This window comes from Hirundo rustica, chromosome 4, assembly GCF_015227805.2.
Source record: "Hirundo rustica isolate bHirRus1 chromosome 4, bHirRus1.pri.v3, whole genome shotgun sequence".
NCBI lineage: Eukaryota > Metazoa > Chordata > Aves > Passeriformes > Hirundinidae > Hirundo > Hirundo rustica.
Genome location: NC_053453.1, coordinates 28,428,074 through 28,499,776, shown reverse-complemented (window position 1 = coordinate 28,499,776; position 71,703 = coordinate 28,428,074). Strand labels below are relative to the sequence as shown.

General features: G+C 39.6%; 2 protein-coding genes across 8 annotated transcripts; one reads left to right on the top strand and one right to left on the bottom strand.

Moving 5' to 3' along the window:
* Positions 1 to 27,480: 27,480 nt before the first annotated feature.
* THAP5 (THAP domain containing 5) lies at positions 27,481 to 35,192 on the bottom strand. Of its 5 annotated transcripts, none has more exons than XM_040061794.1 (4): positions 35,076 to 35,192; positions 31,490 to 31,679; positions 28,688 to 28,904; positions 27,481 to 28,606 (listed from the first exon to the last, which is right to left on the bottom strand). In XM_040061794.1, the coding sequence occupies exons 1-4, from the start codon at positions 35,156 to 35,158 to the stop codon at positions 27,966 to 27,968; spliced, it is 1,131 nt and encodes a 376-aa protein (XP_039917728.1). In that variant the 5' UTR covers positions 35,159 to 35,192; the 3' UTR covers positions 27,481 to 27,965. The 5 variants fall into 5 exon arrangements, with proteins under 5 accessions (XP_039917728.1, XP_039917727.1, XP_039917726.1 ...); XM_040061793.2 differs by adding an exon at positions 34,275 to 34,532 and having other exon boundaries at positions 27,481 to 28,904; positions 35,076 to 35,160; XM_040061792.1 differs by having other exon boundaries at positions 27,481 to 28,904.
* Positions 35,193 to 35,340: 148 nt separating this feature from the next.
* DNAJB9 (DnaJ heat shock protein family (Hsp40) member B9) lies at positions 35,341 to 44,624 on the top strand. 3 transcript variants are annotated; one of them, XM_040061797.1, is made up of 3 exons: positions 35,341 to 35,400; positions 39,074 to 39,301; positions 41,064 to 44,624. In XM_040061797.1, the coding sequence occupies exons 2-3, from the start codon at positions 39,085 to 39,087 to the stop codon at positions 41,492 to 41,494; spliced, it is 648 nt and encodes a 215-aa protein (XP_039917731.1). In that variant the 5' UTR covers positions 35,341 to 35,400; positions 39,074 to 39,084; the 3' UTR covers positions 41,495 to 44,624. The 3 variants fall into 3 exon arrangements, with proteins under 3 accessions (XP_039917731.1, XP_039917732.1, XP_039917733.1); XM_040061798.2 differs by having other exon boundaries at positions 35,354 to 35,433; XM_040061799.2 differs by lacking the exon at positions 35,341 to 35,400 and adding an exon at positions 35,428 to 35,466.
* Positions 44,625 to 71,703: the final 27,079 nt, after the last annotated feature.

The window sequence follows — 71,703 nt, the reverse complement described above, 5'->3', positions numbered from 1 at the left end:
ATAATTAGGTCTTTTAGGCTCCATTAGATGGCAAATGTTATTATCTGAAAAGGTTTTTGTCATCTAAACCAGATGGTATGATTAATTCTGCTATGAATGTTTTTAAATGTGGAAAGTATAAAGACATGACAAATATTCAGAAAGATGGCTGGAAGAAATCATAAATGATTAAGAGGTTGAATGGAGATTTCATGTGCAATTTTTATGCTTGATTTCAGGAGGGATGACTGCAATTTTATTGTCTAGCTAGTTCTTTTGTGGCTGTATAAATACACTAGAATTATTCAGCTGAGTAAACAAAACAAGAACTCGTTTTAACATGGGGAGTTACAGGTAAGAGCCAGCCCCACTGAAGGGCTTTGCAGACCTTGCTGTGAGTTAGGTGGTTGAAGGAACCTGGGCCACAGAGAATTGGTATGAGATACCTCCGCACCCAGTAGACTGCAAAGGACATGTGTCAAGGCCCAAAAAAGCCAACAAGCAAATCTTGAAGTCTTCTTTAACTGTGTTCTAGAATTGTTCAGTAATCCTCATTTATGCAGAAAGTTTGCTCATTCTAGCCTTCTACTTGGGGGGCTGTCTTGGTTTCATTTCAGTTGGATCATATGCCTGACACTCCTGATCATGGATTCAGTGATTGCTAACAGCCAAAGGTCGAACAGAAGTGTAGTTAATGTCCTTAACCCACCTGAATACCTTCTACAAGCCTTTTAAATGTACAGCTTTCCACTGAGGTTATACTTAACTCCTTTTCTGTATTTATTTGAGGCTGCAAACAGAAGATTAGGACTACTCAATCTAGAGGCATTTTCCCTGTCAACTCTAAAGAGATAGATGCTTCAGGGATCCTGGAAAAATCTGGCTAAGAAGATAAGTAAACAGGGCTCCTGCCCAACCAGCTGCCAGCATTCACTTCTTTCTTGGATCTTCCTGACTGAAACCTTCAAAGAGTCAGGCTCAGTGTGATTTCACGCTGCTTGCACACCCCATAACCACGTCCCAAAAATGGAAGACTGGAAGTCTTGCAGAATTTTCTTCATAAGCAATGACAAGCCAGACATCAGCTTCAATGTTTCCTTCTTCTACACTTTTCAAGCATGAGGAGGATGCCCGCTCGACTCAAGACCTGTGGCTGACTACAGACCCCTGTAACTGTGGTACACTGCTCTCCTGTAATATATTAAATACTGCACCCTGTGCTTTAGCATGTTATTTATTACTAGACTGTCATGGGTTAGTACAGTTTGGTTTTTTAGTTATAGAACAATGTAGAATCATTCTCCAGGTCAGGACCTGGGAATTGCTTTAGAAAAGACAGGGACCTATCAGAGGGTTAGTTGGAATATTGGCATCTGTTCTGACCACTGAAAATTGTTGGCTATGACTTTGGGAAGTACCATATAAAACCCCTTGGTTTCCTGTAGGTGTGTCCTTTTCCTTCTTTCCTTTAGCCAGAGGGAGACAGACAGGTAACATCGAGCTGGGTCTGCTGCTCCCCCTTTTGAGGAGGAGCTGCCCTGAGGCCTGGCTGGATTCCATCGGCTCCAGGGAGGGGGAAGGAGAGGTTGCTGCTTTACAACAGCTACTTTCTCCAAACTTCCCTGGAGCAGGGAGAGATCTCTGCCGGGCCCCTGATAAGAGCTATGGGCACCATTTAGGCTGAGGCTGCCCCGATTTACACTGAGGGCTGAGAAGGCATTTATGATCCTGCCTGTTTTTTTTGTAATTCTGGACTGCCTGAGTGCTCTGATCTCTGATGTTTCTGTGAGTTCTTCCTCCCTCACCAGCACAGCCCTGAACGTCTAACACCACGAGCTACCGTGGGAGAGATAAAGACTCTGAGCAGATTTACCCCTTTCCTGGCAACATGAAGCTTCCAGAGCTTGAGCCTTCTCTGAGAGAGTAAGAAAGGACAGAGTGAACATAAAGAACAACAGCATCAAGTCAGTAGAGCGAGAGTGAAAAGACTGTTGGGACAGAGGGTTGAAGAGTTGGTTGTTCCATTCTTACTTGAGCCATGGAAATTTACTCTATATTTAGATCATTCCTTTAAATCATGGGAAAGATATACATTTGGGGAGATGATTGTTTTGATTTGTGTGTGGATTTGGGCAAAGGTGTTTGTGATGGACTAAGTAATATTAATCCTATAAGATGCTTGAACAGAGATAGAGATGAGAAGCCCCCTGCGCCAGTGAAGAAGTGAGAAGATATCTCTGTACCTTGAGATGAAGAATCCTTTGCTTTAGAGTTATTCATCTTTAAACGGTGACACCCCAGTATGCAAAAGTCTAAGACCCATGACCCATAAGCAGCTTGGGAACCTGCTAATGGGAGGGTCACAAAGGCAGGTTTCTCCGGGCGGTTGTTTTTATGACAGTTTAAAACCCACAAGAGAACTGTTCTAGGTTGTCAGTGGGACCCATGACTCTCAGAGATACTCTTCCCCTAAAGAATTGATGAAAGATTATTGTCAGATAGTGAAACTCACTGATAATTACCAGTTTTGTCTCTTTATGTTGTTTTGTAGGAAAGTTAACAGTTTGTAAGGGGAGGGAAGAGTGTTTTTGAAGTTTCGTTCTGTTTTAGGTTTTTTTTCCCACTTTCTTTTTTCTATTCTTTTAGTGTGTGTTAATAAAACTATTTGTTAATTTTTAAAGTTGAGCCTGCTTTGTTATTCTCCTAGTCTCTCTCCCACAGAAAGAGTAAGTACTAAGACCAGAATTTAGTGAACGTGAAACCACTACATTAATTGGTGTTTCTGCCCGGTTTCAAAATTAAAACTATTACATAGACCTAGAAGAACGTTGCAAAGGCTGAAAACAGCATTTTTGTAGCGGTGTTTCTCTACGTGCATGTTGACATTAAAAAAAAAAAAAAAAAAAAGAAGAATGCCAAAGGGATGTTAGAATGTCACACTTAATATGTTGAAGTATAGACAGGGCCCCTGAAAATCCTGAAATGTGAATTTCCAGGTCAACTGACCTAACACTCCTCCTCAGCTTCCTCACATCCTCCTCAAAGCATCTCATCTTTTATCTGTTTTAAAAGCAAATATTATGCTCCTTAAATGTATACTTGCAGATTTAGGAATAAAATCTTTCTAGTAAAAATACTTCTTTTGTGCAAGTGAAATCAACAGCGTGAATATTCCCTGGAAAGTGGTTTGATGGTTAAAGCTCACACCGATAGGTGCCCTTCTTTTGTTTTCTTGCTACCAGAATAAAGATAAAAATGGGGGGGGGTTTGGGAGGGGGGGGGGTGGTACCTTCCAAGGAAAATTTGAGGGGAAAATCCTAGCATCCATATATATATGTCACTTGTCTAATTTTTGTGAAGAAGCTTAAGGGAAAGGATTTTCTAAAGCAGCTTAATAGCTGTCATAGAAGCCTTGCAGATACATTGCCAGACAAGAATAGTAAACTAAAGATATCAACAAAAATAGTCCATAACAAAGGAAAAAAACACAGCTGGTGTCTAAGCAGAGTGGAAAGAACTGAAACAAAAGAATGTGAGAGCAGGGAAAATATTTCTTCCAAAGCACAATGCATCTTATTTAGTTAAACAACTATTATGGCTTATTTAACAAAGCAGTTATTTTTACGTTCTCCCCCTTTGGCAAATCTAGCTCTTAGGATAGGAATCGTGGGGGAAGTTGATCATCCATGGCAAGCAGTAACAGCTGGCAAGCTAATGAACTGAGTCAAAGTTTCTGATAAAGCTGTCCCTACATATGCATTAGCTAAAATATACATAGAACAGAAAAAACAGTTTCAATGGCTGAAGAGGTAGTAAGTAAAAGTTAGGAGTGGTATTTCCAATCTGTCAGTTCCAGCTAAGAAAAATACCCAAACTAGCTTTAGGAGTAGTCTGCATCTGGGAGGGGATTCTTGTCTTTAAAACGGATGGAAGAAATAAGGAAGAGGATTTTGCTTTTGCTCTTGGGACCTTTAAGAAACATGACACTGCTGTGTCAGTGATTAAGAAGGTGAATTATGCATGTTGCTTTTTAAAATCTAGGTCTCTCTTCCAGTTTGTGTGGTCAGTCCCCCTTTCTAGAATACAGTTCTCCATGAGCACAGGCTCAGTGACATTCTTGGGCATATCAACCATACATGGTATTAAGGAAGGAGACAGGTGAATGGGTTCTGTCATACCTATGCTCACTGGGCCATAGAAAAAAGGGTGAAGAAACAAAAATATACAGAGAATTTATTCTTGTTTTCTTACTTGATACTTGATTTAAATCCTACTAGAGCCACTGGAAATAGTTTTAACTTCAGGACTTAGATGTAAATATCTCTTTCATAACTGAGAATATTGGCTTGGAACATAGAAATCAATTCAGAGTCAGGAATGAGATCTGGTATATGTTTGAAAGTATCTTTGTAAAAATTAAGATATTTTTCTATTACAGTCTTGTACAAAACTAGTAAGAGACAATAAAAAAAGGTGTACCTTTAACACCTTGAAGGGTTAAAAGAAAATAAAGCTTTTAAAAATCAGATGTTAAAGGTCTTAGTTACACTCAGAGCTATTGTGAGATTTAGCATGTCTCTGTGAGTGAATCATTTTTTCTGTATTTTAAACAGCTTACTATAAACATTACAGTTCCCGTGTTACAATTTTTATTAGGGTTTATAAATAGAGATTAAATCGTAATGAATTATACCTGAATAATTGCAATGGGAAAATGTTTTTAAAAGTAGAGAAAGTATGCACTCTTAGATTACACTGTGAATATTACGGTATATTAATTCAAGAGGGAAGCAAAGACTTTAATATATTTCCTGTACTTTAAAAACCCTTCTTCTTGCCATCCTTCATAAGTTCATTTTCATGTGAATTGAAGTAGATTTGTTGTCATGAAAGTTTTGGGGTTTTATCAAAAGTGTCTACAAATCATTGTTTTTCAATATATAATAAAAATTAAATTCCTACAGCTTCCTATTCCTAAAGCTTATACATGAAAGTATCTAAGGACAGGAGACAAAAATAAGGAGACTGAACACATGCAGAAGCACTCAGTTGCTTCTTCTTAAGTATTTTGAAGTTCTATCAACCTCAAATGCATATTCACCAGGCTCAGACAAGAGGATTCTGATTTCAAGCTGTTGACTGCCTGCTACGCGGATCCCTGTGCCTTCCTTTAAAACACTAATCGTGCGGGTCTTCGAGACAAGCTGTTATCTGAGAGGGCTGATCTGCTCTCCACAAAGAGGCAGTGATTGTGTTTCAGGCTTAGGCGTGGAGTGAGCATCCTGAGCCTGGCTGCCCCTAGCCAGGAGGTGCAGGACATGAACTGTGCTTCACCGGTGGCACCATTCATGCCATTTCTGCCCCAAAGGTGCAGTAGGGGGTGACTTGGAAAAACGTCACATTTGCCTCCCTTTTCAGATCCACAAGTCCAAGCAATGCCTCCTCCTGCTCTCTTGGTGGCTGGTGTCCTGAAAGCCATACGGATCCAACAGGATTAAAGTGAAGACCCGTCTTTTATAAGGCATTTGTCTAAGGCTGAAGGTATTATAGGCTTTGCGTGCATTAGTACATTAACAGGGCCAGGGCTGAGCTCTGGTATGTGCTCACCATCTGCTAAAATGTTTGCACAGACTTTGGCCCAGTTCTGCCTTCACTCAGCTAAGTGCTTCCCAAGCGGTCTCTGGACTTGAGGTGGTTACCACAACCCAGAGATCATTCCCAAAAGGCCATGTCAATATATTATATTGTATGCATAATAGTAATATTAGTACATTATTTTTACCATATATATGTAATAAATAAAATATATTTATATAATGCATAAACATTTATATATTAGTTGAATAGAAATAATATTATTATAGAGTAATATTATTACTAACTTCTGTATAGATTAAAATTACCATAAAGCTATAAAAATCTATCAACGTGTTAATAATAATCATATCTAATAATATGATAGTACACTAATATTGGTCTCTATGTGATGCTAATATAACTGCTTTGTTTAGGGGTAATCAGAGGGTTTAGGCATATACCTGCACTGTAGCACAGCTCCCATTTCATTTTACTTCCCATTAGGGATGTGACCACAAAGGCCTGCAAGTGGTCTGCAAACAGAACAGTGGTTTCTAAATTGCTGTAGGTTATCTCTGTCTTCTGGAGACATCTGCCACAAACCATGTACTGAAGCTAGAGATAGCTGTGCTCAGTCTATGATAAAATCATCAATTCTGCTCTTATAATACCAGTAGCTAGCAGTGACTTTTGGAGTCATTGGGGCACTTTTCTGCAGCCATGGGGGGCTGTACTCGCCTTATTACTTCTTTTCTTTTGGGATGCTTTTTCATCTGGTTTACACTTTTTTTTAATATAATAATTATATTTTTTTAAGAGTGCAGTTAACAGGCAGCATTCCCATCTACAGTCAAGAAACATGTGGCCTCGTCAGCAGCTCTGCTATGGTCAGAATTTGCAGCACTACTAGGAATATCACAGGAGGTTCTTTCTCAGATTCATAATCCACAGGAAAACTACGGTCAGAGACTGGTAAAACAATCTGTTTTGTTGGCTTTCCTAAAATGGGCTCTAATCACTTCCCTTTATCAGGGCTATGCAGCCCTTGTTTGCTAGGAGAAATTAGCTGGAACTAATTTACAAGCAATGAGTAATAGGCAATTTATCTAGTAGCTTACAACTGTTGCCTGGATACAAATCTCTTCAAATGTTTTTACATATAAAATGCTTTGCATCAATTTGTTTTGTTGACAAATTGTCAAACAGAAAGCCAAGGCACATGACATTACTACCTTTACCTCCTTTTTGATGCAAAATACTGTCCCTGTCCCTCCACTGAATAGGTATAATAAGGAACATTATCTTGTCAAGCCCTGTTTGGTGACAGAACTCTGTATTTAGTTCTCATTTGCCTCTAGAGCATTAGAGACATGAGGGTGCGAAGATCAGAATTTCATCTAATCAGATGCCTAAATAACAGCTGCTGCTATTTTTGCAAGGTAAAACATTGGAGAAAACTATTATAAAATCCCACAACCACCCATCCAAATGCACTGAGTTAATAAAAGGCATTCTCTATCTGTCTTATAAGTGAAACTGTTGAAATTAATTACAAGGATATTAAAAATCTGTGAGTAGGAACCAAAAAAATTTCAAACCAGATTATCATACACTCTGAAGAGGTGTTTTGAACCAGCCTTTTTTCTTTGTTCTAATATGTGTGTCTTCCAAAATCAGTCTGTGTACAGATGTATGCAAATTAAATACTGGAATTCCCAAGGTGAATGCTAAGCTGCACCCACATGTCCAGCTGCTGAACTGTGTCCCAGAAACACAAGACTCTGGTGGGAAACAAGGAAATCTCCTTTGCAGAGATTTGCTGTTCACTCTGATTACACCCACACTCTCCTGGCAGAATGAGTCGTTTAATCAAACGGTAACATTTAAGGTCTTAAACGAGAAGATCTATTCTTCTTTTTTTTTTTTTTTTTTTTTTTTTTTTGGCTTAAATTTATTATTAAAAAATGGAAAACAAAAGAAGTAGGAAAGAAGCTCAGACATGAAGACAGCTGTAAATCACCCGCTGCATTTTCCCCTATTGATTTATCCCTTATATTTTTGAGCTTCATCCAAGAAAGGACATCAGCATGTACTTTAAGAGTCTGGAACCCCTGTGTGAGGAACTTACTTTTGGTAGTTTGTAATATTGCTCAGCTTCCCTTTCCCTGGCAGCTTCCCAAACAGAGCATAGGCAGTCTGGGCAGAACAAGCTGGTTCCCATGCTTCTTCACACTACTCTAGCTAAAGTTAATTTATGGCAGTTTATCAAGATTTTTTTTTTTTTTTTTTAGAAGTTTCTAATGAGTTTCCCTATTAAAACCACTACTTAACATTTTTAAAAACTGCAAGCAAGAAAGCAGGGAAGCAAACAACCTAATGCAGGAGATAAAGTAAATATTACCCACTGCTTTCTTCTGTTGCCTTCGGCTCTGGTCTGCTGCAATACATCTCCTCTGGGTCTAAAAGGTTCAGATAGTCATTATGTAATTACTTTTGCCATAACTATGCCCTCTCAGCTTCCCTCATCACCCCAGGTATGGGAATAGATATGAAGGTCTGGAACTTGAGGGTTGGGGAAATGGTAATGAAGGTCTGTCAAGGGTTTGCCCAGAGCAAACCAGTCACTTCCACACACTATAACTACGGCTGATCAGAAAGAAGAAGGGCAATTGTTTATGGGAAGGATCAGGAGGAAGGCTGACAGGGCAGGCATCCTGATGTCTGTTATAGACCACTCAACCACGATGAAGAGGCAGATGAATTGTTCTATAACCTGCTGGCTGATATTTCACAAAACTGAAACTCAACACAGCAGAGAGGAGGCAGCCTAGGAGTTTCCTGGAGTGTGTGGATCAGAAAACTTCTGACATACCTGGTAATTGAGCCCCACTAGACCTGCTGTTTATAAACAGAAAAGGGATGGTGGAGATGTGGTGATCAGAGGCCTTCTTGGATGCAGAAACCATGAAATGATTGAGTTTCATTTCTTGGTGAAGTAGGGAAAAGGGTCAACAAAACCTCTACCTTGGACTTCCAGAGGGAGGACTTTGGCCTGTTCAGGGCACTGCTTTAGAGATTCCCTTAGAAAACAGTCCTTAACAATGGAGGAGTCCAGGAAGGCTGGACACATTTTCAGAAGTAAATCTTAAAGGTGCAGGAGCAGGCCATCTGCTGAATGATGAGCCATTGAGGCAGAAGACCAGCCTGGCTGAACAGGGAACTTTTGCTGGAACTCAGCTGAAAAAAGATGGTTTATGACCTTTGGAAGAAGGGTGAGACAACTCAGAAAGACTACAAAGATGCAGTTTACATGGAGAGAAAATCAGAAAGGCAAAAACTCAGCCAAGACTAATCTGACCACTGCCATGAAAGAGAATAAAAAATGTTTTTATAAATACATTAACAACAAAAGGAGAGCTAAGGAAATTCTCCATTCTTTATTGGATGTGAAGGAGAACATTGCCACAAAGGATAAAGAAAATGTTGAGGTACTTAATGTGTTCTTTGCCTGTGTCCTTAACAGAAAGAATTAACATCTTCAGCCCCCTGAACTGGTAGACAGGGAGCAGAATAGGGCCCCTGCAATTCAGAAAGTAGTTACCAACCTGCTCTGCCATTTAGACACTCACAAGTCTATGGGGCCAGATAGGATTCACCCAAGGGTACTGAGGGAGCTGCTGGAAGAGCTCACCAAACCACTTCCCATCATTTATCATCAGTGAATGGGGAGGTCCCAGATGGTGGGATGTCTCCCTTCTTGCAAAATGCAGTAAGTTTTGCATGACTGATGAAAGTGCTGTTACTTGGCACAAAATATTCAGGACCTAGTTAGAAAGGGGTTTTTTTGAATATAAATCCTTGAAAGATTCAAATATATGTTCAGCACAACCCTCTCTATCTTCAGAAAAGCAACCAACAGTGTATTTCTACTAACATGTGTAGGAGAAACAGCAGAAAGCAGTTTTCTGTGGTGGTGGGTTTTTTGGGTTTTTTTGCAATTGAGCCTGTAGAAGCAATTTAACCTGCTTACCTCACCTTCCATTTTGCCAAATAAATTTAGTTTGTCAGTCACTTGGATGGTAACTGCTACTGTTTAATTACTGAGCAAAGAGTAATGTTCTTATTTTAACTTGAAGTTAAGGAAGTGTCTGCTTTCAAGAAAGATAGATCAAAGGCAGAACCTGCTTAGCACCTGTCGTCACTTCAGAGCATCACAGAAAGTGTTCCTTGAAACTATACAACCTTTGCCTATATCTCTTTTAGGTAAGATACGGTTTTCACAGCTTGAAATGAAGACTCACCTTAAAGCTGAAAAATACTTGTCCATACTTCTAAACATGAGAACAGAGGACATTTTATTAAAATAATATGTTACAGCCGAAGTTTTCAAATAGAATCTCAAAAATAATTTAATGTTGTATAAACCAATGATTAAAAATTTAAAGATGAGATTTTGGATTCAAAGCAAAAGCCTTTCCTTCAAGTGCCAAAATCTGCTTGTGAGTGATAAGACAGAAAAATGAAGGGAATAATAAAGAAAAAAACCTTTGATTTTCTTTTTTTAATGTTGTTCCAATTTTGTAAGATCCATTAAAATGCAATATTTAAAGTAAAAAAAAAATTAAAAAATAGTAAAACTGAGTACGAGAGAGACACAAACTGCAGCTGAGAAATTCTGAGGGTTAAAAGGCAGGTGGCTCAGAGGAGCTGCTGCCTGTGCACTGTGCAACCTGGAGCTACACCGCCTTGCTGGACCACATCCTGCAGCTGATGGATCCATGGAGAGAGCCCCCCAGGCATGAAGGAGCAGGGGCATTTGCTGCTATAAGATGCGGAAGGTTGTACTGGGGTGATGAAGCCATTCAGGAATGGGGAAGGTCTGGAGGGAATCTGTCATGCTGCCGCTTGCCTCAATGCCCAGCATAGCTGGCTGTAGTGGGAGGTGGATGGTCAAATGATGCCTAGTGGTGCAAATTTTCTGGTTGGTTTTGTGGATTGGGGTTGGAAGGTAAAAGAAGACAGCATTCCTAATTTCATAAGAATAATTTCATTTTCTTTACATCTGTAATTGATCTTCAAGACTACTGCCAGTTGTTGCTAAAGCAGCTTTTAGGGGCTACATTCTTGCCTGTTAATGACTGATTTATGGTCTATTTTAGCCCTGTTTTACATTTGGAAAGAAAATATAAGCTTTTTTCCTCATTAAATTGAATATTATGATAGAAATATTTTTATTAGCTTGTAGCCTTTGATATCTTCCAATCTCATGATAGACTGTATCAACAAAAGTAAATTAAACCCCGCTTGGAATTTACAAGTGACTGTAGGAAACTTCAAATGATACTTCACCAAGTTTGCTTCCGGGAAGTAAAATATACACGGAAAATTGACAATGTATTATCACTGTGCACACTACAATTTTTTTCCCAGATTCTAAAGCATGTAAGATCAAGACAAAATTTTTATTCCTGTGAAAAATAAAGCTGTGTTTTACAGCTCCTTAATAAAGCATCTTCACAATCATTGGTGTCACACACACATATAAAGCAAATGATTTTTCTCATTAAAAAACATGGAAGATGTGACAAATGCCCCCAAGTTTTGTCCTACAAATATTCTTTTAAACGTTGCATACATTGTCATGAATAGTCTTATTGAAGTAATCCTTAAACGTATTTAACAATGCATTATTAATAATTATTAACTTCAATGTATGCAAAGGTCTTTTAGGTTCTCTACATTTGAATAATAATTTGGAAGTTACTATAATAATTACCATAAATCAATGTCAGAATACCAGATGATTGTAGCAGCTCAGGCCAAAGGTCCATTTAGCCTGGCATTTTGTCTCAACAAGTGTCAAAAGCACAAGACCATGGCAAATGCAGATGACACATCCTGCCTTTCTGGATGGATTTTGCTTGCTTAGTGAATCCAAGCAGTAGAAGGTGCCCTTCCCACCTCCTCATCGGACTCCTCCTGAGCCAAGTTGACTACTTGTACCCACAGTGTCCTCCAGCCAAGTCTCATGAAACTCCCAGTTCTAAAGAAGTTCTACCTCATTGCACAAAGCACTACATTTGATTAATTCAAACACTTGTAACTTATGGAGAGGAATGCCTGCACTACAGAAGATTTAATGGGAAAATGCCACTAAATCTTTTCTTCCATAGTATGTGTTTTGTTGTTACTGATGTCTGGATTGTGTGATACCTGTAAGATAGAAACCTTTCATACACTGCAGAGTTTTCAACCAATTCAATATGAATCTCCATGGCCAGCATAGAATCTGAGCAACGCCTGCTTTTCAAAATGACAAACAAATGGTGCAGGTTGAACACAACAGCAAAGCTTGATCCATGTGGAAAAAACCCATATGGCATATTATACCACCTGGAGTACACCACCTCTCCATGTGTGGTCTTCTCCCTTCCATGTACACATGGATCCCACTCTGGCTTCTGCTGGGCATATTCTGCTGCCAGCAAATGCTGGGGCTTTTCAGGGGTGGGGCAAACTTGGGTGCCGGAATTAATACAGCATCTAATAAAACGCTATAAACCACCATTTTTTAATGTGGGTACCAATTTACGTCTACAACCTCTCATTTCAGGAAGTTGTTATTCTTTGGTCATGAGATTCAGATGCAAGAGGAAGGACTCAGCAGCCCGTGGAGCTGTACAGGGAAATTATAAAGCAGTCAGCAGACAGCTTGGCACACACATGTTCTTCTGAAGGTGGCAGCTGCTGTAGTCTGATTAGCAGCCATGAAACTGGTGGGTTGTAAGCCAGATTGATAAATAAAGTAACTCTTTCAATAACAAATCTGCCTTTAGATGTTAGAATGAAAACATATTCAATAAAACTCTTCTATATATTTTAGTCTTTCAGCACATCTGTTAGACTAAAACGAGGGTAAGACCCCATAATGCAGAAGAATGCTACCTGAATGTAGTGGGGTTTTTTTTTAGGAATGAGACAAACAAATAAATTAGTTAAAACTGTAGAATGAGATCAGAATGTAGTCAATGTTCAGATAGTCAAAAGTCATCCTGATTTCCCCTCAGTTCTAAAAAAATATTGCTTGCTTGTTTTCAGCAGTGTCCAAAACAGTTTTGATTTTCTTTTCAGCTAAGATGGGCTTCTGAGCAGCATGTTTGATTCTCAAATCAGAATTTACATGTTTCTAGATGCAGTGGTTTTATAGGACTCTCTAGGTTGCCTATAGGAGCTGCAAAAGCTGAGCACGCTAAAGAATGGCTCCTCTAATCTTTGGCACACAAAGGATTTTATGAAGGTATAACACTGACTTCAAAGATAAGCAAGTTGCTACAAAAATTAAATCCCATTCAGTATGACAACAGCTGGGGAAACCAAGTAAGAAGATTAGTTGAAAATATAGTAGTTGTAAGTCTTAGCAAGTCAGCAACTCCTAATTGATCCAGAAAAGCATTTTGGGATGGTGGAGAAAATAACAGGGCATTCCCTAGATACCCTTCCTCACGGTATAATCTTATTTAACTTCAATGGCAATGGCAAAGAATAGGGGAAAACACTAGAAAATGAATGAAATTTTACAGAAGGGGCCAAGATATCTGCAAGGCACTTTGTTCTCAGTGAAAATTCAACCAAAAGAGAGCATATAATTAGCGCCCACTGAAACACCATCTCCCAGGGGCCTGCAAATTGTCAAAAGCTAAACCCTAGGCACATCAACCTGGTACAGATCCCTTAGCCTGCTGGAGGTTGTAAGCTCCTCTCTGCTCCTTATGCTTGATAATACCATGCTGTGTTGATGAGCTTGGCAGCTGCTCACTTGGATATCGTGGTGTGCTGCTGGTGGTGATGTCTGATGGGAGCTGCTCAAGCAGAAAGGCTCTTTGTGTGGAAAACAGTGTCTGTCTGCAGCTTACCAGACTGTGTAAGGGCAGCTCAGACTGTCAAATGAGACAGTTTGCATATTGTAATAGCCATGATGCTAAAAGCAGAGGTTTCCTTTAGAATCAAGTGTTCAAAGTTACTAATAGTTTTGAGTGTGTGATCCACCCAGTGAAATAACTGAAATGGCATATGGGGAATAAGAGGATTTATCAATGACAAGACGTTTCTTTATCATTTAAGTTCTCTGTTATCTTTCAGTCAAACAGTGTGCCAATTAGTTCAACTTCCCTGGGGAAAGGGTTTGACACTTTTTTCTTCCCTGAGAACATGTTTTCACACTTTTAATCAGAAGATGCTGAGACTGCCTCAAATCACAAGAGTATGTCAAAATCCATAATTTAGCCTGTAAAGTGGTACTTGCAGGTTGGCTTTCTGGTTTTATATTTCTTGGTCTCTTTATCTGTAAGGAAACAAATTTAAACCTGTGCAGGTGATTGACTTCTGAGACTGATTTCAGAAACTGGCCAATGAAGCAGAGTATAGAGGCAACTGGCAGCCCTGGGGGATGCTATCAGAAGTAGGGATGACCCTGTTTATTCCAAAGAATATTAATTGATATCCAGGCTCCTTTTTACTCTCCCATTGATATTTCTCATTAGGATCAGCAGCACAATCTGAAAACAAAGCAGGGCTTAGTGTGGAAGGATTATGCTGTTCCACTGCCACTGATTCAAACGGATGCTCCTGGATTTCCCTTAATCATGCTGGGATGTCTCCAATGCCATTGTAACTTCAAAGCCTGAAAGAGGCTCTGCTGCCCCCTTGTTTTCCAGCCTTTCACCTACTATTTCTTGCTAAATGTGGCAGTGGGAAGGATGATAAAGGAAATGCAAAAATATTATAAAGTATATGTGTTAGCAAAAATAAACTGTTAGCACCAAAGTATTTGTTGTATTTCTGAGAAGCTGCGTCAAAGAAGAGTACATTTTCTCTTAGCATTTTCCCCTAACTGGAGAAGGTATGCTACAGTGCATTGTCTCCTTTAATTCTGATGTTTTGCACCACTTCCCATTCAGCAGAAGCAGAGCTCTGTATGCAATTTTAAAATCAAAATGGAATTTTTGCAGCCTCAGAGTACAGGTGGGACATGGTTGGGAATCATTGTCATCCTTGTTCCATCTTTCTTTTTCCCCTTGACTAAAGTTTCCCCAGTAGCAAAACCAAAGGAAAAACTCCTACTCCTACTCCTACTCCTACTCCTACTCCTACTCCTACTCCTACTCCTACTCCTACTCCTACTCCTACTCCTACTCCTACTCCTACTCCTACTCCTACTCCAAATGTAATTTAAAAGGCTTCCACCATAAAATAATGTCTGCCTGGTCTGTAGATTCTTGTGCAAACACAAGCACATCTTTGAGACAACATTATAGTCAGAAATTATAATTGGGAACAGTTACCTTTTGTTTCAGGCAGTGTTTGTTGGTAGAAAAGAGAGTGTTTCAGCGTGGTGCTGTGAGCCATGCCAGTACCAGGACCCTTGTCTTCTCCCTGCTCCTGGCAGCGAGCTGCCCAGCTTCGAGAATTCCATTGCATCAGGGCTTCAGTGCTGGGAGGGGAAGGGCTGCTGTGAGAAGGAACCACAGTAAATGACCTCTAGAGACCTGCTAGAATCCACATTTCTGAGATTTTGTGGTTTTGTCATTTGTGCACGGATACTTAACTAGGCCTAGAGCTTAGAAGATATACTGTCTTTTCTCAGCTTTCCCATGGCCATTCACGTCCCTGTATGGTTCTAGATCTATACAACAGGGGTCGTGAAACAATCTTCTTTTACTTTTCAGTAAAAACTTCTACTAAGTTCAGATCTGGGTGTGTTTGCAGGCTCCATCACCAGTGAGCCACATTCCCTTCATAATAGCAATGGAAACTTAGACAGTGGGCAATCATATTATAGTTGTGATCGGCCATGGGAGGTAGAATGTGGGTCAAAGTTTGACATTTTGTGTTAGTTTGGCCTTCACTCTCTTTCAAACTCTTTAAAAATATTTTTATAGCATGTTTCATAGTCCCTTCAGGATCACGAGTTCATTCCTCTTCTCTTATATTTTTCACATTAGATTTAAGTTTTGGCTCAAATTTAAAACCAATGTTTTCAATTACAAAGCTTTCATCAGTTTTAAGAGCACTGTTTCCCTTTGCAACAAGTATTAAAACAGAAACATGCTATTCATGGAATTAAATCATCTGAATATTTATTAGTAATGATTACATTTAGAAGAACAATATTGACCACTTGGGAGTTTTGAATAAAGACAAAGTGCAATGCCAAAGGCATGTTGTATGTGTGATTTGATGAAGATGCTCTAAAAGTAAGCAGTCAGCAATAAAGGAATAATGTAGCTTGTAAATGGTAGAAGGCATGTGAGTCATCTTTGCCAGGATTCCTGTTCTTATAGAGCTGCATTTTGCTTCTGGTATTTGTGGTAAGTTACTAGTTTTATGTTTCAAATGACTCAAACATTTTCACTCTGGAGGGGAACGTTTGCATTTCTTCCTTTGGGAGCTACCTTACAGTGACTTTTTTTCAACATCAAATGTGACACTAGACTCGACAGAAGGCAAATATTTGTCCTTCATTGGGGTCATTCCAAAGCCCTTTGCAACAGGAAGGGATCACAGCTGGCTGGGAGGCAGCTCTGGGGCATCCTGACTTCAGTGTGAATTTCATTTTGCACAGGCTCTGATATATTTGAGGGAGAAGAAGGAGTAGCATTCCTCAGAGGAAGCACTGAATATGTTGAGACCAGTTCTTTTGTTATTTCAGGTCTGCATACATTTCATCAGAATAGTGTTTGAGTGCTTTGTTATTACACCATGTCAGGAGACAAAGGTATCAGCTCTGTCTTTTAGCATTTGTAGCATCTTCCCAGACCTGAGTCTGTATAAATTGTGTCACCTCCTCTTAGCAGCTACTGCTGTCCCTTTGAGGGGCTGGTTGTGAGGAAGAGGCGTGCCTGGGGTGCGTGTTGTGGCTCCAGGCCAGTGGCACACACTGTCAGTTTTGGCACACCACTTCCTGCCTCTGGCCAAGCATCTTGGATCGACACAGAATGAAAAAGATTAGTGGCATGATTTGTAGAGGCAGCCTGATGTGTAACACCTACATACCTTAAAAATGCAGCCTTTAGTCTTTATCTTCTTCGTAAGGAATAGAAATACTTGAGGAAAATGCAGCAATATGAAAAGCTCTATGTTTGGAATTACCTACATCTTGCCCTGAGAAAGGGGTTGGGGGAAAGTGCAGTGGAAATCTGTAATCTTTGTTTTGCATAAAGGACACGTTAGAGGGCCATGCATTAGGACCTTCAGTGATGAGTGTCTCACATCTGACTAGGTCTCTGGTGAGTGTTCACATCGTGGGATCTAACACAGGGCTGCCTGCCTGAGCCTGGCTCAGGGAATTTCTTTCATAATGAACAAACAAACATAGATTTTTGCTGTAAAGGACAGAAAATGATCTGTGTGAAGAAAGAGTATCAGAGTTGATTTAAATTTTTAAAATTCATGACCCTACTTTTGTTTATGGCCTTACTCATATCCCTTGAAAATCATAAACTTTTCAGGAAGAAAATGAAAATGAGCAGTAACTTAATGCTTTTAATATCCCTGCAGCTCTGAAATGTTATTTCCTTCTGTATTTTCTCTGCAGGTCTGCTGAAACATGGCCGTTGTGCAGATGTCAGCATTCAGTTAAAATTGTTCATTCCCAGTTACAGCTTTTCTGTAGGACAGTAACTTGTTTCTGTTTCAAAATCCATCAGTTTGCTCTTTAGAAAGCAGTAAAGGGTATTTCCCAGAAGGTTATTGATCCTGTCAAATGTAAAATACTGATGTCAAATACTGATGTCAAATACTGCAGCTTTAGAGAATGTCCTGAATGGAAGGGCAGGATGTATTATTCTGTCATGTAACATTTCATTACTGCTTCATGTTCTATCGTTAAAAACTTGTTGTATAAACAATAACATGCATTTTTACAATAAACGTTGAGAACCAAGAATGTGTCAGTTTTCATGCTTAGATGGAGAAAATTGTAGTGTGTCTGGGACTTGTTTTAGCAACATTATTAAATATCTTTTTGCTTTTTAAAGCAAGTACTGTATCTTGAGAGTTTTTGGGGTGTACATGTGTATGATAGAGTATAAGTTCATCTGCCTCTGTATCAGTTACCATCACTTCAGCATTGTGTTCGTATTAATGCATGACACTCACAGCATTACTTCACCCCCAATTAAATTTATATTAGAAGCTCATGCTTTTAATTGTTCTTAAGCATATTTATTTAAAACTCAAAGCAAAACTTTCATTTCTAGCTAAAACATCATTTGAGAAACTTACAATATTTTTTTAACTGTCAGGTTATTTTTTTTCCCTGTGGTAACTACAATATTTTAAAAAACTGCAGGTGTCTAGAACAGGTAGTTGTCACAGTGACTCCCAAAAGCTTTCTTTAATATCTTTTGTGCTGGGGATTAGATCAATGATTTCCACTATTATATTATACATTCAGTTGTTGATGGCAAATTTTTAAAATCTGAATTTATCAAAGAAACAGATTAGAAAGAATAATTAGAAAGAATCCATAGCTGTGTTTTAGTATCGTATTCTTTGCCTTTTTTCTTCCATTTTCATGTATTATCTGCTATCAACCATGAGGGAGCTGGAGCTGCAGACCCCCACAGTGACAGATTATAATAAGCTAAATTCTTTCAGACATAAAGAGAGTATGTCTGAATTTTGAATAAAGTCAGCTAAAAAGCTGTCCTACTCATTGAAAAAGACAACACCTAACATATTGACATTAGCTGGTGGAAGATAATTGGCCTTACCAGCCAGGGTGCAGTAAAAGGAAGGTGAGGATTTCAGCGCAATAAGCCATGGGCATATCTACACCCCACTAATTTAATATGTGAGCTTGTGGTCAAAGAGACATAGGCTGTAAGCAATGCCTGTTAGAAGCAGCAGGCTGCTGGCAGACTGATGAGGGGTTTTGAAATAGAATGTTGTGTTCTTGAAGTCCTGAAATGAGATTGGTGTAAAAGGTGAACAAAACCAAGAGAAGATAAACAAAGAATGCCTTCTATTCTTCAGTACATACCAAACCCCGTTGATAAAGCTGTAAAATCACTTCAGATGTCAAATGCAGAATGAAATTTATTGAAATCTCACAAAATGGATACTTGAAGAAGCAAATTTATGGTTTTAATGTGAAAGACATACAATACAATTTCATTTGGATTTACAACTGTGATATCATTATGGTGATTTATATGTTCAAAACCTGTGAAATTAGTCATCTCAAATGAAAGTGTGGCTGAGCTCATGTTATGGCTGAGCAAGTCTCAGATAAGTGTCAGTGTCTAATATATTTTTAAGTAAAAATCTAATTGGGATTTTTTATTGCTTCTAATTAATGTTCATAAATGAAATGTAGTTTTGTGCTCATTATCTGTATTTTTTTTATCCTTGCAGGATTTCCTACCCCAGTAAGTCTCAGAGCCTCGGATTATTGGTTCCTCTTTCAATAAAGGAAGGGGGAGGAAATAAAAGAATATAAGCCAGCATCAGTCCAGGTTTTTCTTCTTCATCAAGTCCCTTCTGGAGGTCTGAGCTGTGATTCAGGTCAAAGCAGATGTCCTTTGAGCCAGCCAAACCTTGAATATGTGCTTTCCTCACAGTGGGAAAATGAAGTGTTCCTGTACCAGGTGGGAAGTTGAGCTCATTGGGAGGGAGTCCCCCCACTTCTTAAGGGACTACACAGACAACTGAACCTCAGAGAGGGGCTGCTGTGCTGCTAGAGAGGTGTGGATGCCTTCCCACAGATGTTGTTTGGGGCTCTGTCTTGAAAAGAGAGTCTGCTGTTGTACTCATCCTTATCTGGCAGCAGCAGCACATTCACCATTTCCTGCAAACAGCCTGTCAGTCTGCTGGAGCCTGCCCTGGGGAGGTTAATTCAGTGCTATGAGAGTACTCATAGTCTGTCAGTGGGCACTGAGGCAATATGGGGCTGTCATTCCATGCCATGGCCTAACCCCAGCCAGCAGCTAAGTACCATAAAGCTGCTCGCTCACTCCCTCTGCTCCCTGCAGGATGGGAGAGATAACTGGGAAAAAAGAAACCTGTGTGATGAGATAAGAACAGTTTATTATTTGAAATAAAATATAATGTGTAATTAATATTAATTGTATTTAAGATGGACATTAAAAAAAATAGAGAGAGAGAAATAAACCCCTAGAAAGGCAAGTGATGTGCAACTGCTCACCACCTGCTGACTGATGCCCAGCCCATCAATGAGCACTGATTTGCAGCTCCTGGCCAGCTTCCCCCCATTTATAAACTGGACATGATGTTCTGTGGTATGACATACCCCTTTGGCAGTTTGGGTCAGCTGTCCTGGCCATGCCCCTCCCAGCCTCTTGTGCAGTTTCCCCCTGGCAGAGAATGTGAACCTGGAAACTTCTTGACTCGGGGTAAGCACTGCTTCACAATTAAAACATCACTGAGTTTTCAACATAATTCTTATGATGAACCCAAAGAACCACAGCACTATACCAGCTACTGAGAGGAAAATTAACTCTAGTCCAGCCAAAAAAAGGACTTTGTAACTACCTTCCAGCTAGAGCCAGCTTTCCATGGTACAGGACTTCTCACCACATAAAACACTGAATAAAGAAATTTGATGTAAGATTAATAACAGCTGCTGTATAGGATCTAAAGTATAGATCTAAAGGGCTTTATATATTTTACTTGCTGTGAAACTATCCTTCTCATGTCTTCATTATCTCCATTCAATAGCCATTCTTGTCATTGAGAACTCCTAAAGCCTAGTGCCTTCATAGTCTACTGACTAGGAACAAAGGTCAGACTGCTGGTATTTGTGATCTATAATGCGCTTACCCAAGCAGACATGGCTGAAAAGGACCCCTCGTGGTGTTTGCTGCCACTCCAGAGAGAAGCTATAGCAGCAACAAGTTTGTTTTCAGGCCTGAGGGGCTGTCAGAGGTCAAATGTGTCTGACTGCAAGCAGTTTGTACTATTCCTGGAGGAGCACAGAGCTCTTATAGCTGATGCACACCTTGAGAGGATGTTTTGCAGCACTAAGACTTGTGCCTTCAATGTACTTGGACTAAAGCAGGCACCTGGTGAGTAAGTTTTCCTACTTTCCTACAAATTTCTTACTGAGATAGAGGTGTCTTTCAAAATCTTAAGGGAAAAAAAAGGATTGTATTTATACAAAAAAAATATCTGAGCAAAATCCCTTCTAGAATTTTCAAAGACCTTAATCTTGTCACTGGCTTTACAGGAAACTTGAGGAACAATTTTGAAGGTCTGTTGTGTCCAACTGCTTCATATTAGACTTTAGTCTTTCTAACTAGTCCTTGTCTGAGAATTAAAAGTGATTTACATTTGGAAACATCTGAAATCTGTATTAGGGAACATAGGTATTTATAATATATTAGGTATTTATAATAAATATATATATATAAATCTGAAATATCTGTCTAGAACATCCCCCAGCTATATTCAGGAGATGATCAGACACTTACTTAGTTAATTTCTTCTTCATATCAAATATCATTTAATTGTGGTGGACTTCATGATGGATATATAGAGAGTGAGGCGAGATGATTTCTTTCAGGAGGCTGTGGTGCAGGGGCTGCTCACCACTTGCTGAGGACTCAGAGAAACTTCAGCACGTGGTCCCACCAACCCTGAGGATGATTTTTGCCTCTGAAGCCAGTGGTTGCCTTGATACATACCCCTTCACTATCTGGTTTTGCAGTGCCACTGCTGCCGCCCCATTCCTTTAGTTCAGAAAATCACATGGATACTTCTAACCTTTTCTGTAATGCCCAAATATCTGCTAACATTTTGAAAGTTACACTGAAAAAAGGAAGAAGAATCTTGCTTGAATGTGTACAACCAACGCTCCCCTATTCTGATCATCTCAAATTCTATGTTCTCAGTGAAATTTAGAGGGTTTTATGACACACATAAGCTGCTGTGCACGTATCTTCCCAGTCTCAAAAGCATGGCTGCAGTACTTGAGCAGCAAACCAGACACCCCTGATGCAGAGTGTGATTAAACACTCACACTATTATCCCGATTAATATGCAAATAAGCAATGCTAAACTGTTTATGGGATTCAAACAGTAATCACTGACCCACTTCAACAAATGAGGAATGCAGTCATGCTCCACGTAAGAACAGTGAATACACTTCTCTTTGCCATTCACTTGAACAGAAGGCTCTTGAATTTAATGTTTTATGTTCAGAATATAAATGAGTTTCATTTTGTCTGAAGCTTTATTTCTCTAAGACTGAAGAGAATGTCACACTGTTTTGTTCGTACACTGCTCTTCCATACTAAAGATACGTTTGAAATTTAAAAACACATTTAAATAGGAAAAACAAAACAAAACGAAACCTCATATAGTTAATTTTTCCATATGTTTAATCAACAACAGAATAAAAATAAAATGCATAGCTTTAGTTTTAGTTCTATGTGATCCAGTAGCACCACCTGCTGTTTACAGGAAGCACTGCTGCTTTAGTTATTTGCAATACCTGCTGTTTTTATATAGAGAAGTCCACACGTGTCATGAGCATCTCCACGGTTTAAACTTTTTGAATGGCTATGAAAAAGGCTTCTACATTGCTTTTGTGCACAGAAATGTCAGTCCTTTACAGGAAAGGCAGGTATTTAAACAGTGATAGACTTTTTGTAGTGTACCCCATAATATTTAACAATGCCAACAGATATGTTTACTGGAAAACATCTGTTTAGATGCTTTACTCTTACTGTTTTCTTTGTGGAAACTATTTTCGTTGAAAATAATATCTTGGCAGCATAAAATAGTCTGGTAAATTAGAAATCCATTACACTGGTTCCAGTAAAGGAGAAAATAGAGCAGTGATGTTTTTGTAAGTGGGAATAAAATTCTAAAGCATTTACAGAGATCCACCTGAGGTTTCAGAAATTTAAATTAGCTCATGTTAGTAAGTTAGAAAACTGTCTCATAAATGAACAAAAGATTTATATATATATATATATATTACAAATCTAAACTCATTTTTAAGTAATTAATGAGCATGTAAGTTGCCTGTTTCCCTTTCTGTTTCTTTCCCCTTTTGCCTTGGTGCTGGCAATTCACGACTTCCAGTGCATTGTGGGAGAAGGGAATACAGATGACCTTGTCCTGATAAGTAACAGCTGTGTTAGTTACCCAATACAGCCTCACCCCTGATGAGTAACAGCTATATCCAATAAAGATATGTGTGATAAAAGGGAGTGGGTTAGCTGGTGGTATAGGAAAAATCATCATGGAGGGGGAATCTTTAGAGTTGTGACTGAGAGGCTCATGAAGAAGAAGGATCCTGAGTAGAGAGACTCCTTGCTGTGAGGTCAGTCTGGGCCTGCAGTTAGAGCCTGTTGTTGGAACCTGCAGCCATAGTCTAGCTAGGTAGAAGCCTGCAGTCGGAGTCTGCAAACCAATACGTGCAGTCATAGTTTAGCAGGAAGTAACCAGCAGTCAGAGGCTGCAAGGGAAACCTACAGTAGGAGCTTGCTGCAGCCAGAGTCAGTGAATGGCTGGAGTCAGGATGGCTGTAAAGAGGACTATACCAGGACCCTTCTCATGCTCTGTGCGACAAGAAGTCTGTGTCTCGGCTCATTTCTACCCTCTAGTGTGAGGGCTGCTGAAATATGCATTACTTAGTTTTCTCTGTATCTTTGAGCTGTGCTGGGCAATGGAATGAGGGGGAGAGCACCTGCAATTGGTGCTGCATTGGTGCAGAGATGCCCCACAGAGGAGCACTTTTGCCAGTGCCAATGCTAAAACCTACTCCTTCCTCCCATTTCCCTGAGCATCTCACAAGGCCCTAGTGTGCAGGTGCTGTTTCTGCTTCAGCCTTAAAACACAGCAAGAGGCTTCCTGCTAGTGAAATTTATGGAAAGGAACCAAGTCATTCACCTATGTCTTATGCCTTTCCTCGAGGTTGGATGTAGAATTTGTCTGGGCCTGCCTGGGTGGTTAAAAAATTCATTCTGCTACGCACACAGTCTCCTGGGTTGCCCAGAAAGGAGGTGGGTCTTTTGTGGTTCCTATTACTGTGCAGCTGCCATCTCTCACAAAAGCAGGCTCTGGATCTCATTGCCCTGCTGTCATTATGAGTATGACTTTAAAGCCTTAAAGACTTCAAAAGTCTAAGAGCAAAGGAATTTCAGTACTTTTTCACTGGGTTTAGAAATAAGGTGTTCTGCCAGGCAGTCTCTTACCACATAGTTAACTAATTATGGCTGTAGGTGTCCACAGAGTGCAGACAACCCTGCCAGCATGAGCCCTGGCCTGGTGATGAGATGGGGTCCCTGGGTGTGTGATGGGGTTAGACCATCTCCCTGTGATAGGGAAGGGCTGGGCTGGGTTATGCTGTCCTAGTGCTTTGCTGAGGCAGCACTGGATACAGGCTAAAGTGCATGATGTGGATTTGCATGTATGACACTAACCTGCTGTTCAGTGGCCTTATCCAGAGAGAGGAAGCAGCAAGTCGTGCATAAGGCAAACAGGAACAAAGTGTGTGTCATGGATAAAACTCAGTCAGAAACAAAGCAAGCTTCATGCTGCCACTTGAACACTCTTCCTGGTGGGATGGGGAGAGAGGATCAGAAGAGTAAAAGTGAGGGAATTTGTGGGTTGACTGTAAAGACAGTTTAAAAGGAAAAGCAAAAGCTATACATGCAAGCAAAGCAAAAAAATGGAGTATGTTCACCACTTGTCATAGGCAGGCAGAGAGAGTTTAAGTGGCAAGTGGTTTAAGTGGAATAATTACAAATGCACTGTGGTAAAAAATATCTCTCTAGAGAGATCTAGACAGACTTCTAAGGAATGGTTGTGATGTGTGCACGAGTGCTGTTAAAATATTGCACCACTGATGCAAGAAAGCACAAAAGAGAAACTGGACAGTTGTTAGTCCAAGGGGAATAAAAAATTCCCTGTAACTGTCCCTGCATTCAGAATGAGAGATAAATTTTGCAGAATGAGACTGATAAATTCAGAAGATGGGAAATCATGGGAAATGGGCACCAGTTTATTCCAGATGGAATGCCACTACTTGTAGGTAAATTTAATAAAACTGGTGGAATTTAAATAAAGACCCATAAGAAAGCAAATGCCAAATTCCTACAGTAGACAGTGGACAGTAGGAAACAAAGCTGAACAATTCAAGAGGTGACTTAAAAAAAAAAAAAGATTACATCTGTTAAATATGTATGAAGTAATTAGTTACATCAGTAGAAGTGTAAAGCTAAGGGATTAAAAAAAATTGATGGAAATGAAAAGTTATTGAAAAGATAAATGCACACGTTTGACTTGGATCACGATAAGCCCGATACATTACTAAAGGAATGCAGGGCTGCAACTGTACAAAAGCAGTTTCCACTGGATCTTAGGGAGTAATATATAGCACAAGTAACCATAAAGCTTAGTGGAATAAAGTTGTGCGTGTGCAGAGCTGCACTTCATGATTAGGAAACACTGAAATTGCACAGCACATGTAGCATCTAATTCAGAGCGGCTCGTTGATTCTCAACAAGATATTTTCCCTTACAAGTAAGAATTAGCCCACAAAATTCAGGGTTAGCGTATAACTGAAGCAAAGGACCCAGACATATCTTCCTGTCAGCAGCAACAGCTGACTAAAATGCTAAGTATTTTTAAATTAATAAATCCACCCTAGGCCCATTGGTCCAAAAACACAGGGAAATTTTTAGACCTAGCATGAGGCTTGTAGGGTTACTGAATTTTTCTGCTATAATCTAGGAGTGAGACAAAGTTCATTTCCCCAAGCAGCCCTCACAGTGCTGTCCTGTGCACTGGTAGCTGGAAAGGTGCTGGTAACACACCAGTGTTTTGGCTGCAGCTGAGCAGAGCTGGCACAGCATCTGTGCAGTCTCCCCAACTTCCTGGCCAGCAGTGGGCAAGATGCCAGGAGTGGACACAACCAGGACAACAGATCCAAACAGTCCAAAGGGATATTCCATACCATATGGTGTCAGTTCACATATAAAAGCTAAGGGAAGGAAGAGGAAGTGTAGAGGGGGGGGAATTGGTGATTTACAGTATTTGCCTTTTGGAGCAACCACTATGTGTGCTGAAGCGCTGCTTTCTGGGAAGTGGCTGAATGTCATTGCCAATGTGGAGAACCCTTCTTTTTCTTTCTCTCTGCTTGTGTGTGTGCAAACTTTTGCTTTAGTATACTGCCTCATCTCAACCTACAAGTTGTTTTCTGTCTTGTTTTTTTCTCCCGTCCAGCTGGAAGGGGAGAGATAGAACACCTGGCATCCAGCCAAAGTCAATCCACATAGGTCCCAAGAAACCCCATAATGGAAAAGAAAGTTGTGCATTTTGGGGCTCCCCCCACGTTTAAAGAAATCTATGCCATGAACAATATTATCAATTTTAATACAGTAAGCTCTTAGTAAAAGCAAAATCATATCGGCTCTGCAAATCCTGTGTTAAACCCCATGAATTTTTTTGGGAAATAGAGCTTTGCTGTCACAACAGCTTACGGTGTTGCAACTCTTTTGCAATGTCTGAGCTCTCACTGCCATTCGAGGAATACAGCAAACTTTTGAAATGGGTTCTTAGTCTTAAAATATACAGCATTAGCAGAGGCTTTGCAGTACTTTCATGAAACTTCTAAAATTGCCAAATCATTTAGCAATTTCATATAGCATTTAGTAATTCACTTTAAAAGATCTCTTACTTTGTAAAATGTTACAAAATGTGCAGTTCAGAGAGGCCACCTAGACAATGTTCCCAAGACAGAATCAGATATGGCAGTAGTACACAGGACAACCCTTGTGATTTCATAGCACACAAGGCAGAGCAGGAATGTTCTCTTGCTCTTGTTCCAGGGAGAACAAAATGAGTGGGTCAGAGACATGGTAAACAATTCACCATATTATATGTGACCTGAATGTCCTTTTAGCAATTTTACCAAGCATAGCCTGTGCTTAAAGTCTGAAAGAAGTTAATGAGTTGAAGGACAAAGCAGCCAAATCCAGTGGCTACTAATGCAGACTAACCTTCCACAGCACTGTGCTTTAGCAGCCCAACTTCTGCACTTCAAAATATTTCAAGTCTCAAAAAATTTTGAAATTTGTTTGTAACTTATTATCTAGTTGGAGGCCAGCTTTGTAGCTAGTGTGAACTGATTCTTAATTCCTGATGAAAAGATCACCAGAACAGTTTAGAAACTGTGTAAAAGAGAATATAAATAAATTGAAAAGGAACCCACTTGCTTCAGTCCTAGACTGAACTTGTGATGGTGGAGATGACACCATTTTGAATAAAAAACACACTCTCAAGCAATCTAATGGTTGTAGAATATAATATACTAGAAGAGTTCAGCTGGAAGGGGTGTAACAAGGATCACCTAGCACACTATGATGTCTAGTCCGGGACCAGACAATCTATGACTTTTTCACTGTACCAGAGCACACAGCAAACTAGATCCAAAGGATGGCACACTGACAGAATAAGCAGAAAGTATTTAAGCAAATTAATTTTCCTCAAAACGAATTATAGTATCTGTACACTATAGTGATAACCTATGCATTAGAAATAGTTAATAACATCAGAAAAGGGGAGTAATTTTCTAGCTCTGTAATTCTATTTCTTGCAAAGTAAAATTCTGATACTTTCACTAGCAACCTGCTTCGCAGAACATTGTTTTCTTCACTGTATTATTAAGGTATATATGCATTACCCAGCTGTAGTCTGTAAGAGGATCAAGGCAGAGAGCCCCAACTAAATAGAGGTTTCCCTTTTCCAAACTAGCAAAAACATCTGTGATTAAGATTGCTTTCCACTTGAGCTGAAACATAACAAAAAAAAATTAAAAATTAAATGGGCCTGTCCACTGAAACAATATTCTTATGAGAACTTTTGTTTCAAGAAACAAGTGAAAGAAAACACTTTTTATGCAGAAACAATTTTAATAAGATCAAAGCGTACAGAAAACTATCAGAACAAATGTTAGATGAACAGAAAACTAAAGAGCAATTTTGGCCTCACTGGACAATGCAAATATATACATATATAATTTTTTATCCTATATGCTTATTTTGTTCATTCTACTGCTATCCCAATTGCAGGAATTGCACGTTTCAGAGAAGCCTGCAGCTGAGAAAGGATTAAATTAACTTTTATTGACTTAATTAATACACTTAAAAAAACTTCACCGAATTCAGGTTTGTTTTTTTTTTTTTAATCTTACCTGCCAGTCATGTTTTACAGACAACATTCTACCACTTAGCTTTGGTTGATATAACATTTTAAAGAGTATTTGCTTCACAGATTTGCATTAGATATTTAGAACACAACTAGAAAAAAAGTTATTTTGTCCAAAAGTACAGTCAAAGAGGCTAAAAAGATATTTTAGAACCATCCATTGAAAGCCTTTACTGTATCATTGTCACTTCAAGTGTTGTAAAGTAGTTTTCTACCATCTTCAGCTTTTCTTCAGAAAGCAGGTTTTCTTGCTTTAACTGTCTAGTAAGAGCTTCCAAGGACCGGAGTCTCCCCAAAGTTTTTACCTCCTGCATTTCAAGTGAAGTTATCTTAGAGTGGAGTTTTGAAATTTTTTGCCAAAGGTGATCTCTATCTATGTCTTGTCTGCAGTATGAATGCTCAGTCTGCAGTATTTCATTTCCATCATATTCAACCACTTCTTTCTCCTCTGTGTCAAGAAACTCTTCCTCAACAGGCAGGAAAGAACTATTTACTCTTTCAGGCTCTTCTGGACTCTCAGCTGGCATAATAATAGCAATGACAGACTCTTCATTTCCACTGAACTGTTCAATGGTTTGTGTGACTGTACTCAGTAAAACTGCATCTTCACTTGTCTGCACTTCACCAGAACAGACCATGTGAGGGACAGAATCTTCAACTGCATAGTCAGTAAGCAACCCTAAACCATTGTTCAGTTTCAGAGATGAATTCAAGTAGTCAGGGTCTGTAAATTGCAGGACTGTAGCTGTACAACCTCCTGAATCCTCTATAGAAGTATGAACACTGGTAGCTTCCACTCTCTGGATGGTTCCTGTCAGTGAAACAGGATTAGGCTGATGTATGTACTGCTTAAATGAACTATCGAGAATGACACTGTCTTCCTGAAACCCACCTTCATCTGGAAGCTGCAGGTTTTGAATTTTTAAAGGTTTACTCAGTGCAGTTGGACAAACCACTTCTGCTTTTTCCTCTACATTTTGTGCAATTACGGGATTTTTCTTTGGTGTACAAGGTTCAAGTGGTACAGATACTTGCTCTGACACAACGTTTGTTTCTTCCTGGTTTTCTTTCTTTACCTGTTGTGGACTGTTCTGAGAAGAATTTTTTTCCTGGAGGAGAAAAAAGAATAAAAAAAGAAAATCAGTACCTTGTAACAAGAAAATCATTGAGCATAAAAAAATCAGGCAAATCTCATTTCACAGCATGGTACTGCGAAAGGACTAACTTAGATAAGCACTGATCAAAAATTACATCAGAGGCCTAATAATTCATATAAGCATCTTCCACAATTTTGCTTCTAGGTCCTAAACGTTAAAATAATATGTTAAAGCTCTAAAAGCAATAATAGTGTTTGGGGTTTTTTTTTCCTTATTGTGGTTTGGGTTCATTTGTTTTATTCTGTTGTGGTGTTGTTTTTTTTTTTTTTTTTCCCCTCAACTTTAGGGAATTTGGACTGTTTTACACAAGATATAGTAATTTTAAATGCACTTGAAGAGAAGTGGATACACAGACTAGCCAGCACCTTCTATTACCGACTGAAACATTATATTAAATATATTAAATGTACACAGTAAAAAGTTTTTACATTAAAGATTATTGTAAACCAGCAATTCAATTCTGCCGACTAAACTTCACAATTTTTGAAAATGGAGAATTTTTTTTTTTGATAGATAGAAATCTTAGCAGAAAAATACAATGTTAACAGGACTTTAAACAGAAGTTGATACTGAAAGAGCGACAATATGAAGCTTTTCCTTTTTTCAGCCATTTTATTTTCCCTTCCTTCACATAAACTACATCACATGTTACATTTAAGATCAATATACAAATAAGCTTTTAGGTATGTCAGTCAGTGAAACAAAAATAGTGGATGTTTAGTTTTTTTTCCAGTAGATTTGATTATGAAAAGACCAATCTGAAGAATCTGTACTCATGTAAAACTGTTTAGCCTGAGAACTGAATATAAAATAAAAAATCAGAACAAAGAAACAGAAAACAAGCAATTTTAACTTTGCTAATTAAATACAGACCAGGCAAAAACCCCAACCAAAGCAAGCAAGCAGCCAAAAAACTCAAAATCCCAAACCAAAAAAAAACAGGAAAAGGGGAAAAAGAAAGAAAGAAAAAAAAAAAAACCCACAGAAAAAAAGAGGCCAGGCTGAAACAATGCATTATGATGAAAAAGATAATTTCAAAGCGTATGTTCCCAAAAGTATGTAAGTAGTTTGAATTATCCTAAGTACGTTAAACTTTGTGATTCAGTTTTACATGAAACTTCAGTCTCAAAAGGACTGGAAAATTTATACAGAAATAGCATTCATTTGGTTACCTTTACTTTTTCAAAGACAATACTTAACATCATGTCAGTCTCCGTGACTTTGTGAAAATGAAGCATTTCCCTTTCTTTATTCTACCTGTATCTGAAAAAGACTTTCTCAGACTATGTATTTTAACTAGACAAATCTCTTACAAAATATATTAGGTAAATGTTCCACAAATCCTCACCTAACAGAACTGCCATTAAAGTTGAAGGAAATGCACCAAAACAAGTTGCTTAAAGGAAGACTCTTACTTCCATTGACAAGTCTCCTTTGTCTGTCAGTCCCTGCCCTCCCACTTGTAGGCCAATCTTCTAATAAAAACCCTTGAAAACTAATGCAGAATGATTACTGATATTGAAATTCCAGCAACTATCACTGCTCTTGAGCTACATGCATTCTTTATTTACAAGAAACAGAATGAAATGTTTTATGAAGAATCATTAAGCATTTCTGGGAAGACATCCTTCACCTGCTCAGTAATACATAAAGCAAGGTGGTGGTGAACAATATTCAAATACTGCAATTCTTTGCTCTCAGTTTCCAAAGGCAGTTTGGGGCCTCAGCTTCTTGTTCCTCCATATTTAGTCAGAGATACACTAATCAGAAATTTTTCCCAAAAATAAGAATTCTTTCCGTATCTTTCTGAATACTCAGTCTACGTAGAAAGTTAAGGTTTGGGGCAAGTAGAGAACCAGAGGTCAAGTCAAAATTGATTTGCTGAGGTGGTCACTAAAAGCATTTGATTTGAGTCCTTCCATTCCTCCCACGTGCAACATGATGATCCAGTGGAAGATAAACACATGCTAGAAGAGAGTTAGCGGAGGTTTGATCAGGATTATGTGCCTGTGTAGCACAGTATTTTTATGTAACCAACAGCCTAAGTCTGCGAAAGCCAAGATGGACTAGTCTTTGTAGGTTGTCTTTGGCAGCCTACAGTCCTGAGCTCTTAGGTTAAAGGTTAGGGACAGGAAAGAGACACGTGTAGCCTGAAACTAATACATTACAAAGCCAGTATTTCTGTACAGTTAATAAAAGACTTTAAAATAACATTAAAGTATTACGAGTAATTACGTAAGAAAAAGCTTAGAATCATAATATTGTCATAAGAAATTTAACATTTTCTATAGAAAATACTTCTGTAATTTCCAGTTAAAAAAAGATATTGAACCTCCACTCAAACTGGGCAAGTTGTTCTTCCTTTACATTATGGAATCACATACCTCTTTTGTGTCAGTCCTGTTGACAAACTGTTTTGATGGACAGGAATTTCTATTTTTTAAATAAAAAAATTATCTAACAAATTAGAAAACCTGCTGGTTAGCTGGTTAGCTTTGTACTACAAAACAAAAAAAAAAGCGATAGAAATAGATTACCTCATCATCTGAAGACGAGAATATAGTTGGCACAGCAGTATTTTTCAAGTACCGTATCCCCCACCGCACGTCCAGGGAATCGGGGGTGAAATGATCACTGCAGAGGAGCTGGTGCTTACTTGGAGTCCATGAATCTCGCTTCATATTCCGCAACCATTTCTCAAGTCTCTCTTTATCATGAAGTGGAAATCTTTTTAAAGCAGTTGAAAAGACAAATAAGAAAATATACAAAAATCCCCATTACTGTTGTCCTCCTTTGCTTTAAACATCTCACTGTTACCCAGAAGGTAGTTTTCCTTCAGAAAAGATTAAAATAATATTTTTTCAAAAATTTTAGGTATTAAATGCTAATCCGGATGTCATGTACATGCTAATCCAATCATTATCCAAATAATGTCTAGTTGGGTATTTGCTCTGGAGCCCAGAAGCAGAATTTCTGATTTCTGCTAGCCAAGGTTTTTAGAATCTGTAGTCAAGATGTTTTGAACAGTTTGATCCTACAACACTTGCTTAGAAAGCAGTTCTGCTGAAGGGACATGAAACACTGAGACATAATTTAAAGAAAGTTAAGACTTGTCTTCATTTCATTAATAGTGTTTCTAGGGCTTATTTGTCTTTCTAGACACAGCTAGTATTTTCTGTTTAACAGAATGCCTCCTAATACAGGCACCTCTTAGTTTATCAGATAAATTTGGCAAGGTGAGTATTTCCAATACAGGAGTTAAATTTTGTTCAAAAAGTTAAGTGCATGGAAATGCAAAACATTTCTATATTTTGTGTTTCAGCAATTAAACTTTCTCACAGCCTTAGGAGCCCACATCACATTTTATAATTTAGAATTAACTTTTCAATCATCTAACCTACCTGAAAAGGAAAATGACAAGTATACACCTTTCTAGAAAAAAAATGACTTTAAAAATACATGCAAATGGTCAGACAAATTACATCAGAGAGAGAACTAAATTAAAAAGAAAGTGTGTGAAGATATGCAATTCACTTAATGAATCGTAATACACAAATTAGAGGGAAATTAAAGGCTTATTATCTTGCATGCACAGTCAAGAAGTGATAGCAACAGGAACATTCAGACCACTCTTGGCTCCCACCTCTTCTCAGACAGGCATCAAGGTATTTGAAATGTGCTTCTATATTTCTCTGGTGCATATCGATTTTATTTTAAGTTCAGCATATAACTACACATGATACATAAACATTAAGTTGAATTCTGAGCACTGTTAAGTGACTACTGTTCAGAAAACAATATTCCTGAGATTCATGAGCAATAATAATTACAAAGGAAAAATCTTCGCTTTTGTGATCCCACCCTCAAATCCTTGAAGCTGCAGATTTATTCCAAAAGCCACACATAGCAATGACTCTTATGTGGGCAGTGTGTTCCAAAACTGCAAACTCAGGTGATTTTGAGAGAAAGATGGCTGAAATTCACAGCATAAAGGTGCATGTCTTTACCCCTTCCCCAATTTTTTGAAATTGTTGCCATGTAAGTCTTCAAATTACCAAGGAAACAGAGCAAGCTTTTAATGCATCCAGCTCTGCATATTTGCAGGAATGCAAGGAATAATGCTGATAAGAACACAATAACCTCTGAAGGACAAGTTAGAGGTTCAGGTTTTTCAAATCCTGTCTGCTCAGATCATGGACACCCAGTGGCAGCATCGCATGTGTGACAGAGCGTGCTCCTCTGTAACACAGCTTAGCCTGGGTGTTACTACAGAGGTCCAAAAAAAGTCTCTCAGGCAGACTTCCTTCCATTGAAGGTCATGTTACCAATTACACCCTCTCCAAGAAGGCCTTGAGAACACTTGCTCCCATTGCAGTTATCCTCACAACACAGGACCCACTGCTCTACCCAGACTGCTTCAGATGGAAAACAAAATAATCTGTAGCAAGAGAAGGGTCTGATAGCGAAAGTTATTATTTTAGCTTAAAGGCAACTTTGCTAAAACCTGCTCATGTTTCAACACCCCCTCACTTATCAACAGACTCTGTTCTCTGGCATAAACAAGACACACACAGAAAAAGGGAAACTGAAAGAGGAGGTGGACAGAATTTATTTAGCAGTTGTAATCACTACACAAGTCAGAGAAGTGAAGAAATAAAACAAAGAAGGGCAGTAAGGCCGGTTGATACTAGGTGACAAAAGGTTTGGAAGGGGCTCAGGCCCCACCTACAGAGCAGCAGAGGACTTCTTCAGCGGTGATAAGAGGCAAGTGAATAAAACTTGCAATTCATGTCAGTAATTGTCACTAATATAAGGCAAGAGAAGTCTATAAATCAAATCTTAGCACCCCTTCTACAGAAGCATGAAACTCAAAATGCAGCACAACTCAAAAGGCTAGATAAAACAGCTAAATTTTGGCAATCATCTCCATACTGATGCCGTACATTTGAACATAAACACGTCTGGTTTTGATTATCCACGTGACACACTCTCTAAAGCATAAGGGAGAAGAAATTATTTTCATGATTGTTTAATGATGTATTCCATATTAGAAATGTGCTAGGGAAATAAGCTTTCCTTCAATCTAAAATAAAATTTGTTTCAAAGCAATCTTCCTGTAGGTCTTCCTACACCACCTTCCTGATCTTAGAATAACTATGACTAATCAGAAAATGAAAGACAACTTAGTTTGAGGTATAAATTTTACCAAAATAGATTTTGAAGCTAATTATGATATCTATTTTTCAAATTTTTCTTAAGTCGCTTCTGTTGGCAAACGGTTCCAAACGGTTATTCTACACAAATACATTAATATTCCATTACCTGCAATGTGTTTCTCTCAGCATTGTGAAATACTGTTTATAACTCTCCATCCTGGTTAGCGATAGCCACGTAACCACAACAGGGCAGAGGTTACTGCAGGCCTGGGACGGCGACTGCTCCCTGTGGTGTCTGGACAGTGCAACGCAGCCATCATAAACTGGTTTTTGGCAACCAAGAGAGATAAGTTCCAGCTAACTCAGCTGCTTCCGAACAACCAGCAATGCCTCTGTTCATCACAGCGCAGGTAACGTAATAAATCTAGTGGGAAAGTTTAATTTTAAGGACACATTATACGTTTACTTGCTTACTCTTCCGGGCCCTACTCCTGGCATGGGAACCGTCATACGCAAGACACTTCACCATTAAGCCAAAGTCTCCAGTACTGCTCGGCCTGCTGGAATATCGCTTCCATACAGGCAGAAGCGAAACAGAGCCAGAAGCACAGATTTTTATTTTAGTCCAATCTGCTTGCTCTTCACTTCACGGGCCGTCCGCACCTATTCCGGAGTCCTCAGACACTGCCGTATCATCGCCCCCACCCCCACGTCCCGTCCGCCTTGTGCGAGGGACGCTGTGTGCGATGACGTCCCAGCTGTCCACTCTTTATTCCCTACACCTTCCCTTCCCCCAGGGGGTCAGCGTTGTTTCCCTCCAGCCCCCCAGGACCAGGCAGGGTTCCAATGTGACCACCAGCGTGGTCGACCCGTGGCGTTGAGTCTTTCGGCTATTTACTTCCGCGGTGGGGCTCACTACCACCGCCACGGCCAGCGCTCACCCAGACCTTGCCCCGCGGCCACTCACGGGTAGAAGCTGAGTTTGCGCTGGTCCTTGGCGCTCTGGCCGCCGCGGTTCTTGCAGCGGGTGGCGGCGCAGTACCGCGGCATAGCGGCCACCGCGGGCCGGGCCGGGCCGGGAGCGGCACCGCCTCCTCACAGCGCCCCCAGCGGCGAGTGGCGGCGGCGCTGCGGCGGCCACCTCCGCGTGCACCGCGTCACGTGAGGCCGGGCGACCAATGGCGCAGCGCTTCGTGTAGGAACCGCGGGGGGTCGGACTGCGCGAGCGCCGGGCGCGGGCGGGCGGGAACGGCGGCGCTGAGGGGCGGCGGAGGAGCGGGGCCGGCCCTGAGGTGAGGACGGCGGAGAAGGGCCGTGGCCGCTGGGTGAGGGCTCGGAGAAAGTGGAAAGTTGCTGAAGTGGGTGAGGTGAAGGTGAACGCGGAGGGGTTGGGGGAAGGGGGACGCGCTGTTAAGTTTGGGGAGAGCGTGGGAAGATAGGCGGGGGGGTGGAAAGAGGGGCCGCTGAGGCTCGGTCCGGAGCGTTTCTTTGGAGTTTGGGCCTCTCCGGGCCACGCTGCGGTGTTGGTGTCCAGCCTGGCTGCACAGCGCCGCTCGGTGTGGCTCTTCGCGGCTGCCCGGCTCTGGCCTGGCTCCGCCTCGCTCGATGGTGCCGTCCGGCTCCAGGGAGGTCTTCAGGGGTCTGGATAGGCAGGGTGATGCCAGGTTCATTCCTTCATTTCCCTGTGCTCCACGGCAAGATTCAGGAAAACTTTCTTCTGTATTTACTTTCGAGTCAGTGTAGGAGAGGTCAAGACAAGTACAAGCTCCTCAGTTTGACAGACTCTAGCTGCTTGAGGACTAGAAGACTTGCTTACTCATCGGATTAGTCGTGGTAGGAGAACCACAAGGGAACACCTCGGTAACTTTATTACTGTTAGTAAATTGTTTGCAGAAGTAATTATAGGACGTGAGTACTTCACAGGTTAGTGTATAGCAATTCTGTAATGAAAGCAGTAGCAGAACACTAATGATGCTCTGTTCTCTGAGTACGTGAGACGTTCAATATAAGCATTTATCCAATATTTTGGTTAATTATTTTCAAAGAAGGGTGGGATAGGGTGTTTGTGTTGCAAGATGAAGTAGGTTCTTATTTTCTAAATCTGACAGATTTTATTCTATCTACATCATCCTCAAACATCGCTTCATTGAGCAGCTATTGATAAATGTTGGTAAACTAATGAAGAACTGATTGTTATCACCTCTGCTGTACTTTGGATAGACATTAGACGGTGCTTTTCTTATACAAAGGTGAATAGTAGTTGAGATCTGTACCTGCTCATCCGACAGACTTGATGGACAGACGTACCTAAATAAAGTGTAGCTCTTCATAATTATTAGAAGAGCTCATTATGGCATGAGCTTAATGTGTACAGAATTTATTGAATTCCGGAATGTGGTTTAAGTAGCTACAGCGTATGGCCTGGAAAGTGCAACTTAGCTGTCCCTTTTTGATTGAAAAACAGAGGATGAAGCTACATAAGCAAAAAAAAAAAAAAGTATTTAGAAGAGACTTTATTTTGAAAAGGATTGTAAAAATAGTTAGGAATGGCAGGGCTGAAGTAGGTGACATCAGCAACACTAAGGTACTGACAGCATATAAAATAGTTGTTTTCTAAAAAGTAAATGGAATAATTGGCAGTATCTAAACATAAGACTTGCTCTTTCTGATAACCCTGTGAAGTTTTAAATGCTGCTTGTACTGGAGTTTTATTTGTATTTGGTTTTCATTTACATCTTATTCTTAAATTTGAGTTTGAGTGATTTGTTCAAGGGCAGGATTAAATCTGTGTTTGCTAATTTAAAAAACAGTGAAACATAAGTACTGGTTTCTACTATGCTTTAGAAATCAAGTAGAACAAAGAACTTCCTGACAGAGCCCCTAATGTAAGGAACTGTAGAAAAAGAAAAATCCAGATGTATTTTGCTATCAAGAATTAATACAAGTTGAGATGGTTAGCCAGAGCAGAAAACCTGAAAGGACTAAGTTGATGATCTCTGGCTCTCATGAGTTATGAAAGAGGGTTTTGCTCTTAATGGAGGACATTAACTGTTCCTTTTAGCTCTTTTCAGTGTTCAGTAATAGAAGCAGGATGGTTGACCTTAAGAATGCAGCAGGTGATTATGCAAGCATGATGCAGGTGTGGGTTAATGAAGTAAATAAAAACAATCACGTGTGTGAGATGAACACATAATTCTGCATCTATAAAGCACAAACAGGAAGAAAGCGACAAAAGTGTGGAAGGATGCTCATGTGCATAGTTCTTAGTGCCCAAGTGGTAAAATTTCAGGCTAATGAAGTGGTGAGAGAAGATATGTGGGAAAACTTAGCACTAAAAATATGTCTGATATTGTGCATGAAGAATACTGGAAAGAACTGTCCATTTGGCATCTAAATACACTGATCAAAATACAATTTGTTTCAACTGCTGCCCCTTAACACCTGATATCATGCAGGCTGCTGGCCAAATAAATGCTTAAGAGGGCATGGGTAGATTAATCTTGCAAGCCTTTTGCTCTCGTCTCACAGCATTCGTTTTAGCCCCCTGACTTACCTATGGTGTTCTTTTTTCCATTTTTGGTTCTTGCATTTTAATTTTGTTTAGAGAATATAGACTTTCAGGTGGATGCTTAAATTTCATATATGTATCAGATATTCAAAGGTTTTGAATTCTGCCTGAAAAATACTGGGTCCCATGCTGGCTAGCGAAAGTACTGTAACTTTAATGGTGCTCAGACTGTAAGTTTGTTTATTCAGCTTTCAGGAAAGTAACACAAATCGTCTGAGTTGTTCTTACACTACATTCAAATCGGTGTAATCTGGTGGGGGAGACTTGGTACATCTGGAATGTTCGGGGTCGTGTACATCCTTCAGGTCAGGTATCAGCCAGCATTCTGTCTTTGGACATTTGCCTTTCTGCACTCTGTGTTTTAAATATAATGTGCCCAGGCATATTATCTGTTATCACCTTCTAGTAGGAACAGCTCACCCTGTCCTTCAGGAAAATCATGAGACATCATATGGCTATGTGGAACTGTTTTTTAAAATCATTTGTATATGCCACAGTTTTCCCCTAAGTTCTCAGATACTTGTTTCAAAATACATCTTTTTGACAGATGCATTGTTGAAAAAAACGCTACAGCTTTTAATTGTTGTTGAAGCTACTTGTCTTGTATAAAAGACCTTTTTTGTCTTCAGTTCCAACACTGAGGGTTTTGTATGTAAACCTTTCTATGCAGTGATATTTATCAGATTAATTCTTTGATATCAAAGATATGATAGTTAAGGTGTTTTCTTTTATGATGCAGACTGATATGCAGATGAGCTAAGCCAGCCTATTGTTAAATAAAGGAAAAAGTGCTTTACTTGGCTGAACTCTGGAAATGAATGATCTGCTCTTTATCATGTTCACCTTAGGTTGGTTAAACAAATTGAAGCTGAGCACGAGTGTCTAATAGTCTTGTCTTCCTGCGCCTCAGAGTCATCTCTACGCCAGTTGTGTTTTCAGGCTCCTGTTGTTGCACAAGCTAATCAGCAAATTGGTCTTCCAATAGAGAGCTAGTTTTTGCAGCCTGTGCTTAATTTAGAGCTGCTGGGTTTATAGTCCTAAAATTCAAGGATTAGTGTAAAACTAGTTCAGGTACGGCAGTGTGAATGCAATGAAATGTGCTGTGTATTTACTTCTGCAGCTTTGTATGACAGTGATCAGTTGAGTGTAAAGCAAAGAGGAACACAAAAGCGGTTGTTACGCATGTGAAATATCACTTTGCAGTATTTTCACTTACATATTCTGTGAATATGAAAACAGCATAATGGAGTTTGGCAGGTGTAAAAAGCAGTGCGCTTACAAGTCTGTCATTGACTCCTGAAACATCCTGGTCTTCCTCTGCCAGCCTACAGTTGTAACTAACTTGTTGTGGAATGTAAAATAACTTGTTCTTCAAGTATATTTCCTTTTCTTTTTAGGAACTGGAGAAATGGCCACCACACAATCTGTCTTCACATTTGCTCTCTGCATTTTAATGATAACTGAATTAATACTGGCTACAGAGAGCTACTATGATATCTTAGGAGTTCCAAAAAATGCATCTGACCGCCAGATTAAGAAGGCATTTCACAAGCTGGCTATGAAATATCACCCAGACAAAAATAAGAGTCCTGGAGCAGAAGCAAAATTTAGAGAAATTGCTGAAGGTAATATACGCTTTCTTTTGTCTTAATAATTTGATACATGTCTTATAGATATAAGTGCATTATGTTTTTACTGAATAAGAGGTATAAAGGGTTTTTTTTCTGAATTCCACTTAAGTGCTGTCAAAATAAACAGTATAAAAATTTGAGTAATTTCCTGCACATAGGAAGGCTTTTAACACAGTTTATACATTTTTGCTTATTAGGCTTTTGGCATATTCCTCTTCTCACAAAAAAATGCTTGGTGTTAGGACAGCTTTAGCCCTAGGAGGTTCATTGTTAGCTTTTGATCTGCTTCCTAAGATCCAGCTCAGGATTACTACCAGGGCTTCAGGAAGGCCTAACAGGAACCTTGCAGTAACTATGGGGAGATTACAAGCAAACACACAGCAGGGTGCTTCAGTGGTTCACGCTGGGAATACAGTAGAAGACAGGTGCAAGAGGTTTGAGTGGTTATGAGGAAAAGCTTTTTCCCCTTGAGGATAATGGCTGGATTTGATGATCTTGGAGATCTTTTCCAGTCTTAATGGTTCTGTTCTACAGGCCAGTGTTAGAACAGATTGCCTAGAGTGGTTGTACAGTCTCCAACCTTGGATACTTTTCAGGAATGACTGGGTAAAGCTTTGAATAACCTAGTCTGGTCTCATAACTCCTTTGAGCAGGAGGTTAGAGTAGAGACTGAGGTCATGTCTCACTTGAACTATCCTGTTATCCTACAAATATACCATTTACAGGTATTCTGTGATAAAATAAAATGGTGCAAATGGATAATTAAGAACAGAAAGACTTCCTGAAAAATAAGGTATACCCACTTGTGTTCCTTGAAGACTCAGGTAGAACATCCATTTATCTGTGTAGTTCTCCTAACTAAGATAAATGGGATTGCTGGCTTTTAGCTTCTTGTCTGCAGAAGAGTTATTTTGAAAGAAAAGTAGTTATTAATATAATGAAAGGGAGCAACAGCCTTGTTAGAGACTTACTGCAGTTTTAGCACCTACTACAGGAGGAGATAGGAGCTCTAAATGTTGAATTATATAGAATAATTTCAAGTCTTTGACAGGTAAGAAAATGAGTTTTTAAAATATTTAGTTATCAGAATGGGTATATTTTCTGTCAGAATTTCTGCATCGGAATACCAGTAGCTGTAGTTGTAAACCAAAGATTGGTGGGAAATCGAATTTCATTTTGGGTATATCCAGTCACCAAATATAGATTAATTGCTGAACTTCTGAAAAATTGAGAATTGGCACATGGTGAAATTAATTTTTCTTTATCTCTTTGATGTTTATGTTGTTGCTTGGTTGTAACTGATGTAGCTAGAACTTGCTGGCTAGCTGGCTGGCAAGTAGCTCTGCAGACATTGCCCTGTGTTTCTGTGATAGTAGTGCAGCAGAATCTTTGTCTTGTTAGGTAGAGCTCCTTCTTCAGGCTTTCTCATCACCACTTCTCATTGTTATTTTCTTTCAAATCTAAACACTAATATTTATTGGTAGTTAAACTGTGTTATGTGTAACCTGTCCTCATAATATAGCTGTGTTTATTATTTTTAGTAGCTATTTTGAAGCAGTTTGTTTTGGTTCAAAGAAAGGTAATAAATGTTGAGCTTGGTTGGGCTTGAACACGGAATGACAGTCTTGTTTGAAATTTGTTCAGGAAGAGTGGGAGAGAAGGCTGATGTTCTTAGTATTTGTGTAAGGTTTTTTTATTTCTGGTTTTTTAAGTAGAAATAAACTGTAACAACTTTTTTTTTTTTTAATGTAAATAGCATATGAAACATTGTCAGATGAGAATAAACGGAGAGAATATGATCAGCTTGGCCGTCATGGAGGAAAAGGAAGTAATGGAAGCCCATTCCATCAGTCATTTAATTTCGACTTTGACGATCTGTTCAAAGACTTTGACCTATTTAGTCAAAACTCGCGGTCAAAAAAGCACTTTGAAAATCACTTCCGAAGTCATCGTGAGGCTCATAATCGGCAAAGACGTTCTTTCCAAGAGTTTTCTTTTGGAGGTGGACTGTTTGATGATGTGTTTGAAAATATGGAAAAGATGTTTTCATTCAGTGACTTTGAAAATGCACACAGACATGCGGTGCGAACTGATGCCAGATTTCATGGATCCAGCAAGCACTGCAGGACTGTCACTCAGAGACGAGGAAACATGGTTACCACGTACACTGACTGTTCTGGACAATAATGTTTCCTTTCTTCTAAACTTTTCTTCTTTTCTCAACATCTTCATAACCTTTCTTGGTTTTGTGCTAACATGGAAGAAATTCTCTGAACTGTATTTTCTAAAAAAACACTCAAACTACTATAAAGAAGTTGTAGATGAAACTAATCTTCAGAATAGAAACAACATCCTGTTGGGAAGTAAATGTGTCAACAACTACTTAGAATGGGAGTGAAATAATCTCATGTAACAGAAAAAATTATATATATTTCAGTTTAGTAAACACTTTCCCTAAATTGAGCGCAAGTTATAGTTTTCATTTCAGAAATGTAATACAATTTTTTTTCATAAAAGCCAGTTTAAGACTGATTGAATTACTGGTGCGTGGATTGGAGCAGAGGAGATACTTTAATTTTGACGTGCTGCTTTTTTTTTTTTTTAAGTCATGTCTTTCTTACTTTGCACTTGCATTTTTTACCTGGTACAGATTTACTGTGCAAATTACATAATTTACACAAAGTAGCAGCAGAAATATGACTCTCCTGGGTCTTTGTTACTCTCTCTAGCATTGCAAAAGTATTAGTAAAACCCTTACCCTTTTTGAAGTTGGAAAATAGCAAGGGAATATGTTAAGACAGTGAGTGGTGTAGGAATTAGTTTTTATTTCTGAATTGGCCTGAAACGATCTTAGGATTTAAATAACCCTTGATTTATTTAGGGGATATGGAGATACTCATGTATGTAAATTTGTGTGCACACAAAGTTTTTGTTTTGGTTTTTTTTTTTTTCCCCTTTCTTCCACAATACAAATCTCTCTAACAAGGTTTGGAAGGGTATGCCCAAAACACTCTTGTTTTGTGCTTACTATATTACCACATGTGCACTCACTTACAACTCACTTTATCGAACTAAAATATCCCTCTGAGATACTAGGGACTTCAGTAAGATAAGCTTGCCTACAGATTCATGGTGTTCTTGAAAGGGTCTAAATAAAAGGTACAGTGTTTAGATTGACAGATTTATTACCTGTCAGCAGGAATTCTTCAGGGTTGTGGTTTGAAAGGTAAATTCATAGCCTGACCACAGAGTAAAACTGAAAATTACAATCCTCATGTTCATCCAATGCCTTGTGGGGCTGGAAACTGCTAATAAGTACTAATGGGTATTGATTTTACAACCATGGAAACCCACAACGAGCGTAAAAACTATTTAAAACTAAAAAGGAAGGAAAAACCAGCAGATAATGCTGCACAACAAAGCCTCCAAATACTTTAGGTGATGTCAATCAAAAAGTTCTGTTGTAACTCTCTAACTAGTCGTACAGGCTTAGTAGGTTAAATTGGCTGTCCCTTTAGTAATGTGAGGTAAGAATTTACCTTTCAGGTTGATTGCATGAGCAAAATAAGCATTTTAACTAGCAGTGTTCTAAATAGGCTTTGAGTTCTTAAAATCTTTATTAAGATTTAACCCTTTGCTTCTCAGATGGATATTGAAAGCTGCCTATTTGCTAAGGAACTTTAGCCTTCCCCTCAAGTGTACATATTGTTGTTCAGTTTTCATTGCCTAATCCTTGGAATGGATTGTTGCAGTAAGTGCTTTTCCTTTTCCATGTTCTTTATTTATTAATAGACTAATACCTCATATATGGTCTTTATTAAAAGCCAGTAATTTGTGCAACATTATCGGAATGTGCAATATTCTTATAGTAGGAAAAGTGTTGGACTGAGTGTGGTTTTTTCACCCTTTTCCTGTGTAAGTAAAGATTTTTGTTTCTTCTGTATAATTAATATATGATTCAAGCAAAAGTTGTACTTTGTGTAGATTTCTGCATTTATTTTCTTTAACATACTCCATTAGTCCTGTGCATGAATCATACTATCTGCCCTATTCATATTATATGGGCATCCAAGTGAACAAATTATTAACTTAAAGTTACTTAAAGTGGAGTTAAAGTTGAAATTATTAACTTAAAGTTGTTCCTCTCACAAAGATTAAGTATTAAACATGAGAGTATTTCTGCATGTCTTTTGGTGGGAGGATATTCCAGCTCCAGAAGTGGGATTCAAAGGTAAAATACTAATGCGTTTCTTAGTCTAGTGAATATTTTTCATAATTAAAAAAAATGGAAATAATAGAATGAGCAATTCACTTGGGTTCCTTTCTGAACTCTGAATTAGAGGGACTGAAAGCTAAAATGGACACTGTTAATTGTAGGAAACACATTTCACTCCACAAACTCAAGTCATTTAAGTGACTGTATAAATTCACAATCTTTTGAGCTAAACTTTTGGATGAAAGCAAGGGTCCTGGCTGCTTCTAGAGTGGTTACCCCTCTTAAAGAATGCTCTGAAATTAGTATTAAGTGTACTTGTTTTCCTGATCTCTTCAAAGTGTAGGTATGAAACTGATAAGAAAACCAATAGAGTGGCTATTTTTTTAGCTGATCTGCCTTAAAAAACCCTTCTGCTTAGCCTATTTTAACTTGATGTCATATTATTTCTCTTAATTATGGAAAAACAACAAATGCTTTCCATTATTTCTGTGGCTTCTCCAAGTCACCTTTCTGGTTGTTTTTGTTGTTGATCCAAGGTCAGATCCAAAGGAAAGCTTGTCGTATTGCAGAAAGCAGTGTGTGACTGTCCCTGTGATTTTCTATGATGGGTTTGCTTTGAATAGACTTTAGCCAGGGAAATTCAGGCAGGCTTTCCTCAGCCAAGAGTCTTCACTTTCATGGCCCTCAGAACACAAGCTTGCAAAACATGTTGTGCTTCTCACTTATTTGGAGCTCTTGCACATTCTTTCCCTATTTATAGTGTTTGCTGCATGGCAGGCTCTAGCGGAAGTCCTGGTATAACCTTATGACATCCCTGACTTCAGAGTTTCTTAAGTGCCATCTTTGATCTTTAAATCTTATGAAAATACCCAGCAAAACCAGTTTTTGTTAGATAAGACTAAAAATAAAATCATGAGCAACTTATTGAAAGTAATTTATGCATATGTAACTCCAAATTATTTAGATTTCAAAACTACCAAAAAAGTGTTTTTTTCATGTTTGTTTTCTTCCCATTATACTTTTGAAACACAGTATCTAGTGGAGATAAAAGTACTGTAATGTTAATTAAGAGTGCCATTACATTAAACATGTGAAAATTAATGGTGTGATGTTTTTCTTTTTTTTTTTTTTTTTTAAATCTTGCTTCAAGATATAGATTGGAAAACAAATTGAAGTGGTTTATGTGCTGCTTGTGTTTTATGAAATGTTCTGACCACTGCAATTTCCCTGAATGAGATGATGGGGTTGGCAGAGAGAAGAGAGTGGGGTTGAAGAAAATTGAGTCACTTTCACCTGGTTTGTATTTTTTCGGAGATGTTGGGAACGGCTTGGAGTTAAGGTATTATGCCTTTAAACAAAGGCATAAACAGGCAAAAAAGCCTGTGCTAAAGGACTTTTTTTCTGAGAAGCCGGAGCTGTAAGTGCGTGGAGCCGTTGGGTCCCTGCTGCGCTCTGCCCTGCTGAGGTGTGTGAGGGCAGTATTGGCCAGTGCTAGAGGCTTGGAGTGCCGCAGGGAATTGCACGTTCTGACGCCAAGGCCGGGTGCTGTTGTGCACAGGATGCTTGAAAGTTCTTGTTTTCCGGGTCTGCTCTTTAAAAAGTGGACAGTATGAAAATTTTGGGATTTGGGTTGTCTCATCTGGCCCTTTCTCATTAGAATCATCTTCTTGGGACCCAAGCAAACTGTCATCTTAATAAGGCAAACCTAGATTTTGAGGACTGAGTGTGTTGGAAACAATGTAAGATTTGCATGATATTTTTATGGTGAGTAGTGTGGGGGTTTAAAAAAATTATTTGTAAATTGAAAACTGATCAGAAGTGTATGTTGGACTTTTTAAGCCCTGTATAGTGTTTATCAGCTGTGCCATGTATAAGGCTCCTTTCAGAATAAAATGCTGTTCGGAAGATTGTTTGTCACTGGCAGCTGTTGCGGTTGAGCCTGACTGGTCTGCCCTCGGATAGCGAGTGATTCACACAGCCATGCTGCTGGCTTCTGTCCTGTGGGCACCTGTTCCTTCCAGAATGGGCAGAGACCAGCTCTGTAGAGGCCACTTAGCAGTTGTGATATCCATTGACTGTAAGTCACTCCTGGTGCAAGTCTGAATCAATTCTAGCTCACGGCTGTGCTTCTGTTGCTGTGCGCCTGGTGGTACGGCGCTTGGCTGGGGTGCGACACAAGCCCCGGGGTCCCCAAGAGTCCCAAACAGTCACCACAGGATCCGTGTAGAGAAAGGAGCGAAGAGGGCCTCTCATGCCAGTCCAAGAAAATAGTTTATTAGAGCAACATAAATCATAACAACTCGAATGCAGAGCAGGGGCAAGGACCCAGACAAAGGCAGGATAGTGGATTTTAAGGAGCAGAATCAGGGGGGAGTTTAGGGTCCAGGGGCCAATAGGGAGAAGACTGGGGAGGAGAACAAGGTGGGGTTTACAGAGCACAAACCAAAGGGGGGGCTGTTGGGATGAGATTAATATAAACAAACCAATGGGGGCCTTGAAAAATAGGGGATTCCCCAAGGGTGTGGTCCAGGAAGTGGCTAGTACCAGGGCAGACTGACAGAGAACATTCAGGAATAAGGGGTAGGTATCGGGGAAGACTGACAACTTAATGGGTGGATACAACTCAGGCTAAACCACCAACCCGGGGGGAGAAAGGATCAAACCATCTGGGATTAAAACATAAAATTATGCATCACAACAGCTTCCTCCTTGATTCCAGTTTCTTGTTTTGAAAAGTTTTTCAAAACAACAAACTTTTTCAAAATCAAACAAAAAATAGACACAATAGTTTAAAAAAAAAAAAAAAGCAAAGCCGAACAAAACTGCTTTGAAGTGATGTACTCCAGAGCTTAATTTGGGTCATGTTACCTATTATGGGGTGGTGTGTAGTTCAACAGCACCTATTTTATGAACTACAGTGGCACTAAAATAAACATTACTGCTTGTGTTGTTCCTGCTGAGGTTGCAGTCACAGCAAAAGGTGTTGTGGAGCAACAACACAGATCCCTAGGATGGCTACAGGATTCTGCCAAGGCTGTGAGACACTACCTGAAGACCATCTTGTCCAAGCAGTTTTTCTGGGACAGTCTACCAAGGAATGAATGTCACCCTAATATTATATCTTTTTTGTGTGTTTGCACATGAAGGGAGGCAGTTGTGCCGGGGGTTGTGTCGACTTGTGTTGCTGGTCTGTTGGGAATCTGAGTTGTGTGTTTATCTAGGCCGGCAAAAACTGATGCTCCTCTCAAAGGCATCCGAGAGGTGTCTGACACACCTTTGCTCAGGCTGACGCCTGATCTCCAGCCATGGGTAACTGGGAATGGGTGCTGACAATTAGCTCAGTGGCGCTGGTGCGGTGGAACTGTTGACCGCTGTTTATCAGTAGTGTTGGTGTCTGGCTCTGTCAATTGCTTGAATCATGAGCTTGTCTTAGGTGGAGCTGTAGCATCTGGTATGTTAAACTGAAGAATTCTGGCCAGCATACAAATAGTAGCCAGAGGCACAAGCAGAGGCTCTTATTGTTAGTCCAGATAGTTATACTGGATTTAAAGGAAACAGAAGTACAGAATACTTAGTAACACACATCAAGGGACCCTGAATCTACACCTGTGTTGCTGTCTTATGAAGATTTTTCTAATTCCATATTGAACGCTCTTCTTAAACACCACTTTTTACTAAAATGTTATCTAGATATGAGAAAGAAAATTGAGTTTTAGTGGTTACTTGCTGATGTTATTACTGTAATCTGTTCATCTCCCACTGATGTCAAAGTGAATGTGAATTAGAAAAGAGGAAGTGAGCTGTCTGGAGGTTGCAGTAGAGTTTAACACATTTTACTTTAGGACTTTGAAACGGCAAGATTTTTAGCCTTCAACATGCAGGATTTTAGGTAGTGACCTAAATGACAAGTTGTATATTGTGCTCACATGGCAGTAGTAACATACCTGTCTCCTGCTGTGCAACAATAAGTGCTTTAGGGAACTCAGATTATAAAGTGGAGATGAAGTGCCTGTGCTGTGGCAGTGTTTGCCAGACTCCACCTGGCTGAAGCAGGGGAGTCCGCTGCAGCACCAAGATCTGCTGAGCATGCAGAGCTTCAACTGAGGGAGAAGGTACACTCGGCCCAAATTGCTTAATGAATCCCAACAATGGATTTAATTCAGTCTTTCTGCTTTAATATGTAAATTTTTGCATTGAAAGTTATTTGAAAATAGTTCAGATCTTCAGTTTGTCAGGCATCCAATGCCTGCTTGGGTGGGTGGGTCTGCCACCTCTCGGTAGATCAGACTTGGAGACAGGTGAGGAGGCAGGACAGAGGAATGGCTCAGACTGTTCCTGGGAGCAGAGTACAGGTGTTAACACTTGTGTACAAGTAAATTAAATCATTACCTGTGCAGATGGAGCATAAATATAGCCTGCTTCTGCTGGAAGCTGAATGCAGAGCTTGTGGCTTGTTGGTAGAATGTTATTACTATCAACAACACATATTGTCTTCATCTCTTCTTACACCCTCCTCCTCTCTGTTTTTTATTTTTGGGGGTTTTTTTCTCCTGCTTTTGGTGGCTCATGACTCTGCTTTTGGTGGCTCCAGTTGCTGTATTTTGCCCATTTCGCAGCAGCTATAGTAGTTGTGTTTCTACTTGCTTTGCAAGTTCCTGTCAATTGACTTTGGTCTATACATATGAAACCCATTTTGCAAATCCAATTTAAATGAATTTAGGGTTTTTTTAATAGTGCAAACCATTTAAGTGAAACTTAATTTACTCCTGTCTTTCCCCTTATCCTGTTGAGTTAGCTACATATACAGCATGAGGTTTTGTACTGGTTTTCTGCTTTTATTCTGTCTATTGGAGGACAAATTATACCTAATTGGGCATAAAGTGAGACAGGTGCTCACAGATGATATCTTATATAAAATCTGCTCATATAAATGTAACCTACAAATTTTTGGAAAAAATATCCCTGGCAGAATAAACTGGTCTAATTGGCACTTTGCATGATAACCTTGAAGCTTAAAAATGAAACAAACCTGAAACCCCACCCACCCAAACCCCAAACTACTACCTTGGTGAGTGTGAAGGTTAACCTGAGCAGGGTAACTATTTTACAAAATTTCTTCTGTGTTGAGGGAAACAGGCTTTAAACAAATGATAAATAAATATCTGTAAGAGATAATGGAAGGAAGTGGCTGGAGTACTTATACCTCCATAGGTAGATTTATGCTTGCTAAAATAAAAAAGATTAATTTCAACTTAAGAGCACCTAAGTTACTTCCAAGTAAAGTATGGTGAAGAACTCAGGGCACTCTATGAAGTTATCCCCTTGTCAGACGAGTTTTATTTATGCTTTCTAAGTAATGCTTTGCATCTGCCCAGATTCAAAGTATTTGTATCACCTTACAAATCCTTCGCTGGCTATGAGAATGCAAGGAGTTTTCATGAGTTATTGATGCTTAGACACACAGTAACTTACTGCCTGCTCATAATTCAGGCACACGTTTGAACCCTGACCTGAGTTACTCATGGTTGCATAAATAATCTGAGATAGAGACATAAGGAGAGGCCAGATTTCTTGACTCCTGACATTGTACTCTTGTCATGAAGTTGTTCTGACTCTGTTCAATCAGGTCCTGCCTCCTGAACAAGTGTCAAATTAACAGACTGCTTCAGGTAATGTTTTTGGCCGTGTTACAAAACATGTCCTGTGTACGAGGTGCTTCTATTGAAACTTCTTTCTTCTGCTGTGATGAAGGTGGATCAGGAACTATCTCTGTTTTATGTTAAAAATAATGTTGGGTTGTTTTTTTGGTTTTTTTTTTGATGTGTAGATCTTTAATGAAGAAGACATAGGTAGTTATTTTCATATCTGTGGATTTTCAGTAATTTAATTGGTCTGTGTACTAAAAAGAATGTGGATGGAATAAATTACAAGCTCAAAAAGACTATGTTTGAAAAAGGTGGATGGTACCATAAAGAATGGGTAAGCATGGAAAATGGACAATTGATCATGGAGCATCACAGCTGCCCAATAAGTGGTCTTGATCTTCCAAGGAGAGTGCATTTGAAAGAGGGGATATGACTGCCTTATTGCATTTATGTGCTGCAGGAGTCCTGTGGATACACATTATTTATGCCTGTATATAGTATTTCCAGTAGATGGCTGACTGTCACTTCACACTGACTTAAGTGCTGTAAAATAACAGCTGTCACACCTCATGAGACCCACAGTCTATTCCAACAATATCATAAATCTGTTTACTTGCTGTCCATGAAGCCTAAGAAGCACAGAAATGCTACATGGCACAGCAGTACTCCTCTACAAAATAAGCAACAAGTCATCTTTAGTGCATTTTTTTTAAGCCACACAATTCTTTTCAAGGCAAACAAGTACACAAATTAGGCTCAGAAAATATATTATGCCTAAAGACTTTAATCCATTTCAAGCTGATATGTACATGCGAGGTCATTCTGACCAGAAAATTGTCAATTTTTTGCTTGTTTTGTTAATTTTTAAAAAATCAGTTCTATGACAAGCAGATCTTTCTGTAGAGACTTTCTGCTTCCTGTTATAAAGAGCTGCTGTAAGAGGGGAAGAAAGTCATCTCTGAAAATTTGTTGGATTAAAAATGTAAAAGAACAGTTGTAGGGTGATTTCTTCACACTTATTTATTGTATAGGTAAATTAGCAATATCAGTGAATATTGTTACTTCCAGTGAGGCTTGGATGATTAAACAATGAAGTGGCAAGTGGAGATTGAAGTAGATCAACGTAAGGTGATGTTCATGGGGTAAAATGAAAATTAACAACCCTGGATTTGATGATCACTGCTTAGCAAGACCTTGGAGTTGCAGGGCACAGGTCCAGGAAAACCTCAGCTCTGGGTCTAGGAGAAATGAGCAAAGCAAATCAGATTTTAGGAAGGAGTAAATAATAACAAAGAGAACATGGTTATGACACCATATAAATCCATGGTTTACCTAACCCTTGACTCTGGCCAGTTCTGATCCCTGGACCTTCAAGCTGCTGTTAAAACTGGAAGGCATTTGGAAAATGGCCACAGGGATAATTAGATGGAAGAGTTTGCATATGAGGTTTGACTGAGCAGATTATCTTCAGCCTTGAGAAGTGGCTGAGGGTAATGCACGCCTCGTCAGTAGTAATGAGGAAATGGATAGGGGTTGACTGTTCATAGTCTTTTGGGCTATAAGGACCAGTCAGTTCCAGGAAAATAAAATAAGCAGTTCTTCATATGAGAGATGGTAGACTTACAGATTTTGTAAGTAATAGGGTAATGGCAAGACTATGAGAGAGGTTCAAGTTGAAACTGGGCAAATCTTGTAAGAGTTTTCTGTTGGGGTTTAATAAACATATAAATTGCTTCAAGCTCAGGAATTTCCTGAGGAGAAAATATCTGGAGCTAAGGGGAGTAGAAGGGAACACCAGAAAATGTGCTTACCCTGTGCTAACCTTCCAAGGGGTTTGCTAATGGAACAGTTGAAAAAAGAGTATTAGCCTTGAAGGACCTTTGGTTTGCGCAAGGGCAGCCATTCCAGTGTTTTAAGACTCTTAAAATTCCATACTATATTTAAATTTATTAATCATTTTGTTGGGTTTTTTCACACTCACCTTCCAGCTTGTTGCATGACACCTTCTAGCAAGTGTAATTTTAGAGGTGCATTCATGCTCAGCTTGATGTGATGTCCTCTGGCAGGTACAGCTGTCTGTCTTCTGTCACTCTTTTAGCAGCGTGGTTTTTCAAAACAAATTATGACTACACACTTAGAGTTATTAATTAATATGTTATTTAGTAGAAGAAAGAACTTTAGTCTTCTCTTTTTCACCCATATTGGTGATTTCTTATGACCTAAGATAATGTGCCTGGTCTTGTGACAGCTAGATTGTAAAATCAATGGATAGCTGCAAGTTGCGCAATCTGAATTCTACAGATTATGATTAATGAGAAAAATTAAGGAATTTGATCAGGTTAAAAAATAGGCAAATATACGTAAATGAACAGTAGAAAAATTTCAGTTCTATTTTCATTACTCATCATGTTTTTTTGCAGAATGCTAGAAACATGTATTCAAAAGAGTATGGGAAATACGGAGCAGAGACAGACCGCCTAGTGCTGCTGCATGGTAGCTGTCAGGCCTCCCAGACACTGTGCACCACTGTGCTCCGAGTCACTATCTCTGTTGCAGAACTGCAAGCACAGATACAGCCATGCATGGCTTTGAGATAGGGGAGTGCTGCCAGATCAAAGGGATCTCCTGTCCCCCAGCCATCTGGAATTAGTGATTGTTTTGAAAGAGCATGAGAGCAATGCTGAACTGGGTTCCCAGAGACACATTTGTCCTGGTCTTGAATTGCTGGAACAGGGCTGGAGAAATCCCAGCTCCCAGCACAATAATGCCCTGACAGCAAGGATTTCTGATAACACATTGCTTTTACCCTCAAGTTTCATTTATCGCAAGCTGTAATTGCAAGAAGTTAATCCTTCAGGCATAGGAGCAAAGTCAATGTTTACCAACCCTGTAGCTAATGATATACTGGAAAGGCTCAGAATATTTTTGATTAGTACAGAACAGCACAGTGACTACAGTAGGCAGCAAACTTTGCTTTAGATATGCTGACAGCTCTAGGGGAAGGATTCTTTGGATGTTCATTTGGGGTTGCTATTGCTTGCTCTTTGCCACCTATTTACAAGACTCTACCTCAAAGTTTTCATCTGGACTAGGGGAAGACAAAAGTCCTTCTGGAGGGGTTCTCTAGCAGGGGTTAGGAAGCTTTCTGAATCCCTGGAGTTACAGCACAGCACTCTGTGCTGGGGGTAAGCATGGAAAAGCTTCAACTCCACTTAACCTTGAGCTTGGAGTTAATTGTAGGGATGGGCAAAAAAGATATCTGAGAAACAAAATTAGGCAAGGATTCAGTGATTTGTGGTCACCGCCAATTTGCCAATTCTTCTGGTTACTCAGAGCAAGACTGGTATGAGTTGAGCAAAGCCCTGCACTGTAAGTAACTGTGGCAGTCTGGAAACTCTTCAATCAGATTGAAGAAATGGGAGATGGCTGTCAAGACTTGTTTTAGTCTAACAGATAGAGGAAGATTTCCATGAAAATACTTCTATCACCTCGGTTTTCTTTCCTTGGACAAAGGGTGCATTAATAATTCCATGGAGTAGAGGATTTAAATGTGAGTGACTTATATGAGAGTTTGGGCAGTTCAGGGCCTTTTCCCTGGGGCGTTGTAAATTGGCCAGATTTACTTCCAAGAAAAGTACGGTGAAGAACTCAGGTCATTGCAGGCTGATGGGACCAGGGAATTTGTGAGTCACAGGGTACAAGGTTGGCAACTGATAAATCAGCTGAATATCACAGACAGCCTCTGTCTCATCAACAAGTGTTCAACCTTTATGAACAATCCAGTTCTCTAGAAATGCGGGTAGGTGATTACAAATACCTCTTAAAGCAAGTTTCTGGGAGAATGCATCTGTTAAAGGTGAAAAATGAAATGTGATGAGAGAGCCTTTTTCACAGCGCCACTGAATACGCACTGTTCAGTCAGTAGTCTGGGTTCTACCTGCACTTGCTGATAGCTCTCATTAAGAGTTAAACCACTTCCTTGGAACCATACTTTAATCCTTGAATGGCAGGGATAATAACTTTGTATGATTGTTTTGCAATATGCATACTTTTTAGGCAATACAGTTCATGTGGGATTCACCTAAACAGCAGCAGGGGCAGGAGCCCCTGTGCAGAGGCAGGTGGGCTCCAATAGCACTGTTGCCAGACTTGCAGAAATGCCCCAAGCAGAGGAGACAACTCTCTGGCTTTTAAAGGAATGCAGATGTCCTTCAGTGTCTTCTTCAAAGGACCAGCAGAACCATGCTAGTCCAGCCTAAACGTTTTACTTGACAGTGTAGCCTGAGGATGGGTGCTGGTATATATGGGTGTAATGATGGCCAGGAAGAGATAGAGAAAAGTCCCAGGGACTTGGAGAACATTTTTTCAAAAGGTCATATCTTTTCAAAGAGCTGCATTATCTATTTTAAAGAAATCCACGTGAAATAAAAAGGGAGGTTTTTAAACTCTTAGTTTTATAATAAACTAATGATATTCCTGAGTGAGGTATTTCCATCTGTAAAAATTAATTTATTTCCTTAGCACTTAAATAATGAAAGGGGAATTATCCTCAGTACTTCCAGATTTATGCTTTGACCTAACGAGAAAGTAAAACTAGATTTTCAGCATATTTTCATACATAACTTGGTGTGCTAACAGTACCTTATCAGTCCTGTTCAGTTTAGAAGGACTATCTGAATGAATGCTGTTATCTAGGAACTGATCCAAAACAAGGAGGTGGTCCAAACCTCTTGAACTTTCTGGCAGGAGTTGTTTCAAAACTTTCTGGAATCAAGGGTTTACCTGGCAGCTGAAGGGAATAACAAATGAGCATTCAGCAGTGGCTCTCCAAATATCTCAGGCACAGCTTTACTGGCAACTCTTTTTATCAACTTCAGAGCTCTCATACCTTCAAAAGAAAATGGGCCATACACAGGTTTCAAGTGCTGAAAGGCAACACTGAAAAAAATTGATTTCTTCCCAATCCCATACTGCAGCTTCATAGACAAACAGCACAATACAGTGAACCTGCACAGGCTTCAGCAGCGTCCTCAGAATACAAAGAACCACAGTCTGAACTGTGCCAGCTCTGCCTTGAGGGTAGTCCAAGGAGATGGGTTAGAAATGGATTTGCACAGCTTTTCGTCTCCGGGTTTCTGGAGATCAGCCAGGCCTTAGCATACTTGAGAGCAATTAGGGAAAACAAAACAAAACAAAGAGCAGGTCAATGTAATGTTGCTGAAAGCTTGGCACAGGCCATTTATTGTCTGAATTAACCTTTCACACCATTTTTTGATAAAGTTGGTGTTATGCTGCTGAGACAATGTTTTTTCTCTTCTTTGTGAGGAGAATCTGAGACTGAATGTTTCCTGAGGCCAGGCCAAAAACAAAGAGAAAGGAAAACAAGAATGTGTTCCTGGAGGCCAAGGTAAGAGTCAAGCTGGGGCATCCTGTCTTTGAAAGACTTAAAGCACAAGATGCTACAGTGAGGAATAAACCTGGCACTCCTTTGGGTACTGCTAGCCAACTCTGCCTGCATTTTGTTCTTTTCTGTCCATGGCAGCTCAAATCAATGTGGCATAAGAAAGGCAAAGAATCAGGAGCTTAACTAATTACCGGGTCTTTGCTGGCAAAGCCACATTAATTCTTCTAACCCTGCACTTTCTTTAGTGGTGTTCTCCTGCTGCCACACATGAAAAATGTGAACTGCCCGAAGCCTTTTGTTACATTAGCAAAGAGGAGGCTATTGATGTGGCCCTGTTAAACTGGAGGAGGAAGGGGCAAGGGAAGTGGGTGAGGCTCTGCATTCTTGTCTCCAGAAACAGTTACACTGGCAGAAAAATATCAGCTTTCAAAGACAAAGCTGAAATCTAAAGGGAGATAAGAACTAAAATCCACAGCATTTGCTGTTGAGATTTTCATGATAAAAATACTAGTGGTTGGGGTTTTTTTTTAATATATGGAATGTGTCTCATATAGGGTATTTGAGTGCAGTTATCGGGTTGCTAGCTGGACAATTTTAAACCAAAATATCATGTATTTCATGCTTTGCAAAAAGTCTGAAAAACTGAAGCTCCTGGAAAACAGCGTTTTAATATTTCACCACTTGGTGGAGACAGCAGTCCAACTGTTGTCAGTAATTGTTGCCGGGACTGTAATGAAATGCCTTGCGATTAAGAGATTGAATAATTAGTGGACTGCAGCTGCAAACAGTGGAGCACCAGCTAGATTTATGGCAGAAAATACATTGAAGGCACATCCCCCAGATTTGAGCTTGACCTATTTTTATGGTGAGAAAAGACAAAATTTAGCTGAAAAAAATAATTCCACTTCTCTCTCTACATAAAGCATCAAGGACACAGACTAGCAAAAAACACAGAATGATAAAGCAAAGCCTTTTAGGATCCTTTTCATCTTTCCCCAGGACACAGTATATTTTTCCTGACAGGAGGATCCTTCAGCTTTGTGGGTCTGGTCTTGAGGGCATGTAGCAGGTTGGGTTTCTCCAGCAATGGTTGCAGTGGATGTCATGATTGCAGTGGATAGCCTTCCCTTACTTGAAAGTAGCAGAGAGAAGGTCACTGGATGAGAAGATACAACAAAAGGAATTCCCAACAACTTGAAGGTTGGTAGGAAAATTTTCAGAGATCACTGCAGTTCAGGGGTGACTGTCTGACCTATCAGGGTTAGTTTCTCTCATCAAGCATGTTAAGGCATTAACATCCATTTTCTTCCTACTTTGAGTATGTGTGTATGTGCCTGCAGATTCATGTGCATGAGACAGGGAAGGAAGAAAGCCCTGTGGTGGATTTTAGCCCAGTCCCTTATTTAATTGTACTGGCCTTCTCTGTTGTTAACAATAACTTTTGAATTGTTTTGATGATTTAAAGACAAATAAATGAATTTGAAGATAATTAAATTCTTACACATTTTGTGAAATTAGCCAGCCAGATAGGTTGGAGACTCTTGAAGTACCCTGACAAAAGGCTGAAGAGTGAACTCATAGTAGAGAGTCCACTCTGGAGAGAGCTCTTATAAGTGCCCCTTCCCTGGGAGAAGCTTTAATCAGAGCTTGCAATCAACCACAAGATAAGAATAACCATAGGCAACCAGACTTCATCAGTTCAATAAGCACTAGAACTTTTCCTTAAAAGCAACAGAAAAGCTGACCTATTCCATTACTATTTCTCCTCTGCCTCCAGGTCACTGAGTCTGTACAGAGTTTAAAAGCTGAGAATTTTCACAAATAAAAGCAGCGCCAAAGCAAATAACATCCACTGAGACCAATTTTTCATGTGTCTGCTTGTTATATTCAGGCGATGTTTTTTCCAGACAGCTGTGACATTGCATAGTGATTAGTGGGGTGAAGCTCTAGAGGGCAGGGGCATGGAGAAGGGAGGCTGAACATAAAAGGGTGTGACAGGTAGCTAATGTATGCCTGTCACTTTTGTTCCCCAAATACAGTATCTGTTGGATCAATTATATGCTGATTTACATGAAAATGTCTCAATTTTTTTTTCTGAAACCAATATTTCAAGAGTAATTCCTTTGCCCACCGCCAAGTCTGATGTAAATCTTCAAGAATAGATTCTTGAAGGTATTTAGGTGTCCTATTCCTGGGTGAAATTCTCTGCCAGCTTCGCCATCCAGGATGTCTAGGGTGACGTCTGGTGCTGAGACAAGAAACCTAATCAGTATGATGAGCAGAGTTCTAAACCACTACAGAGAAATGCACAGTGTTTAGGCACGAGGGGGAGGTGACCTTCTGTGGGTAAGATTTGTTTGCAGTGACAGACAGAGGTTTGTAAGCATGTGCCTTGTTATTTACTTATTCTTGTGCTCAGCTATTGATATGTACCCGCCTCATCTGTTATTTATCTGATATGCTGTTCTTAGCAGAAAGTGGTGAATACAGAAAAGCTTGAGAACTACCTTTCCTTCACTATATTGTGGGAGCACTCTGACAAGGGAACCACCCTCTGTTTTCCTGTCCACAATACTTTTTGCTGTTTTTGAGGAAAACACTGATGTAGGAGCTGGTCAGGAAGAGGATATAATGTTATATGGCCAGTCAGTGTGAAATTATGGACTGTGACTTTGGTCAGTGATAACAAGCTGTTTCAGAGAGAAGCCCCCTGAGGAAAGAAACATGTCAAAAAACTAACTGCTCTAGGTGCCTGATGTTGGAGCAGGAAAATGTACTTACTGGATGGAATTAAGAGGCTAGATTAAGACATGAGAAACAGAGCAAGAGGCAGGCCAGGAACACCAGGAGCACCTGCTTATGTGATGGGGCTTGGATGTGCTGTAGATACATTAGAAAAATGGTGTGCTTTATTGGCAGAGGCAATACCAAAGCCAGGGCTCTAAGCATTGAAGAGCAGCAAAACTCAGCCCCTTGTGATGGTGAGACATGACCTGCTAAATAGCACGGGACTTTGTGGGTGATTATCCATGTGCATTAAAATGGGTCTGAAAGTTTAATATGTGCTATGTTCCTGATCCTTCTCCCTGCTTCCTTTGTGATTGATTGATGGGTATGTGTAACCTGACTAATCTAAAAGAGCCCTTTTTTTCTCTGCTTCCTGTAGCAGCTTGCAGTTCCATGGACACCTCATAGGGTTCCACAGTGTGAGCAGATATGCGGGGTTTGCTGGGCAGCCTTCCAGGTGACCATGGGCATGATGTCCTGGCATCTCTCTGTGTACTCCTCCATCACTTCCCAAGTGCCAAAGGCAGAGCTGAATGTGCTGAGTTGTCTGCTGTTGGATATCTCCTCTGACAACTGACTTTGCAACTGCATAGCTACTTGTGGCTAACTAATCCATGCAGAGAAGAGTGTGTACCCACATACAGGTATGATTTCTTTGCTGATCCATCTCTGTCCTCTAGCACTGGTACGAGTGCCACAGTGTCACAGGAAGGCTTATGGAAGTTTCTCTCCTCATAAGGAAACTTCAGAGGGCTGTGTCCATTAGATCATATTAATTTGCCATTCACTGCTCTTTCTCCTGCTGTAGAACTGCAAGTAAATTCTTGAGGAGAAGGAAGAATTTGTTACTAGCATTTCTATCTCATACAGGATAAGTGGGATTTCAAATCAATATCTGGTTCCTTCTCAACTTCTTCTTCCTCCAGCCTGGCCCATTTCCATCAATCATGAAAGGCTTCTCACTCTCAGCAAATGACCACTCCATGTCATTAATCACTCAGGTCACAGCCATAAAGAGATCTGCCTGTCCCATAACTTCAAAGTCATCTCAACCAGGCACAGTGCCAGATTGATTAAGAAGCTTGCTATGGCAAATAGGAAAATCATTGATATTTGGTGCTGGGAAAAAAACCCAATAAACAAACCAACAAATTTTCACACAGAAAGGTAACCACAGGTTTTTTGACAGCCTAGGATGCATTCACATTTACGAACAGCTAAAATATCCTGTGTTTGCAGACATTAGGGTGGCATATGACTTCCAGAGCAGTTATACCAAATACCTTTTCTGTTCATATTCTCTGGGGGACCTAACTCAGTTCTCTCTGTTGTGGAAAGAGAGACAGGAACACCAGGAACACCCAGTAATACTTAATAACTTACTGCCTAAAGCATTGCCAAGCAATAAGGTAGTTCCCACTGATGATATCCAGGGATTTTATACAATTAAATGTCCTCTGTCTTTGTCTTACACTGGGTCTTTGTTTACTAACTGAATTGCTTCAGCAGCTTTCTGCATGATGAATCATGAGAACATATACCTTGCTATGTCTAGGGTCCTGTGTGACATGCTAACAGCAAGACAAGGTTTTTGAGAACCTCTATGACCCAGCAATTGTGAATCTGAAAGCCCAAAGGGTAAGGGAGCTATGTGAATATCCCTGAGAATCCAGTTTAATACACAAAGGAGTGAATATGTGATTTGTTTCAATTTGGATAAGCAATCTAGTTTTGATTCTAGTTTTAAACAAATCCTGAAGCTTACATAGCAAATTTTGGGTTGACTTAGAATGTCCAAAGTGATTGTCCCTTGAATTTGCCCTAGATTCTGGAGAGTCTTTAACTACCAAAAATGTTTTTCCTGAACCTCCTTTTTCTCTGACTTGGAAGATTTTCAAGAAAGTGTCATTCAATCATTTTGAAATTTTGTGTGAAAAGTTCATCTTAAATAGGTTGATAGCAAATTCTGGAATTTTCTTTTGTAAGGAAGCAAGTGGCAATGTTAAAAGCATATAGCCCAAAGCAAACAGGTGGGATTTTCTTTTGTTTTCCCCTAGGGTGGTCACCAGCCTCCCTTTAAAAGAAAGGATTTAAAGTGAAAGTGAAGATAAGTCTTGCACCTGCCTAGAGAACTGCATGTATAAAAAGAACCATGAAGATTGTTGTAGTATTTCAATCTTGCTCAGAGCAATTCCCATGTTTTTCACGCACCTATTAAATGTTTCATTTAAAGTTAAATATGCCTCTACTGACATATAAAATGTTGAACCCATAGGAGGTTTTCTCTGCTTTGTCTAAAACCATGCCACTGTCTTGTGTGATGTAGGATTTGTACTCATATCCTGTCTGCTAGCTTTATGCTGTTCTGTTTCACTGGTTGTCATTGCCTCCCGCTGTTGTGCGGACAATGCAAAAAACCAGCAGCATGTGTGTGAGTCGGGTGCGTGGGAACAGACCCATCCACAATGTGGTTGTGAAGTGTCTAGCATTTTGATGGTACCTATCTACTAAGAAGTATCTCTCTTCAGTGTGGGAGAAGATGGGTGTTCCATAGAATACTGTGGGAAGAGGCAAAAGGAGTAAGGTGTGCTCAGCACACACAGGAAGCTCTGACTGCCACAGGAAGAGACCAGGCTGGGCATGATGTTGACTGCCTTAAAGACCCTTAAAGACCCTCTTTGTGTAGGCTTTCTGCTAACAGGAGGTAATGACAGCTGTTCCCAGGGTAAACAGTGAAGAGTACTTCAGGAATGCAACAGCTGTGGAATGTTATTTTCTGATTAGTGCTCTTCAGTAACCCAGAGAGATTTGTAGCAGTATTATGGTTTCTACTTGTCACTCAAAGTTATGGCAGTATCATTGCGAAGGAGGAAAAGTTCCTGATGTGTTAGCAGCTTGTATTTCTGGTGCAGGAACAGAAATTAAACCACTGACCTTACCAGTCATTCTGCCTTTGCCCAGGCATGTTTGTATTCAAAGTGTCCCAGGATGATAAAATGATACGTAAAGTTCTCCTTTGATGGTCAAGCTCCTGAAGCCCACTCAGAAATGAGTCACTGGTTAAAAACTACCTTTGAGCAATTTTCAACTGCCATCCCCAAAGTCAAGCACTCCACTCTGCTCATGTTTCAATTAGCCAAAGCCAGGTATTTTAAGGGAACTACATACAGAGCATACAAATACAGGGAAAACTTCCTGATGTGCCATACAGAAAACAGAAGCTGAACACAACAGCACTGTAGGAAATGTTTCTCATCTCATCCTGCTCTCTTTTGCACTCTGTTTTCCATGTGTTATCGTGTGAAATTAATTCCTAAATAATGACAGTAGCACTCCATTTAATGTAGTGATTTTTCTTTACAGAGCAGGAATCAAGATTCCACATTGTATGTGTTATTGCTAATTTTGGAAAACATAGCTACCTAATTGAGGATTGCAATGTAAGTGGTACCAATAAATCCCTGTGGTCTCTCTAAATCAAATTTAAAAGGCAAATAAACAAAATTTGCCAAACACTAGTTTTCCTATTGGCAGTATTGTGTTCCCATCCATAACATACACTGTATGTCTTTACAAATGTGTCTGAACAATATACATACATATGTGTGTGTGTGTACACCTTCTGTCTTGCATATGTAGCAGCTTCCTCTCAGTATTCTTTAATGAGTCACAGACACACAGAATGTAGTAATCAGGCTTGGAAGAAACAATTACAGTTCTTTCCCTTTGCAACAGGAGGTTACAATCCTCAGTGCAGAATGTGTGTGCTATTAACCTGATGCCTTAGAACATATCAGAATGGTTTCCCATGTGAAAATGCTGACAGGAATATTTGCTTTTATCATTTTTGTGCAGGATCTAATAATGCATATTGAAAGACCAGTCTGGAGAGGAAGTCACAGTTCAGTATAGCTTACTTCTTCATACTAATTATGTCTACTCTATTTTTGCCTTGGCTTGCCTTTTTCCCTTTATTTATATCTGTCTTATTATATACAGGACAGAGCAAGATCTCCCTTTTAAATTTCTGTAGAGGCCCTACTACCATGGATCTGACATTAGAGCTGTTATGTTAAGGTAAACCTATGTCTTTTAACAATTTTAGAGTGGGACAAGGTGACACGATCAGCACCAGAGAAGTGTGGGCTTTAGAGTAAGCCTGGCTCAAGGGGCAGCTGAAGTCATTCAATTGCGTATCTCATCCTGAACAGGTGAAGTGAGACCTCAAGGGAGGAATTGCCACCCCTACCTGTAGGCCACACAAACGGTTCCCATCACCACAGTTCTCTAGTGTGCATGATATTTGCCATGCAAAATTTTGAGTCTGCCAAAATGGCCTGTTTGGGACAAGGTGGACAGTCACTCCTGTTTTCAGGATGAAAAGGGAGAGCTATAGTGGGTGGTGCTATGAGACAGAGACTGTGCTTTGTGCCTTCCAGGGAAAAAGTTCCCAGATGCAGCTCAACAGGAGCATCTGCTAAAAGGAGAAGGAAGAGCCCAATTTGAGGCCTCTCAGCTTACAGGGACTTGAGAGAAGCTGACAGAAGTACAGAAGCAAATTGCATGAAGAAGAAAATAAGCAATATTTTGTCTCTTTATTGCTAGTGGAACTAAAGCCCATTTTTTTCTCCAGATACTGTGGTGATGCATACAATTATCAAGTTCCACTCTAATAATCAAATGATTTCTTTACAAAATGAGTTACTTCTCAAGTAATTTGTGTCCATTATTCATGTATGTATTGATATTTTCCATTAATTTCTTCTAAAAAAATTGTCTGAGAAGCCATACCAGGTATCATGTATAACCTTGGAACAAGGTTTTGACTAATTTAATATTTATTTTACATAGAGAAAATTTTTGAAGGTTTCAAGATGCCCATATAAAACCCATATTATATATTGTATTATAAACTTAGCCAAAGGCAAGCTATTTTATGTGACATTGACCACGGTAGACCGATAGCACTCCATGAATAGAGACTACTTTTAAAATGTTTAAAAGCCACTGTTAAGAATGTTTGAAATTATACAGAGATATACTGTACATGAGCCAACTCCTATGCTTCAAGCACAGAAATGAGAATTATACAAATCAAAATCTGATGAATAGGAGGATATAACCTCACTGATATCATTACATCTATAAAATATGGTCTGTAATTAGATGGGATTGATGCTGTGGGCATGCTGTTGTCAGGAAATATACAATTGTCCTTATTCTGAAGTTATGGAAATTATTATTTTAAATTTATTTTAGTTTATTTATTATCTGACTTAAAATTGTCACTCTGTGAAATATACATCAGTAGACAAACAGTATATACTACACTGAACATCATTTGCACTAAGACAACTGCTCCCATCTGTATCCTTTTAGGCTGCAGGAGATGAAGTTGCATATCTGTAGATATGTAGATTTTGACCTGTTTGGACTTTTTACCTATCTGGAACTGTTAAGCGGGACTCCTAGACATATTTGCCGAAAAGTAAGAATTGAGAAAGTAAGACTTTATTTGAAAAAGACTGTGGAACTGGAAATTGCAAATTGCCTTCACAGCTGAAGACCTGCACCCTTCCTGGTGTGTTAACCTGAATTCCATCATGATTCACTTTCAGCTTTACAACTCACATTACCTTTTATTCTGTTTGGTGTCTAAGAACACAAGCTCCCTAATTAAGTGTCACTTTCTATTGAAGCCAGGTTTTGAATTTCCTGCCTTTGAAAGAACACCATGAAGAAGTTATTTTCCCACCCTTCCAGGGGATAGCATTTTTGTTCATCAGCTCTCTACTGGCTGAATAAGTGATCCAACATTAAAAACAAAATTGCTGCTGGTGAAAATTTGAACATCTTGGGGTTTAGTTTTTTCTTTTTTTCCTACATTGCTTTTTATTTCATTGAACATTTGCGAAGCCTCTTTGTAAACATCAAACAATAATTTGTGGACCAAGTTTATTATTCTTTTTCAAGTTATTATTTTTCTCTCTTTTTCTCTCTCTTTCTCTCTTCCTTCCTTTCTTTTCCTTCCTTCCTTCCTTTCTTTTCCTTCCTTCCTTCCTTTCTTTTCCTTCCTTCCTTCCTTTCTTTTCCTTCCTTCCTTCCTTTCTTTTCCTTCCTTCCTTCCTTTCTTTTCCTTCCTTCCTTCCTTACTTTTCCTTCCTTCCTTCCTTTCTTTTCCTTCCTTCCTTCCTTCCTTCCTTCCTTCCTTCCTTCCTTCCTTCCTTCCTTCCTTCCTTCCTTCCTTCCTTCCTTCCTTCCTTCCTTCCTTCCTTCCTTCCTTCCTTCCTTCCTTCCTTCCTTCCTTCCTTCCTTCCTTCCTTCCTTCCTTCCTTCCTTCCTTCCTTCCTTCCTTCCTTCCTTCCTTCCTTCCTTCCTTCCTTCCTTCTTCCTTCCTTCCTTCCTTCCTTCCTTCCTTCCTTCCTTCCTTCCTTCCTCCCTCCCAGTCCCTCCCTCCCTCCCTCCCCCTCCCTCCCTCCCTCCCTCCCTCCCTCCTTCCCTTCCCTTCCCTTCCCTTCCCTTGCCCTTCCCTTTCCCTTCCCTTCCCTTCCCTTCCCTTCCCTTCCCTTCCCTTCCCTTCCCTTCCCTTCCCTTCCCTTCCCTTCCCTTCCCTTCCCTTCCCTTCCCTTCCCTTCCCTTCCCTTCCCTTCCCTTCCCTTCCCTTCCCTTCCCTTCCCTTCCCTCCCCTTCCCTCCTTTCCCTCCTTTCCCTCCTTTCCCTTTCCTCCTTCTTTTTTCATTTATATTTTTTATTTTTTTTTTTCCTTCCCCCCCCCATGTATGTGCAGAAATTATAGTAGAAAAAGAAGCATCAATACAGCAGAGTTCTAATAAAAATGAACCTGTCTTGGGTCAGGTTAAACTTGAAAAATCAGCTTAATATATTCTTTAGGTAAAGAGACAATATGATTGCTTTCTTGGTCTTAAAACTAGTTGTATAGAGTAAGATTCTGCTAGGTTGGGGTTAGATCTGTGATCAGTTAATGGATGATCTCACAGGGTGATATAATCACTGAGATTGGAGGAAGACACCTCTTGGAGATCACCTAGTCCAACAGCCTACTCAGTTGAGGGGCAGTTAGGGCAGGTTTCTCAGGGACATGTTTTGGCTGGGTTTTGAATAGATCCAACAAGGAAGAGTGCACCACCTGTCCAGGCACCCTCACAGTAGAAGTTTTTTTCTATATTTATAGGGAATTCCCTCTATTTCCCTTTGTGTCCATTGCCTCTCATCCCGTCACTGGGCACCAGGGTTGAGGTCCCAGGCTGCATCTTCTTTGCTGCTCCCATCAGGTATTTATGCACATGGAGAGGATCTCCCTGAGCCTTCTCCAGGATGAACAGTCCCAGTTCATATATGTCAGCTGCTGTAAATCCTTTGTCATCTCCTTGGCCCCTTGCTAGGCTCACTCCAATAGCTCCATGTCTGTCTTGCAGTGGGGAGCCCAGAACTGGGTCCAACACTCTGGGTGTGTCTCACCAACTCTCAGTAAAGGGGAAGGATGACTGCCTTCAGTCTGCTGGCAATGCTTCTTCTAATGCAGCCACAGATGCTGTTGGCCCTCTTCTGCTGCAAGGGTGCAGTGCTGGGTGATGTTCAATTTTGTGCCTGCTAGGACTTCCAGGTCCTTTTCTGTAAAGCTGCTTTTCATCTGGTTGGTCTCCAGCCTATAATGCTGCCTGGGGTTTTTTCCTTCCCAGTTACAGGATTTTGCACTTCCCTTTGTTGAACTTCACGGGACTCCTGTTTGCTCACTTCAAAGGGAGATGTTCTACCTTCACTCTCCTTTCAAATGGTAAAATTGATCATCAAGGTAAAGAACCCTCAAACACTCTCAAACGAAAATGTGTTGTTCCTGACATAGGAGGATTAAAAAGTAAACAGGGAAATGCAACCTATCTCTTTAGATATAATAGGATTTACCACATGTACTTGCATTCCTAGTGTTAAACTTTATTGAAATAAATCCTATTATGCTTAATAACTGTACAGATTAGAGAGCGTTCTAAAAGCGACTGATCAGTAGTATTAAGAAACACAAATTGAATGCCTTATGTGTCTATGCTGAATCTGAAAACTGAATAAATAATAAGCATTCTTTGAAAGGATTTTTCTGTGATCAGCAGTGTCTCTTGTTGAAAAAAATACTTTATTATTTTCAGTGTAAGGGAAGTGGAAAAAGAGGTTACTGTCTACATTATTATTTCAAGACCTAGGAAAGAAGGCTGAATAAATAAGCCCTGTGGAGAATCAACTAAGAAGATTATTTTGCTCTATGAATATCTGGGTTATTATAATTTGCACAGTGTCTTAAGACAAATAACTAGAAGAGCAGTATAAGGCTACTAGGTTGAATCACAGGAGATCTCTCATAAAATATGTTTGGAATCAGTGTGAAGGACATGCAAGAAAAAGTAGATTGAATGAGTATTTTTGGTGTAATAAGAATAGGGAATGCAGCCTGTGTATTACGTTCCTACTGACTTGCACTTCTCTTATTAGCACCTCTACAACTCCAGTGGTTTCAATAACAATTTAGATATAATTTCAGAAATATCAAACCTTTCAGCTTTTTGACTACCTTTTTCAATTTAATGTGACTGTCTTTCCTTGTTCAATTCATAAGGCTGTAAATCCTGGTTTTTTTCTGTGTACTGATACAGCCTCACAGAAGAGGACTGATAGCAGAATCTGTCCCCAGGTATTTTGTACATTTAGTTGCTCTGTTTCATTTGTAACTACTACTTACAGAATTTACCTAGGTGTAATACTGGTTTACATCAAGAGAAAAGTGAAACTCTTGCCACTAAAATCTACAGAGAGAATGTGCAGAGAGGATGCTTTCTTAGGAACCATTGCATGTCAAAAATTAAACAAAAAGGAGTGAATTGGAGTTACATCAGTGTCTTATCATGCAATATCATCTTTTCTTCAGTAACTAGTGGGTACTAAAGAGACTGCAGCCTAAAGAACACATTATGTCTTAAGGTGCTTTTGTCTGACTGCTTGGAAATTGAATACAAAGAAGGCAACAGTGACCTAGGAAGAGAACGTGAACTGGTTTAAATTGATTTAACACTGTGATGAGTCACTAAGAACTATAAAAACCTGAGAATAAACACCACAAACATCATCCCCCCCCTCTCTCCCCCCAAGTCTTTCAAGTGTGGCTTTCTGTTCAGGAAACTGAATTTAACACTCTGTGTGACTGCTGTGTTAAGGCAGACATGCAGCCACTCGTTTTGCATAAGCACGATTCTCTGTTTTTTTCCTGTGTCTCTATTCTGTTCCTTATAGTAACAAAAAGCCTGGTGAGCTGACATATATTTAAAATGTATCATAATTGCCACATTTAATTTTAAGTGTAATTTTTTTTTTTGCTGAATTTACAGTGCAGTTTTCTCATTCAGAGACATTTAGAGGGCTAAAACAGACCAATGTACAATGTACTACATAGTGTACAATGATATCCAGGCAAGGGCAATGCAAAAATTTAATAAAAATGGAGAAGCTAAAATACTGAAAAACTGAACAGAAGGCTTTATTGATGTACGTGCTGAATACTGCATCTCTAGGAAGAGCAGGCATAGAAATCTCAGCACATAATTAAAATTATTATTTGATTAGCATAGCAGAGGTTTTAGGGAATAACTCACATGACTGCAATATTGATATACCAGGGTAGAGCTGGTTCAAGAAGTTTGGGTTGATAAAAGGAGGAAAATATATTGCTGTATAATTAAGAACTTATAGACAGAGGAGACAGAGATATAAACAAACACCTGTGAAAGTCTGCTAACAATGAAAAGAGGAGAGAATTGGACAACAGTCTTTGCAAGGGTCAACTGCGATGATAATTTTAAAGAGGTAAAGCAGTTGGTCCTGTTTTTTCTAAAACTAAATTTTCTCCAAAAATAAGAGTTGCATATCTCTTGATGAAGGAGGCTGGATATGCAGGTTGCTTCTGCTCTGCTAGGCAGGAAAGCCTTCCAGAAAGGGTGAGAGCCCAAATTAATTTTGAATCGCACAACTTTGAGATGCCACAGCACATTCTTCTAGGTTGGAAACTTGGAGTATCTTTTTTCCTTCTTTTCAGACACAGGAACTTCTCTTACTGTGCATGTTTTTGCAATGATATCAGGTGATATATATCAGCAGAGAGGCTATCCTGGGCACAAGGAGCACTGCCAAAAGTCACCTAAAAAGGCATTTCCGGCTGACCCCCAGGATCAAATGCTGTAGGAGCATCAGCAACTGTCAGCCCGCTGAGCTGTAGTTTTAACCAAACCATTTGAAAAGCTTTTGTGGTATGCTGAAAGCAATTTCTTGATGATAAACTAAACTTGGAAGAAAGTAATTAAAACTAGTTTTTCTTGATTATGAATAACAGACAAAAAATGAAACAAATTTCAAGTTGAAAGGCATGATTTGTTGGAAAGAAAGGAGAAAGGATAAAAAAATAAAGACAACAGACAGACTTTGAAAAGCCAGGTCATAATCTTTCTGCAGCAGGAAGGTCACAGAAAAATATTTCAAGAGAGTCAGAAGCCTCAGAAAAGAAAGAAATGTGTGCAATATCTGTGCAAAGGAAGGATAAGAAAAAAACTTCACTAAACATGAATACTTGCCAGGCTTGAAAAAAAAAAGTTGAATTGACAGTCTGGCATTGGGGATGAGAAGACCTATGTGCACAGCACCAGGAATGCAAGAACTGAGACAGAAGTAAAGGGGTCTAAACTGTAACAGGAGTACATTTTATAAGTACACTGATAGTGAAGAGCAGACCGAGCAATAATTAACCCCCTTCCCCAAAAACAGCTAATGGCAGATCATACTAAAAAAGTAGAAAAAGTTTGATATTCAGCCCTGTACTGGCCATCACATTGAGTGTTCATTAATCAAATGGTTAATACCATTGGCACCAGTGGCAGAAAGTCCAGAACAACACAGTGGTGAAAGAGTATGTTTGAATATTTGGATAGTTTACTGAATGGCCTTGAAACTTCTTCAAGAGTTCTTCCAGAACAAACAGAAAAAAATGTCAGTGCCATTAACTGTTATTCTGTAAATTATTCAGAAACTATGTCATTCCAGAAAGGGCAAATGTATTACCTGTCCTTAGACACAGTAAAAAAAAAAGAGAGGAAATTACAGACCAGTCAGCTCAGCCCTGATGTCTGTAATGGCGGCAGAAGAAATAATCAAAAAGCTTTCAAAATAGCTAAATGACAAATAATAGCCAGAATAGATTTGGGGGGGGGGGAAAAAAAAAAAAAAAAAAGTAATACCAACTAAATTTCTTTTTATGAATAATAGCAGGCTTTTCCAATAGAGAAAAAAACCCAACTGACTTTAGTGAGCTGATTTGTTCTCTGTCATATATATTTTGTTCTCCTAAAAAAACCCTAGGCAAAACTAAAACTACCTTGATAAAATTACTGTGACATGAAAAAAGGGACTGGGGAGCCCTTCTCACAAAATGCATCCAAAAGTTCCTGGTCAAAGTGAGAAAATATTTCAAATTATGTTCTAAATACATTTTTCAGTGTCAGTCACTCCTTACATCAAAGATGTTACAAAGAAGCTTATTTATTTCATCTGGGGATGGTAAAATGGAAGCAGTTAGAACAACTAAGGTGGACAGTATTTAGAATTCAAAATAACTGGCAAAAGTATATATTGTCAAAAGTATTATATGTCATTGAAAAATACCAAACATATGACTTGATGTGATAAATGTAATAAGGCTAGGACAGAACTAAAAGAACACAAAATGTGGCCTGTGATGGAAGAGCGGAGAAGGCAGAGAAGAGATGGCAACATGATAACACTCCCAAAATGTGCAAAGGAAAAAGAAATTAATTGTCTCCATGCCTGTGAGTATTAAGAAAAAATGTGGAGGTTTTTAAACCATAGGAAGGGTGTTTCTGGATGCACATCAGGGTAAAATACCTCTAGTTAGCCCTGTTAATCAGTGGTTCTCCATACTAAGAGGATATTGGATGCTGCAAGCTTTCTCTGCAGACGTGAGTTAGGAACACAGTGTGGTTACCTTGCCTTGACATGCACTAGACACCATATTTAAAATATTTAAATGATTTCCCTGTATCGATACTTCGTCACTTGATACTATTGATACTAGGTCACTTGACCTAGGAAAACAAGCGCTGCAGGTTGTATGGAAAGTGGAGGAAACTGTTTTTGGTGGTGTAAAGTTCCTGTATTACCATGTGACCACTAAACCTCTTTGTTGGGGTAGCATGTTTAGTCCTCTGAGATCTAAAGCCAGTTGTTGGAGAAATGTATGGATTGACAGAATGGGCAGCTGCTGTGCTCTGCTGGCGGGAAGATGGAGCAAGCGCACATGGGTGAAGGGTGAAAGACATGAGGGACTGCTTTACCTCCTAGAGCATGAACCCAGTGCCAGAGGTCTGTCTTGTTTAATTTCGACTGTACCACCGCTTGGGGCTTATGGGCTCATGGGTATGGCAATGGGCACGCAGCCCTTCCGGCAGCCACCGTGCTGTGGGGTTGAGAGCACCACAGAAGTTGTGCTTAAGGACCAAGTCAGGGGAGAGATAGCTGGGGGCCTGCAGCACTGTTGAGCAGGTTAGAGAACAAGGTGTTGGTAGACAATGATGTAGGAAGAAATTTAGAGTACAGAGGATAGCCTGGATAACCCAAGCTTGTCTTTTCTGATGTAAAATACCAAGTAGCAACAAAAATATCCAGCGAGAAAAACTTTGTTGTTACCGTTTGTGGTCAGGATCCTCCTTTGAGGTCTGTTGTAGGCAGTTTTGACTGACAGTCTGTTCCTCCTGAATGTGCTGAATTTTCAGCAGCATTCACTTGCTCCGGTATATCAGGTAGAAGAATTTGCTGAAAATCCTGTTGTAGTAGGAAAAATAAAACCAAAATATTACATCTCTGGTTTGCTTTAGGTCAATAAATTAAATTTATTTTCAGAGCTAAACAGAGTACAAACACTGATTTTATTTACCATGGAACTTACACATTGCTTATAATTTTAAGTATCATAGCACTGTGGATAATAGATATGTTTGCTATGTTTTGGTGGCTGCATTAGAATACAATGAATACAATGAACAAATAATCTTTGCTCTTCTTTCCACTAATACCATAATACAGTAACTTCTGTTAAGGAAATGTCTGTACAAAAATATTACCCTTTTTGTTTTTCTTTACAGATTTTTTTGTCGTTTAAAGTGAGCAAATAGTTTCAGAAAGAAATATGCTCCTCTCTGCTAGTAACCAGGATAAAGGAGTTACATGAGACTGAGAGAACATGAGATAAAATGCAGGAGTGGCAGCCATGTGTCAGCAATCATGAAAGAAAGATTTAGTTACTCTGTTCCTTTGGATCTTTCAATTCTTGTTATTTGGATGCACTTTACTACATTCAGCTGACATTGAAAATAGTAAGGTTCTGTGATGAGCTTTTATGATAAACATCCTTTAAATATATTTTCTTGAATGTCTGCATCAGAACACCTGAACATCTCCTGCAGATGATGAAATACAACTAACTCAAATATCATTTAATTTCCTGCTTTCCAAGCTGTCCTGTCCAACTCAACAGCCTTGTCAGAACCAAGGCTTAGAAAAATTCAGACTAGCTGAATGTATTTCAAGCCTCTGTCATTTGTCACACTGCTCATATCCTGTCCCTTTATTTGGTTTAAAAGACCTGCAATTTCACTGGTTTTTTTTGTTTGTTTGTTTGTTTGTTTGTTTGTTTGTTTTTTTAAAGTTTGGTACAAACTTAAAAATATGGACAAAAGAGTGTTTTAAACATTCTGCATGAAGACGAACATTTTATTTGGTGGTGCTGTCTGATCTAGTCAGCTGTGTTAAGGTGTTGGAGGGCTAAACAGCATAAGTGGCCAACAGGTAGAAGAGAAAATTAAAACTCTGCTTGAGGTCTCTTGCTATCGTGTCAAGGATGAAATGAAGTGCCTATTAGGCTGAAGAGAGTGTCAGGAGACTGGGGCTTGCAGGCTCTGGGGCTGTAGGGTAGGTGCACCTCCCTGTGCAGCAGAAGGAAAGCGAGCAGTGCTGTGTTGGCTGAGCAAGCCTTCATCTTTCTGGTGTTACCTTACACACGGGCACTCAGGAAAGGCAGCTGAAGACAAGCCAGCTGCAGGCAGGGTCGGCTGGTCACCGAGCACAGACTTGTTTCTGTCAGCCCTGACTGCAGAGTTGTGGCTGATGTTGTGTTAGTTAACATATCCCCTCAAGCCTTGCTCTCCTACAGCTCATTAGGCACTCTCCAGCTTTTAGTATTGACTGAGATTTGTGCATCCATGGTTTGTAACGTGCCTTT

Bases quoted from the DNA above. Each gene is read 5' to 3' on its own strand.
- THAP5 (XM_040061792.1), bottom strand. From the start codon at position 35,158: ATGCCGCGGTACTGCGCCGCCACCCGCTGCAAGAACCGCGGCGGCCAG. The intron at 31,680-35,075 runs GTGAGTGGCCGC...TGCTTTAAAAAG, and splicing joins CGCAAACTCAGCTTCTACCC to ATTTCCACTTCATGATAAAG. The intron at 28,905-31,489 runs GTAATCTATTTC...TTTCTCCTCCAG, and splicing joins TCTCGTCTTCAGATGATGAG to GAAAAAAATTCTTCTCAGAA.
- DNAJB9 (XM_040061797.1), top strand. From the start codon at position 39,085: ATGGCCACCACACAATCTGTCTTCACATTTGCTCTCTGCATTTTAATG. The intron at 39,302-41,063 runs GTAATATACGCT...TAATGTAAATAG, and splicing joins ATTTAGAGAAATTGCTGAAG to CATATGAAACATTGTCAGAT.